This window comes from Carlito syrichta, unplaced genomic scaffold, assembly GCF_000164805.1.
Source record: "Carlito syrichta isolate Samal-C Ts95f unplaced genomic scaffold, Tarsius_syrichta-2.0.1 Scaffold314566, whole genome shotgun sequence".
NCBI lineage: Eukaryota > Metazoa > Chordata > Mammalia > Primates > Tarsiidae > Carlito > Carlito syrichta.
The window spans coordinates 208,084-280,172 of record NW_007258662.1 but is presented as its reverse complement, the minus strand read 5'-3'; the positions used below and the strand labels follow the sequence as shown (position 1 = coordinate 280,172).

Below are 72,089 nucleotides of genomic sequence, written 5' to 3'. Positions count from 1 at the left end.
GATAGAGGAGTAAAGGGGGAAACAAACGAGTGTGCCAACAAATAGAGAGAGAGGCCTATACTGAAACAGATAAAAACAATAGACCACAGCTACAGTCGAACCAACTCTCATACAAACAAAACTAAAACATATAGTGATGCTAACATACCAGCTATCCAACCACCTTATTAGTGTGCTGTTCCTCTATACAAAGACATGGTTCACAGACAGAATAAAAGAGAAGAAAAGGAAAAGGAAAAGAGAAAAAAGGGAACAATACAGTAGGAATAGAATTAAGTCATTAAACTAATAGAATCAATGAAGCACACTCTGTGACATTTCGTTTAGGTCCAATGTCCTTTCAGGTCTGATTTCTCGTTTTTTTTTTTTTCAAGCTGGTAAATTAGTTTGCAGTTAGGGTCAGTTCCCCTGATCTGCTGTGAAGGACAGTTCAAAATAACCTCGGTTCAAAAGTTTAGTCTATGTCTTTATGAAGCTTGTCTCTCCCGTTTCGGTGTTGTTACCTTGAATCGCCAGCAGGTGGTGCTATCTCATCTGCTCGCCCCAGAGGGGGTGGGGCCGGACAGGAACAAGATGGCTGCCTGCCTCCGAGCAGGCAACAGGAGCCCCACGCCGGGTGGGCAGGACAGTCTCCGTCGCAGGAGTGGTGGCAGCGATCCCAGCAGATCTTCCCTGAAGCGGTTTGATGTGGATCTCCTCCGGCCGGGTTGTGATGAGCTACCCGTGCCAGAGGCCGCGGCGGGCGCAGCGGCGGCGGCGGCGGTGGGAGCGCTGGTGGGGGGAGGGGCTGCGGCAGCAGCGGGAGAGGGCAATGCAGTAAAAATGTCCAGTCCTTGCGATGTTCCAGTGATAGCGATGGCCGAGCTCTGTCTGAGGAGCAGGCTGCAATGCTGGGGTCCCCAGCCTCCCGGGGGCGAGAGTCAGAGACCCACTGCAGATCTCCCTTGCAGAGGGCTTCAGACACTGGGTTGCCAGGTCGCCATCTTGCCGCCGGATTCCGATGGTCATTGTTAAAGGAGCACAGGGGCAAATGAAAGCTCACAAATGGCCAATGCCAGATCAATTTAAACAACATAATAAAGAACACGATATAGGTTAAAATAAACTAGCCCATACTGATGCAAACAAATTATTAAATACATAGATAAATGCTTGATAAAAAGACAAGTTTCCCACAAAGAAGAACTTAAATTTTTTATGTAGTTACTCTGCCCTCAAGGAGAGGGAGCATAACTTTCACTCCTTATACTTGGTCTGTGCTTGGGAATTTTCTTCCAAGGTTTACTGTATGAAAATGGAGGGGAAAAAGTAACTGTATACTTTAGAGACCTGACAAACACCACTTCAGCCAGGTGATGATGTTAAAATCAACATACATAAATTATGTTGACAGTAGGTACCCTTTATGTGATATAATGAATATGCCACTTTACCTCTGTGGTCTTCTCAAAAACCCATAACTCAGTATAAACATGACAAAAACAACAGACAATAAAACTATAAATATCTGAATAAAGTATAGATTATGGTTATTAATTATGTATCAATATTGGTCCATTAATTGTGATAAATACCTCTTACTATATATAAGGTTAAAAATGTGTGGTTCATAAGAAAACTCTATATAATCTTCACAATTTGTCCATAAATCTAAAGCTATGCTAAAATTTAAATGTATTAAATAGTTTAAAGTTTCTTATCAATAAAATATATTCTTTTAAAATGAAAAGACAACTTGCAATTTGGAAGGAAATATTTAGAATACATATGTCTGGCAAAGAGTTTTATCCAGAATACATAAATCCTACCTTCAAATTAATTTTTAGAAAAACACAAAAAATTCATGAAAACATCCGTAACGTCACTGGTAACTAGGGAAATGCAAATCTTAACCATATTTAGATACCACAGTAATCCAACTGGAATGCACAAGTTGAAAAGACTGACAATATTTTTAGCAAGCATATGAGGAAACTGCAGCTCTCAAACATTACTGGTGGAAATATAAAGTTATAAACTCTTTATAAAATTGGTTTATACATTATATCTCAGAAGTTCTGCTCCTTGGCAATTACCTGTGAGAAGTGAAAACATAAGTCTATATAAAGGTCTTGTACAAAAATATTTGTTGCTATCTCATTCATAAAAGCCAAAAACTGTGAACAATGCAAGAGCTCACCAATAAGAGAATGCATATAAATACACTGTAGATTATTCACTCAGTGGAATACTACTTATTAATAATAGAACTATGGATACCTGCCACAACTTAAACGAATCTCAGAAACACATGAAGCCAAAGAAGCCAAACACAAAAGGAGCATTCCAATTATAATAAGTTCAAGAGGAAATACAATGAGTCTTTGGTGATGGATATTAGAGCAGTATTTACCTGTGGGCATTGGGTATTGACTGGTAAAGGAGAAGGAGGGAAATGGATGGGGGTGATGCTGATTTTTATACCCAATTATAGTTTTAGGTTGAATTAGTGTACTAAAACTCACCAAATTGTATACTTAAGATTTGTTAAGTTCTTTGTATGTAATTTTTATTCATACCTGTAATAAAATCAAAGAGAAAATGATCTTGTTTCCTCATCTCTATTTTCTGAGGAAGGCATAACACATGGTATAAAAATGCTTCACTTTATAATACCTTAAAATAGAAGAATAAAAGAATTCTACCAGTTAATCTTCAGTTTCTGTCATTAAAAATAAGGCCTTTTTTCTCATTATAAATAGAAATTTATAGCAAAATATAATAAATTACAAGATAATTAATTAATAAAACATTAAGATAAGCATATTATTTTCATAGACAAATTTTAAACACTATAAACACAACCATATGAGTGAACACATACATTTTTAAATGGGCACCATCGTGCTTGTCAAAAAAGAATTATTATTCTAGTCTTGAAATTTTTTCACAAATTTGTCTTATAATACTAAAAAGAAAAAGTCTGCCAAATTTAAGGCAGTATATTTTACACTAAAAGCAGAAATATGTTTTAAAAGGAGTGAATATTCATTTTTCAGTGAAAATCCGGGTCTCTTTTCTGAGCTGCTATTTTTTAAAACAAGGTTAATGATGAGGATAACCAGCTTTTGAATTCCAGTCTGACAATCTCCTAGGCACACTTACTCTATTCCTTCCAGATAGAGACTGGTTCCTTGGAAGCACCTCTTCACAGCTGGTAGGAAGTATTCACCTACTTCAGGAATTTCTTCTGATTTATTCTTTTGACCTGAGCAGTCTCCATTCTTCTAGCTGCTGACCAAGTCTAGTGAGGCTCTCTCCAGGAGGGTCGTATTTAAAACAGCAAAGGAGACATTTGTGCTAAAGAAGTTGAAGATTTGCCACAGCACCTCAGGGAATACAGCAGTGTCCCTGATCTTCTTGAAGTGGCTCTATCCAACTGTCCTGGAAAACTGGACATCATTCCTATTCACCAAACAGGAAAAAGGAAGTCGTTTCATTTGTCTCAAAAGCATTAAGTTTCCTTTGTCTTTCTGTCCATGACTCCAAGGCAGTTCGCGGTCTTAAAAACATATGGGGTGCTGAAAGAGTATCACCAGGGCCATCAATAAAGAGCTGGAGGAAGCCACTGAAAATCTTATGAATGGTACCGGCCTGTCTGAGGCATGTACCTGAGGCAGGTAACTAAGGCTTGTGCCTGGGACTTGTCACCAAGGTTGTAATCAACTTGACTTTCTCTTTTCATTGTTTTCCTAATGAGTGTCAAAAAACAACTCCTCAGTTGTTGCTACTAATCCTATTGCAAATCCTACTTATTTTCAGGTAGAACAGGAGCAGAAATTCAAATCCCAAAACCAACATTATTTTGATCCTATTCACAGCACCACCTTACCTCACAAGTAATTGCCACATCTCTTGTGACATCATTACTCCATCTCCTTTGGGATGACAGAGTACAACTTGACTATTCAGGCACAAAGTCAGGTGTCCTGAATTCTAATTCTCTGACTCACTCCCCTTAGTCAGGGCTTGGGTTAACTTGCTTCAGATGTTCCTTTATAAGGTGGTTAAAATGGTCTTGAAAATAATCCCCTGGCTTTCTCCCCTTTGCCTAAGCTCTAACCAAATTTGCTAAGCATGAATGTGAAGGATGAAGTAGTGAGAAGTGACCTTCTCTCTTCCTGACCCAGGTATCAAATGGTTTGATGGTAGACATGCTGTTTATGGCGAAACATTATCCAAGGTATGCATAGCCAAATAACATTTTGGGGGTCAAATTTTCTTTGCTTATTCAGCTCCTTTCATTAGTTTGATGAACATTTATGAGAAAATTTGTTTTATTTTATTACTGTTTGTGGTAATTTTTTTCACTTTCTTTTCCTCCTATTTTACAGGACAGTGTTTCTACTGGATTTATTCCTGAATCACTTTAGTTTAATACCAAAACTAAACAAAAGTTTCTAGTATTTCCTACAGTCATCATCATAATATCAGAGTTTTGCTCTCTCCTTCAAGTCAACATTTTAAATAAACAAAAGGTGTCCATCGATGCAACTGGACGTAAGGTATTAAAAGGAAAACAAATGCAAGTCAGAATGTGTTAAAAGTGATAGAAAGCATGTACCTTCTCAGTTAACAAAGTGGAAAAAGTATAATTTAGCTAAATTACCTGCAACAAACTGGGGACTAAGGTCTATAGCAAAGCCAGAGGATGAGGGGCACAATAGAAGTAAAGTAAGGGCAGCAAGCAGTCTGCTTCTGGCAAGGGCAAAGGAGAGTAATTCTGTACAATGACTGGCCTTCTGCTTTGCAAGACCAGTCAGGCACTTACTCTTTCCTTTTTTTTTTTTTTTCCAGATGCAATCAGTTGAGAGACAAGGAAAGGGAATTGTACCAACTACCTCACGAGAGGCTCACTTGACATAAGAACAATTTAATAATTTTACTAATTCTGTCTGGCAGAATGATGGACATTAGTCTTTTTTCCTGAGCACTTCACATGGTTAATTAATCTACTCAGAAACCTGGATAATCTCAAAGAATATCATTCACACTCATTATAGCTAGATAATTATATGACCATATTAAACATAAGGATATTATTGAGCATCTACTATGGACTAGGTACTATTCTAAGCATATTAATACATGCACTTTAATCCTCTGAACACTGAGTATGATGCATTTTCAAAACTGGTGTTTTTTGAGCTCCTACATGTGAAAATCCTTTGGTACACATCAGTTAACAAAACAAGCAGATGTCTCACTTTCATTATCCCCATGTTATCTAGCAGAAAACAGAGCTACAGAGAGTAAGTAACTTTCCCAAGGCTATAGTCTCATGTTGGAATCCAGATCTTCTGACTCTACAGCATGGACTCTGACCACATTCTGGGAATATCACCATTCACAAGAACCCGAGAGGTTATGTTGAATCTGAACTCCAGGACAGTCACATATAAATAATGGTAAGTTCTTTCTCTCCAATTCTCCATTGTCCCAGTCTGGTACCATTCTCATATGACATATATTTAACAGTACGATCATATTGGACATTATTTATATCTGTTATATACCAGACTTCTCTTCTTTGTTATATTTGTCAAACACCTCTCTGACAAACACACTATTTTCTAAAAGCTTAATTTACATGATGTCTACCTGTTGCATCATATGAAGGATTTATTTTCTGCCTTTATTGCATTTCAGCATTCAAGTTGGGATCAGTTTCTCCAGCAACTAGCCATCCTGCAACTCAAACTACCTTATACAGTAACTGGAGGCAAAGAACCATAATGTAGCAGTTCACCATGCTCTTCACAAGCTGGGCCAGGAAATTTCCACCTTGGCCAGACAACAGCACTAAATGTAACAAACTTGACAACTTCTACTTAATCTGTGCTAGCAAAATGCAATAGGTCAAAATTTGCCAAACTTCTTGCAATCCAAGTTCTTGAGCTGCTTCTGGCTGCTAGAACTTCTTCAGTTCTTGGGGCTCCCTTTTGTTTATTGAGCAAAAGAATATCAAGTGCCAAGTGTAGTCTTCTCCTGGAAAAATCAGAACTTAAAAGTACCTACTGGTGCAATGAGCTCCTGGATTCTTTTCCAGCTTATTATGTTTAGACAAGTATAGATGATGTAGCTCTGCTATTTACCCTTTCTGGGCCTGGCTGGTCCTCTGTTGGGTCTTGCCACTGTAGCACAGGATGTGGGCATGTGAGGGGGTTGAGGTGTAGCCATGTTCTCACTCAGCTGCCTACAGCTGCTACTGTGTAGTGGTCTCCTTATAACAGACCCTCTACCTTATGGCAGAGATCCAGGTCCCCCTTGTCTTCTTCCCCAGTAGACTATGTTCATGTCAGGTGATTAAAATTCAGAACCATAGCAGAACTTGTGCTGGGCTAGCAGTCTTCACAGCAAGTCCCAACCCTACTTTTTCTACACTTGCATAACTTCTGGGTATTGAACAGGATATGGTTATAGAGATTTTTCAGGTCAAAGTGACAATAAGAACTAGCAAGGAGAATCTTCTCACACAAAATATATAAAATAAGATGAACAAAAAGTCACAGTATAGAACTAGTTAGGAGAATATTTTCACACTATATAAAACAAGATGAATAAAAAGTAAGTAAATTGTACATATATGTATAAGTATATATGTATGTAGATCCATTTATATATGCATGTGTATATGTGTGTGTGTCTATCTATATATCTTCAACAACACCCCATAAATAGAAAGAATTGTAATATTTGAAATGTATTAGGCAATTAAAGAAAGAGAAATTCAAGAATTGCTAAGTCTTTCTGCTGTCCTAACCTGGTTCTTCCATAAGCAATGGTGGAGGAAAGAAAGACAAAGAGCAAAGAAATATATTAAAACATTGCTAAGCAAGCACAGAGTTTACAGACCATAGAAATAATTACCCCAAAGCCTAAAAAGAAAAGCAGCTGCTTGATAGCAATATGACAGGAACAAACTTCAACATATCAATAATTAACTAAATGTGAATAGACTGAATGCTCCACTCAGAAGGTAAAGAGTGGCAAATTGGATAAATAAGCATGATCCAACCTTCTGCTACCTTCAAGAAACACATCTCACTGCAAATGACACCCACAAGTTCAAGGTAAAGGATTGGAGAAAGATCTTCCAGGTTATCAGACAAAACAGACTTTTAAAAAAATAAAATTTTAGAAAGGATGCTGAAAGATATTACATAATTATAAAAAACTCAATCCTCCAGTAAGAAATACCCATCTTGAATATATACACACACAACATAGGATCACCCAGATTTATAAAACAATTACTAATTAAACTAAGAGAGAATAGCCATACTATTATAGTTAGAGACTTTAATACTCTGTTAATAGCTTTAGGCAGATCACCAAAGGAAAAAAAATAACAAGGACATTCAGAAACCTAACTCAGCACTCGACTATTTGGCTCTGATAGATGTCTGCATAACACTTCACCCAACAACTACATTATATACTTTCTTCTCATCAGCACATGAAACATACTCCAAGATTAATCACATATTCAGACATAAATCAAACATGGACAAATTTCAAAAGGTTGAAATCCCACCAAACATCTTCTCAGACCACAGTAGAATAAAAATATCTTCACCAACAGCAATCACCAAAATACACAAATACATGGAAATTAGACATGTTTCTGAATGACTTTTGGGTTAACACAGAAATCAAGGCAGAAATAAAAATATTCCTAGAAACAAACAAAAACAAGAATACAACACACCAAAAGCTCTGGGATACCATGAAATCAGTGCTGAGAGAGAAGTTTACAACATTGCATACATATATCAAGAAAATAGAGGGATATCAAGTAAATAGTCTAATGTGTCACCTAAGAGATCTGGAAAGGCAGCATTCCAATCCTGGAATTAGTAGAAAAACTGAGATTATTAAGATAAAGTCACAGCAAAATTAAATAGAGGCCCCCTCCAAAAAAATTTTTTAAGAGGATCAACAAGATGAAAAACTGATTATTTGAAATGATAAGTAAGATTGACAGACTCCTGGTCAGGTTAACAACAGAGAGGGAGAGAGGAGAGAGAATATGAGAATGAATTGGAAATGAAAACAACAATGTTACAACCAACCTTGAAGAAATACATCAGATTATCAGAGATTACTCTAAACATCTGTTTGTGAGTAAGCTAGAAATTCTAGAGGAAATGGAGGAATTATTGGCATCATATAAGCTCCAAGATTGAAACAGGAAGAAATTAAAACCCTAAACAGATCAATAACAATTCAAGAAGTTGACTCAGTAATAAGAAACCTCCCCCACCAAAAAAACAAACAAACAAACAAAAACCCCATTGGGCCAGATGGTTTCTCAGCTGAATTCTATAAGACAAACATGCAAGAAAAAACTGATACCAATCTTATTGAAAAGCTGATACCAATATTATTGAAAGTATTCTAGGAAATCAAGAAGGCAGGAATTCTCCCTAGCTCATTCTATGAAGCCACCATCATCATCATACCCAAAAGTAGCAAAATCAAGGAAAGAAAACTATAGGCCAATTTTCCTGATGAACAAAGATGCAAAAACTATCCACAAGAGTCTAGCAAATCGAATCCAATAGCATATTTCAAGAATCATCTATCATGACCAGGTGGGCTTATTCCTGGGATGCAAGGCTGGTTCAACATATGCAAATCAATCAATATAATTCACTACATAAATGAGTATAAAGCCAAGAACTAAATGATTATCTCAATAGATGCAGAAAAAGCATTTGATAAAATCCAATATCCCTTCTTGATAAAAAGAAAAAACCTCAAACACCTAGGTATTAAAGGAACATTCCTCAAAATAATAAGCATCATCTATACAAACCTGCAGCTAACATCATGCTTAACAGACAGAAGCTGAAAGCATTGCCCCTAAGAACTGGAATGAGACAAGAATATCCACTCTCACTCTTCGATGTTTATTAATAACATAATGTTGGAAAGTCCTAGCCAGAGAAATTAGGCAGGAAAAAGAAATTAGGGATATCCAAATAGGAAAAGAGAAAGTTAAATGATATGATGTCAGATGATGTGATTCTATATCTAGAAAACGCTAGAGAATCTGTCAAAAATCTCCTTGCACTGTTTTGTTTTGCATTAAGTGAGAAAGCAGAATTTATTGAAAGGACAGAAAAGCTCCCACAGTGGGAGGGAACCCGAAGGGGTTGCCCTCCTTGCACTGTTAAATGACTTCAATAATGTCTCAGGATACAAAATCATGTGCAAAAACAGTTGCATTTCTATACACTAACGATAAGCAGGCTGAGAACCAAATAAAAAATACAATCTCATTAACAATAGCCACATACACACACACAAATTACCTTGGCATCCATCTATCCAAAGAGGTGTAAGACCATTATAATGAGAACTACAAAACACTGCTCAGTGATATCAAGGATGACACAAAAAATGGAAGAACATCCCATTCTCATGGATTGGAAGAATCAATATTTTCAAGATGTCGATTCTACCCAAGGCAATCTACACATTCAACACAATCCCTATCAAATTACTAGCATCATTTTTCACAGACCTAGAAAAGACAATATGGAAATTCATATAGAAGCAAAAAAAGAGCCCCAATAGCTAAAGCAATCCTCAGCAAAAAGAACAAAGCTAGAGACATCACACTCCCAGACTTCAAACTTTACTACAGGGCTATAGTAACCAAGGCAGCATGGTTCTGGTACAAGAATAGACACATAGACCAATGGAACAGAACAGAGAATTTGAAAATAAAACAGACCTTCAACTAATTCACCTTTGACAAAGCTGGCAAAGACAAGCACTGGGGAAAGGAAACCATATTTAGCAAACTGCTAAGAATATTGACTAACCACATGGAGAAGAATGAAACTTGACCCCTACTTACCATCATAACAAAAAATTAACTATAATGGATTGAGGACTTAAATGTGAAGCCTCAAATTATAAGAATCTCAAAAGAAAACTTGGGGGAATACCCTCCTGGACATTGGTTTAGGTAATGAATTCATGACCAAGTCCTAACAGCAAATGCAGCAAAATTTAAAATTGACAGATGAGACCTCATCAACTTAAAATGTTTTTGCATAGCAATAGAAATCATCAAGAGGTTAAAGAGACAACCTACAGAACAGGGAAAAGTATTTGCAAGTTATGTTTCTGATAAAGCCCTAACATTCAGGATCTATAAGGAACTCAAACAAATTGACAGGAAAAAACAAAAACAATAAAACAACCCCATTAAAAAGTGGGCAAAGATATAAGCAGAGACTTCTCAAAGGAAGACATACAAGCAGCCAGCAGACATGAAAAATATTCTCAGCTTCACCAATCATCAGAGAAATGCAGATCAAAACTACAATAATCTACTGCTTCACACAGGTCAGGATGACTATTATTTAAAAAGTCAAAATGAAACAGTTGTTGGCAAGACTGCAGAAAAAAGTAGTATGCTTCTATACTGTTTGAGGGAATGTAAACTAGTTCAACCTTTGTGGAAAGTAGTGTGACCTTTTCTCAGATAACTAAAAATTGACCTACCATATGATCCAACAATCCCACTTCTGGGAATATACTCAGAGGAGCATAAATCACTTTACCAAAAAGATACATGCACACATATGTTTATTGCAGCACTATTCACAATAGCAAAAACATGGAACCAACCCAGTCGTCCACTGAAAGTGGACTGGATAAAAAAAATGTGGTACATACATGTTGGAATACTACACAGCCATAAAGAAAAACAAACCTGTGTCCTTTGCAGCAACATGAATGCCGCTGGAGACCATCATTCTGAGTGAATATCACTGAAACAAAAACACTGGGTGTCACATCTGTTCTCACTCATAAACAGTCCCTAAACATTGGGCACGTGAGCACAAAGGTGGGAATGACAGGTGCTAGGCACTGCTAAAGGAGAGAGGGAGAGAGAAGGAATAAGGGACACACAACTACCAACTGAGCACCACTTCCACTGCAGGAGGAGAAGGGGCTCACTAGAAACCCAAATCTCCCCTTCACACAATTTACTTATGTAACAAATCTTCACAGGTACCCCACAACTCTAAAATGAATAAATAAGCAAATAAACAATAAAACAAGATAAAATTTTAAAAAACATTACTAAGACCTCTCCAATACACAATTTATAGAAAACCAAACTAAAAGCATTGGTATGGTTGTCTGAAACCAAGATTCAAAAAACTCTCTTAAATGGATATCCCTCCCAGCTGCTTGAGCAATGCACACACAGACCCAAACCACACTCACACACTTACATAAAATTCCTGGTTAACTACAGTGTACAAGCACAGTATTATTCAGCTTATATAGTAAGACTACTCAAATTCTATGAATATCTGTACAATTAAATGAAATGGCTTCACTGGCTATCAGGTGGCAAGATTGGAGTTCTCTAATAGTTCTTAAAATACTTCTGAACTCTCTATTTCACCATGTGGAGGGGCTGCCAGTATCACCATTCATTGTGAAAATGAGCATATTTTTCATCAATAGAGGCAGACATCTGATATTTGGATGAATTGGTGAAATAGAATTTATTCTCAACAAAGACATTTAACACACAACCAAATAAAAGATTACTTTGTACTTAATATTAAGACTTTGTTGGGGACTTCCGGCAAGATGACTATGGGGCAGCATGGTCTGTGAGACCCTCCACGAAAGAGAACACTCATAAAAACCCTATCTCTCTCCCACGGGCTGCAGCCCCCATCTTCGGCAGCCTGCTCTTTACAGGGAGCTCAGCCACCACCGCCGCCACTGCTCAAACATCAAGGCAGTCTGGGCCACTGCCGCAGCCTGGATGCCGATGCTGTGGTCATTGCCTGCCCATGCCTGAGGTAGCCCACAACATTGGACCATGAAGCCCCCACAAGTAGGATCTTCTGAGATCACTGTTGCTGTGGCTGCTGCTGCCACTGCCACTGCCACACCATGCCCCTCACCCAGAACCAGGCCTGTGGAGCTCCCCCCATGTATGGAGAGGTGGCCACCACCAGCGTGGATACCATCGCTGGCTCCCTCCTCTACGAACTGCAGGCTTCAGCAGCTGCAGATAAAGTTCTACTGGAGTGGTGAGATAGCACTACCTGCTGGGGATCCAAAATAACAACAACAAAATGGGAATGACAGATGCTCTTCCCCCTTGATAAATAGACAAGGCCAGATCTCAGTAATAGACTGGGCAGGGAGCCCGTATCTGAACTATTCTCCACAGCAGGCCAGGGGCAATGGACCCTAACTGTGAACAATTCTACCAACCTGCAAAGACAGCTAGAAATCAGAGCTAAAAGGACTTGGACTTAAAGGAAAAGTCTCAGAGTGTGCTGGGTTGCTTCTGTTAGTTTACTAACTTTAATCTATTCCTTTTCCTTTTTTTTCCTTTTTTTCCCCTTATTTCTCTGTATAGAAGAATAGCACACCAATAAGGAGGTTGGTTAGCTTGTACATAAGCATCATTGTATTTTTTAGTTTTTTATATGGTTGTTGGTTAGTTTTCAGTCATGGTTATTGTTTTTCTTTTTATTTGTTTCAGTATTTGTGTCTCTTTTCACTTGCCAGTGGGTACACTCATCTGCTTTCCCGCTCACTCCTCTCTCTCTCCACCCCCTACTTTCCCCCACTGCCTGCTCCATTCTCTTCCCTCTGTTAACCTCATATTGCTTTCAGAGAGTAAGCCTACAACCCCACTGCATGGACAGATTCCAAGGCAGTGGGAAGTGGGTTTCAGACTACCCATACACCTATTGGCAGATACCAGAATTGGCAGAGATATTTTGAATCACAGCTCCCCCCTTAATTAAATCTCAAAACTGCAAAAAGGACTGCCCTCAACCTACAGTCCAATTCCAGAACTGAACAAAACAAGAGGAAATACATTAGGAAGAATAGGAGATTGAACAAACAGAAGTAAAAGCAACCCCTCCACACCTGAATAAAGAATAAAGAAGACTGGGAAGTGGAGGGAAGGGAAAAGTAGGGAGGAAAAATCTGCACAAATGAAGAAAAAACAAAAGAAGAATATAGGGGTCACACAGACCCCTGGGAGGTCAGAAACTGAGAAAACAGACTTTGGAACACAAAAAATGAAGAGCCCCCAGAATAACTGGTCACATGCAACAAACCCAGACATCAAGACATTAATAGAGAGAATAAAAAAATTTAAGGAGAGACAAGAAGAAAATAGGAAGGAGCTGATGACAGAAATAACAGCAGTAAAGAATACTGTGATGGAAATAAATAACAAACTAATAGGCATGGAAAACAGAATTAGCTAAGCAGAAGAAAGAATCTCAGAGCTTGAAGACCAAAATACAGAACTAACCCAAACTGTCAAAAACATAGAAAAAAAGTTTAAAAAGACAAAATGAAACCTTCAAGAGATGAATGATTATTTCAAGAGACCCAATCTAAGAGTAATTGACCTTACTGAGGCAGAGAGAGAGTCAGAGGCCACACTGGAACAAACATTTCATGAAATCATTCAAGAAAACTTCCTTCATCTCATCAGTGATGCAAAAATTCGAACACAAAAGATTCAGAGAACCCCTGTAAGACAACAAATGAGATGACCAACTTCCAGACACATAATAATTGACCTAAACAAAGTAACTATAAAAGAAAAAATCCTAAAGGCAACATGAAAAAATGGTCAGACTACCTACCATGGAAGACCAATTAAAATAGCAGCAGATTTATTTACAGAAACCCTCCAGGTTAGGAGAGCTTGGAAGCCTATCTTCAAAATTCTAAAAGATAAACAATTTCAACCAAGAGTAACCTACCCAGCCAACCTAAACTTCATCAGTGAGGAAGAATTGAAATCTTTCCCAGATATCCAATCCCTAAGAACGTATGCTGTCACCAGACCACCTCTACAAGAAACACTTAAGAAAGTACTGAACACAGAAGAAAAGGAAGAAAGAACAACAACGTTCTTCACAAGAGTACAGACAAAAGATTAAAAACACACATGAACCAACTCCAAAACCAAAAGAAAGACAAAAAACAAACAGGAACAACAACTCTGTAAGAACCTTATGAAGGGATCAACTCTTCATTTCAATAATTAGCCTAAATGTGAATGGACTAAATGCACCACTGAAAAGACATAGAATGGCAAAATGGATAAAATATCACCAGGCAACGATTTATTGTCTTCAAGAGACTTACCTCACTAGAAAGGACACTCACAGACTCAAAGTAAGAGAATAGGAAACAAATTTTCAGGCGAACAGAACACAAAAGAAAGGAGGAGTCACGATCTTAATTTCAGACAAAATACACTTTAAGCTATCAAAAATTAAAAAAAAATACAGAAGGCCACTACATAATGATAAAAGGTTCAATCAATCAACAAGAAATATTCATCTTAAACATACATGCACCCAACATAGGAGCGCCAATTTTCATAAAGCAGCTTCTACTTAAACTCAAAAAAGATATCAACTCTAACACTATCATAGCTAGGGACTTCAGTACCCCACTCACAACCATAGACAGATAATCAGGACAAAAAATCAGCAATGAAATCTGTAACCTCAATGTGACTCTTGACCAAATGGACGTAATTGATACCTACAGAACACTCCATCCAACAATCACAGAATATACATTCTACTCATCACCACATGAAATGTACTCTAAGATCGACCACATACTTGGCCATAAATCAAGCATAAGCAAATTTAAAAGGATTGAAATTTTGCCATGCACCTTCTCGGACCACAGTGGAACAAAAATAAACATCAACACCAACAAGGTCCCCCCAAAACCCACAAACAAAACACAAATTAAAAGATTTCTGGAAACAAATGAAAATGAAGAAACATCTTACCAAAATCTATGGGACGCCATGAAAGCTGTAGTAAGAGGGGAATTCATATCTCTACAAACACACATGAAGAAAATGGAAGGATCACAAATTAACAGTCTAACAAGCCACCTGAGAAAGCTGGAAAAGCAAGACCACCAAAACCCTAACTTCAGCAGAAGAATCCAGATCACCAACATAAAAGCCCAAATCCAGGACATAGAAGACAAAAAGATAATACAAAAAAATCAATGAAGCAAAAAGCTGGTTCTTTAAAAGGATAAACAAGATTGATGGTCCCCTAGCTAGACTGACCAAGAAAATGAGAGAAAAAGCCCAAATAAACACAATCAGAAGCACAAAAGATGAAGTCACATCTGACCCTGAAGAAATACAAAAGATCATTAGAGACTACCATGTACACTTGTATGGAAACAAACTTAAAAACCTTAAGGAAATGGAGGACTTTCTGATATCACACAACCTGCCTAGGTTGAAACAAGAAGAAATTGAGACCCTAAATAGACCAATAACAATCAAGGAAATTGACTACATAATAAGAAAACTACTTACAAAAAAAACCCCTGGACCAGATGGTTTTTCATCAGAGTGCTACAAGACATTTAAGGAGGAACTGATACCAATCCTATTGAAGGTATTCCAGGCGATTGAGAAAGATGGAACTCTCCCCAAATCATTTTATGAAGCTAACATCACATTGAGACCAAAACCAGGTAAAGACCCAACAAACAAAGAGAACTATAGGCCAATATCTTTGATGAACATAGATGCTAAAATTCTCAACAAGATCCTAGCAAACCGGATTCAATAACACATCTCAAAAATCATCCATTATGACCAAGTGGGCTTCATTCCTGAGACGTAAGGCTGGTTCAACATTCATAAAACCATAAATGTAATTAAATATATCAACAGAGGTCAAAACAAAAACCGCATGATTATATCATTAGATGCAGAAAAAGCTTTTGATAACATCCAGCACCCCTTCTTGATAAAAACCCTCAAACATCTAGGCATATGTGGAACATATCTCAAAGTAGTAAAAGCCATCTACAAGAAACCCACAGACAGCATACTCCTAAATGGACAAAAATTGGAACCATTTCCCCTGAAAACTGGAACAAGACAAGGATACCCACTCTCACCCCTCCTGTTCAATATAGTATTGGAATTCCTGGCAAGAGCAGAGAAGAGAAGGCAATCAGGGGTATCCAAATAGGAAAAGAGGAAGTCAAGTTATCTCTCTTTGCAGATAACATAATTGTGTACCTTGAAAACCCAAGAGAATCTGTGAAAAACCTCCTTACACTGATAAAGGACATTGGCAAAATCTCGGGATATAAAATAAATGTGTAAAAAGACAATCGCATTTCTTTACACCAATAATAAACAAACAGAAACCCAAATAAAAAGCACAATTCCATTCACAATAATCACAAAAAAAATGAAAGACCTTGGCATCTTCCTAACTAGAAATGTGAAAGATCTTTACAATGAAAACTACAAAACACTGCTCAAAGAAATCAAAGATGACACAAACAAGTGGAAAAATATCCCATTCTCATGGATTGGTAGAATCAACATTGTGAAGATGTCCATACTACCTAAGGCAATCTACAGATTTAATGCAATACCCGTCAAATTACCAGCAACATTCTTCTCAGAACTAGAAAAAAACAATACAGGAATTCATATGGAAATACAAATGACCGAGAATAGCCAGAACAATCCTCAGCAAAATAAACAAACAAACAAAAACAAAGCAAGAGGTGTCAAATTACCAGACTTCAAATTTTACTATAAAGCTACAATAATCAAAACAGCTTGGTATTGGTACAGGAACAGGCATATAGACCAATGGAATACAATTGAGATTTCAGAAGAAAAACCTCAATTTCTCAACCAACTCATCTTTGACAAAGCCTCCACCACCTACCACTGGGGAGAGGAGAACCTATTCAGTAAATGGTGCTTGGGAAAACTGGCTGACCACATGAAGAAGACTCAAACAAGACCCCTATCTATCCCCATACACAAAAATTAACTCTAAATGGATCAGGGAACTAGATGTAAAACCTCAAACCATAACAACCTTAGAAAATGCAGGACACACCCTTATGGAAATTGGAACTGGCATCCAATTCCTGAATAAAACCCGAAACCCACATGCCATAAGAGATAAGTTAGACAAATGGGACCTCATTAAACTGACAAGCTTCTGCAAAGCCAAAGAAACCATCAAGAGAGCAGGGAGACAGCCCACAGACTGGGAGAAAGTATTTGCCAACTCCAGTTCTGACAAAGGCCTAATATCTTGGATCTACAAGGAACTCAAATGTGCTGAAAAGAAAAAAACAAACAAACCCATTACAAAGTGGGCAAAAGATATGAACAGACACTTCTCAAAGGAAGACATCCGAGCGGCCAACAGACACATGAAGAAATGTTCAACCTCACTAATCATCAAGGAGATGCAAATAAAAACTACACCGAGATACCACCTAACTCCAGTCAGATTGACCATCATCAATAACTCAAAAAATAACAGATGCTGGAGAGGATGTGGTGAAAAGGGAACACTACTACACTATTGGTGGGAGTGTAAACTAGTGCAACCTCTGTGGAAAGCAGTGTGGCGATTCCTAAAAGCTCTAAATATTGACCTCCCATATGACTCTGCATCCTCCTACTGAAATATACCCTGAAGAACTCAAATCACTCTATCAAAAAGATACCTGCACACGAATGTTTATCACAGCATTGTTCACAATAGCAAGAACCTGGAATCAACCATGCTGTCCATAAAAAGAGGAGTGGATTTAAAAAAGGTGGTACATATACATGATGGAATACTATGCAGCTATAAGAAAGAACAAAATCATGAATTTCACAGCCACCTGGATGGAACTAGAGTCTATGATACTGAGTGATCTTTCACAGAAACAAAGATCTGAGTATTACATGTTCTCACGCATATAGTGGACCTTGAACATCTATCATAACTCTAAGAAAATGATTGACAGTGGTGGGAAACTATGGGGGGTTAGGGAAGGGAAGGGAGGTGGGATTAACGGTAGTCAATATCTGTCTGGGGACGGGGAGACACCCCTTATCAACAAGGGTGCCTCAACAATGCACATTTGTATACCTAACCCTTAACTGTACCCTACAATTTTATAATAAAAAATATGTTTTTTAAAAAAGGACTTTGTACTTAATAATTTGTTGCAGGAAAAATAGCACATGTTCTCACTTATAAATGGGAGCTAAACTAAGAATCTGCAAAAGCATATAGGTGGTTTGATAGGCATTGGAGATTCAGAAGGGGGAAGGTGGAGAAGGATGGGGTGATGAAAAATCATCTATTGAGTGCATTGTGCACTGGTGGGAGTGATGGACACACTTAAAGACCAGACTTCATTGCCACTATAAAATGCATCCATGTAACTAAAAACTGTTGTACTCCCTAAAGCTATTGAAATTTAAGGAAATAATGTGTTCCTTGTCCTAGCTTCTGGGAGAAAGATTCTTTAATGCAGTTCCTTTCATTCATTTTTAGCATATGTCTTATTCTTTGATATACATTATAATTTGCCAATTTGGAATACATCCATGCTTATGCTTTTCATAAAACCAAAACTTTCCACTGTAGTACAATCTTAACGTTAATAAATAAATATGGGAAGTAATAATATTTAAAAAGTAAAAATGGAATTATTGGCCTGAGCTAGCTTAACCAGAAGAATAAAATGTTTTAGCATATCAGTAACTAAAAAGTATAGCCATAGAAAAATTTCTAATAATGTTAGCAAAGCAAAAAAATTCTCAAAAATATTATATTACTAGCAGTAACTAGGTTTATGGTACAGATGTGTCAGTTGTTAACAAGAGAGTAAAGAAAACGTCAAAGAAAGGTTCTAGGAATATTGTCTGGCACTCTAACATAAAGCATCCCATATCATAGATAATATAAGCTTAGATTATCATCATGTATCATAGATTTCAAAATACTGATGAGGCTAGGCTTGGTGGCTCAGCCTGTAATCCTGGCACTTTGGGAGGTTCGAGACTCACCCAGGCAACTTGGCGAGACCTCGTCTCGACAATAAATCAAAAATTAGCCAGGCATGATAGTGAGTGCCTGTAGTTCTGGCTACTTGGAAGGCTGAGGTGGAAGGATCTTCGGAGTCCAGCAAGTCGAGGCTGCGGTGGCCGGGAACGTGCCACTGCCCTCCAGCCTGAGTGACAGAGTGAGACTCCAACTCAAAAAAAAAAAAAAAAAAAATACTGATGAAATACAGAATTGAATGTAAAAACAAATTACAAGAAAGAGAACTAAATATATGGAAAATCAAATGAGAAATATGATTAAAATGAGGTTTGGGTCTCTGTCCTAGACATTCTATAGTTAAGAGAAACAAGCAACAAACAAACAAAAAAAACTATCCAGATCTTTATAAACAGATGAAACTAAAACTAAGTGTCCATCAAATTAATATGGCTACAATTTATAGAAGATGAATATGTCAATAATTAGAAGTTATAAAAGCACAAGTAGTGTAAATGACCAACATAAAAACTACAGTAAATAAAAGAACAGGCCAGGCTCAGTGGCTCAGCCTATAATCCCAGCACTTTGGGAGGCAGATGCAAGTGGACTGCCTGATCCCACAGGTTCGAGACTAGCCTGGGCATCTTGTTAAGACCTGTCTCTACAATAAATAAAAAATTAGCTGGGCATGGTAATGCATACCTGTAGTTCCAGCTATTTGGAAGGCTGAGGTGGAAGGATTGCCTGAGCCTAGCAGGTCGACACTGGGGTGACCTTGAGCATGCCACTGTACTCCGGCCTGGGCAACAGAGTGAGGTTCCAACTCAAATAATAATAATAATAATAATAATAATAGCAGCAACAGAATACAATAATACCTTATCATAAAATTTGATGGAAGAAAATGGAAATTAACAAGTAAATGGGTTGTCATTGAAGTTTACTATAAAGTAATATTATTAAAGCCCTGATATATTACTATTGTGCCCAAATTAATAAGTGATTATTTAAAGCAAATATTATAAATGCTCATATGTTTTGAAAATTAGTTTTAGGTTTAGAAAACATATTGCAAAAACACATAAAGAATATGGAAGAGGCCAGGAGCGGTGGTTCACGCCTATCATTCCAGCACTTTGGGAGGCCATGGTGAGAGGATTGCCTGAACCCAAGGGTTCAAGACCAGCCCGGGCAACTTGGTGAGCCCTCATCTCTACAATAAATCAAAAAATTAGCCGGGCATGGTGGTATGCGCCTATAGTTCCAGCTACTAGGAGGGCTGAAGTGGAAGAATCATCTGAGCCCAGCAGGTAGAGGCTGAGGTGGCCATGTGAGCATGCCACTGCAATCCAGCCTGGGTGACAGAGTGAGACTCTGACTCAAAAAAAAAAAAAAAAAAAAAAAAAATATATATATATATATATATATATATATGGAAGGGCTATTAATATGTATTCTCCTTCAGGTGCCACTTTACACTTTATTTCATTCTTTCATTCAACAAAAAAGCTTTCCAAATAATTTTCTATTCATAGGTTTCCTAATTTCTCTTCATATGTTTCCTCTTAAATCTACTCCCAAGGGACTACTACTTTGTTTATTCCACTAAATCAAATTCAAAGAAAATGTGCTTTTGGGTCTACTAGAACTAGGTACTCCTCACTTCCTTTTAAGCATCACTGTCTTCCCTTCATTAGTCTCTTCTCCATTCTTCCCCATTTCACCTCCTGACTGCACTGGCCACCCCACCTCAGTACCCTTTGCAGATTTTCCTTCTCTGCTCGCCTTTAAATGTCGAGGGTCGAAAATGCAGGCAAAGCTCATGATCCTGTCATTGATAAGTAACCATGTCCCTTCCTGTCCACATTACCAGAAATAAAAATCCTGAATGAACACCTTCACCTGTGGCTTCTGTTATTCATTCCAGATCCATAGTCCACACTGGCAGAAAGACTTCTGCACTCCAATGTCTCCCATGAACCTTAGAAGAGGCATTAACTTTTTTTCCTTTTCCAGTATCATTTATTGCTAAGGCTTCTGGTATGAAAACATCATTTCCCTTTTCTTCTCTTTGTAGCATTTAATATCAGTGAAATCAGTGCCACATTTATGTTTTCTTCCCTGTAAGACTGGAGGTTTTAAGGCAGCAGGAACTGTTAGCTTCATTCACTTGTGTTTCTTGAAGGGACTTCCGCAATTGACCTCTTACTCAATGTATACATATAATGTGAAATAAATAAATATTACCATCTATTTTTCAGTTTGGTTTAGAAAACCAGCATTTTATCTTTGTTCTTTTAAAAAATTATAAGTTTTCTTTGATGATAATGAAATAAGTAACAAAATAGAATAGTTAATAAAATAAAATGATGACCATGCTTTCTAATTTTAATACAATGATGGGTGAACATCTGTTATATGAAAAATGTAAATATTATAATATAATAAGGCACAAAATAAATATGTAAATCAACAAACATACAAACATAAATAGGGCAGTCATTTCTTAAGGATCGATGCCCTTGGTGCTGAGTGTTTTAAACATACACTTGCATAAACCACTGACAAAGAATTTGCGAACTTTAATAAGTGCCGTGACTGAAGCAGAAATAAGAGTCTTTGGAAACATCCAAAAACATGTGTGCTGAGTGCAATATGGCAGATTAGTTCATGAGAATCATTTCAAGATGACCCCAGGTCTCCATCCTTCCTTCTTAACCTTTCTTGCAAGTTTGTTGATAAAGAGAAGGATCTCATGATTTCCACTCTGACAACTTCCCAGGCACAGCCACTGTATTTCTTCTCATTCAGGTAGAGACGGATTCCCTGGAAGTACCTCTTCAAAGCCATTGCAGGGTCCTCCGTCACCCCGGCAGACCCTTCCTCTCTCACCGCCCGCACCAAGCAGGGCTCCAGATGTTCCAGCTGCTGATTAAGTCCGTCGAGGAGTTTGTCCAGGAGGGTGATGTTCCAGGCAGCAGAGGAGCGCTCTGTGTGGAAGAGGTTGAAGACCTGCTGCAGCATCCCGTGGAAGACAGACACGCCTGGGCCTCCTGCAACCGGCTGCCATCCACCACCTCCCGGGGGAATCTGAAGTCATTTCTGTCCTTCAGACACAAAGAAAGGGAGATTCTCCTCATTTGGCGCAGATGCACCAAGGTCTTCATGCTAAGCTGGTGGTGGTTCTGAGGTCGGTCACTGCCCAGCGATCCCACAGGGCCACAGCCGCACACCACCAGAGCCGCCAGTAGAGGGAGGAGGAGGGCCATTGGGAAATGAGGATGCTGGGGGTCTGTCTGGGCTGGGGTCTGGGTGAACCTTGGAGCCTATGTTCTGTGAAGACAGTCTTTCTGTTCGTGGCTTTTAATAGGGGACATATAATTTTCATTTTCTGAACATATCTCTATACTTTTGCTGCCACTTTTTGTTTTCATTAACTAATTTTCTACATGGCCTAATAAGAGTACAGATATCATCAAACTCTAAACTCGTTTTTTTGTTTGCTTTTTTTTTTTTTTCGTAGTGGCAGGGTCTCACTCTGTCAGCCAGTCTAGAGTGCAGTGGCATAATTGTAATTCACTGTAACCTTTAATTTCTGGGCTCAAGGGATCCCCCCTCCTCAGCCTCCCAAGTAGCAGAGAATGCAGGTGCACACCACCAGGTCTGACTAATTGTATTATTTTTTGTAGAGACTGGATCTCGTCCAGGATGATCTCTAATTCTTGGCCTCAAGTGATTTTCCTGCCCTGGCCTCTCCAAGCACTGGAATTATAGGTGTGAATCACCATGCTTCCTGTACCACTCTCAACTCTTACTTTTTGCAATAGTTTATTTTTCAGACATGCCAATCCAAATGGATATTTATCAATTAAATGAGAAACATCCTTGTCCTATAGGCTGAAGTGTAGGTAGAAATGTAAATTCTCTTTCTCTCTCTGTCTCTCTCTCACACATGCACACACAGAGACAACTTTTTAAAAATTATTTATAAATACTGCTCCTTCTTGCTCTGAGGGAAAGAACTTAGGTTCCACTTTCCCCTTTCTTGCCATAAAGTATTAGGCCCCCTCAGCCTTATGGGTTTCTGTATTTCGTTAGGGATTTACCAGACCCTCTGTGTCAAATAAGCGCTTTAGAAGCATTCGCTGGGTTTTGTTCACTGTGTTGTTCATGAAGAGGCTGATGATCATTAGTGATTTAGCTTTTCCAATATTTCTCTTCCTTTGAAAATACATTTACACAGGTCCATGTGGTTATGCTTCACTGGAGTCACAAGGTCAGTATTAATACAAACATTGTCCTTTCTTCCCATCATTTTCTGACTGGAGGTCTATGTTCTCCTCAGGCTGTGCCAAATACACCTAGCAGGAATCCTAGTTTGTTTCTGGTGCACATGGGTATGGAGATTCTAATTCCAAGATAACTTTATTTCCCAGCACCACCTCACTCACAAGGTAGTTATCACAGTAGCATCTTTTCCTCTAGAGTGATAGTGTCCTCAACTCAAACTCTTCTAGACTTCTTTACTAAGGGTCTCTCACCATATCTGGGTGGCTTTAAAGCTTATTACTAGAGAAGACACTTCTTTGCTGCCAAAATAACACATCTGCCAAGACCCTTGCTGTTGCTCCTGGAGTGTCCATGTGAAGGACCCTAGTTCTCAGTAGTGACTTCCTCCTTTCCTGACCCATGTCCCCAAGCATCAAAAGTTCCAACAGTTCTCAGATGCTGATAGCAAAAAATTTGCTTTGTCTAAGTAGATGGAGGAATTACTCAATCACAATTGCTTTATCTTTAATAGTGAAACACTTTTTTATTTTGCCAGATGTTTGTTGTAGATCAACACTTTTGCTTAAATTAATGAACACTTGTTATACTTGCAGTTTCTGAGATGGGCACAGGGAATCCAGTGACAGTGATGGCATTGTCTCTGAGAAGCATATGTTATACAAAAAAATTACCTTCACTTGTCCATCTACTCTGTATAGTTCTATCGGGGGTCCTTTGCCCCTCTGTTTCTCTCTCTCACTTGGACAATGAAGAACAGTGAAGCCAAACTAGTCTGTCAGGAAAATAATAGCCTATTATTCTTTACCTGTTTGTGATTTTCCATTGTACATTTTTATACCTTCTTTTTACATAGTGATTTATTGGGCAAAGGTTGTCTTGCTGCTCTTTTGTTACATTCTAATTCATAATTAAACAACACAAATAAAATATGAAAGAAAGACAAACGGATTGCAATGTTTTGTTTTGGTTTTTTTTAATAATTTTTTGCTGGGCATGGTGGCTCACGCCTCTAATTCCAGCACGTTGGAAGGCAGAGGTGAGAGGATTGCCTGAACCCACGGGTTCGAGACCAACCTGGGCAACATGGTGAGACTTCATCTTTACAATAAATCAAAAAATTAACCGGGTGTGGTGGCGCACACCTGTAGTTCCAGCTACTTGGAAGGTTGAAGCAGAAGGATGACCTGAACCCAGCAGGTCAAGGCTGTGGTGGCTATAAGCGTGCCACTGCATTCCAACCTGCGAGACAGAGCAAGGTTCCAACTCAGAATAACAATAATAATAATAATAATAATTCTCACAATTTCAGATTCTTTGTTTCTCATTTCAACTTTCCTAGAAAGGAAAATCCAACAGCTGTTCATGAGCAAAAAGAAAACAAACATAAGTCTGATTATCATGAAAGCAAAAAACGGGAAGTGACTTTCCCCTGACAGACTGAAAAATGTAAGTTGCAAAATTCAATGCAACAAAATTAGGAACTAAAAGAGAAAAATGAAGGCCAATGTTGAGGTACGCGGAGGCAAGGAAATGACTGCAACTGCCAGAGACTCAGAGGAAAGCAACTCCTAGGTCAACAGACTGCCCTCAGCTTTGCAAGACCACCTGTCTGACTTTATTTCTTTTAGTCCAAATGTAGTCAGCTCTGAGGGGAGGAGGGAGGTGTCACACCAACCAACTCCCAAGAGATTCCTAAAGAGTCCCCAGTTGCTAGAATACCAACCCTCTCTGGCACAATAACGAATATTAGCCTTGCCTGAGCACTATTTCTAGTTAATAATTCACTCAGGCAGGCAATAAAAATATTGCTTTGATAAACCTAGAATTAATTAAATGATCCCAAATGAGTCTACTGTTACCCTGGATAATAATCATGATATTATAAAATAACACTGAATTTGCATGCTTATAATGGACCATTCATTGTTCTAAGCTCTTTAGAAAACATTAACTCAATCCTTTCAACCACTCTATTTGGATTACACTCATTTGCACTCATTTATATAACTCTAGAGAGAAATGCAAATCGGGATTGATGAACTGTTTCGAACATGTCAGTGGTACAGAGTTAACACCTTAGGGAGAGCTAAGATAGTGGCTTGTCTGGAAGAGCCCATCCAAAGAAGTGGAGGGTAGATATGAACATAGAATTTATGGAATGAGGCGCGGTAATGGCAGGAAATCAGTAGAGCAAGGAGATGAAATAACAAAAGACTCTAAGATTCACTTTGAATACAAACTGCCATCTGTTGTTTGGTAGAGCAACAAAGGGGACAATATCAGTGAATTAAATTGATTGCCTCTAAGATCTAAGAAAAAGCGAACCAAATACCCTTTAAATAGCGTAAGAGAGTAGATTTTTATGGCAATTGAAAAAAATCTAAAATTTAATAAGTGATTTCTTTAAAATATATTAAAACAACTTAATTAAGAAAAAGTGAACAAAATACCCTTTAAATAGTATAAGGGAGTAGATTTTTCTGGCAATTGAAAAAGTCTAAAATTTAATAAGTGGTTTCTTTAAAAAATATATTAAAACAACTTAATTAACCTAGTAAATACAGATCCCCAAAAGCTACTTAATTTTGACTCTTGAGTTTTTTTGTGAGTTTTAAACAAAAAGCAGCTCACAATTTTAATCTGAGGACAGGCCAGCCTTATGGACTCTGACTTTTTTTTAAAATTAGTTTTTATTTTTATTTATTTTTTTTATTTATTTATTTTTGAGTTGGAGACTCACTCTGTCACCCAGACTAGAGTGCACTGGCTGCTCCCGGCCACCGCAGCCTCAACCTGCTGGGCTCCGGGGATCCTTCTGCCTCAGCCTTCCAAATAGCAGGAACTACAAGCACGCGCTACCACGCCCGGCTAATTTTTTGATTTATTGTAGAGATGAGGCCTCGCCAAGTTGTCCAGGCAGGTCACAAACCTGCGGACTCAGGCAATCTACTCACCTCAGCCTCCCAAAGCGGGACTACAGACTGAGCCACCAAGCCTGGCCTGACTTTTTATTTAGGGACCTCACAGGTTAGCCTGCAGTTCTCATTCGCAAGGATGACAACACCGTTTGTCACCTCCAGGTCATTCAGAAGTACATCTTGTGTACTCACAGAACCCAGTGAGGAATCTCTTCTCTTCTTTATATCTTTCCATCCAATGGTTGAGTTGTGAATGCTGAAAAGACCTTTTTTATGATCAAAATGGAAGAAAATTATGAACTTTCTATACTGAAACAGTGGAAGACTTTTAAGGACTACTTGCCAAGGGGAGTAGGGGTTTTACTCCAAACAATACGACTGCTTCATATCATTGTCTTTATTTTTCCAGCTTCGTCCTATTTTTAAAAACCACAAAATAAAACTGCATGATAAATGTGTCATTAAAATTAGCATTAGTTGAAAATAATAGAGTAATTATTATTTTTATCAGAAATTAAAGATGTTCTCAGTCTGTTTTGAGGGGGGAAAGCCTAATTAATCCTCAGGAAGGGTTCCAAACTCTATTTCTATTCTGTGCAGAACGCACCAACTGGAAAGGACAAAAGAGAGGATTGGTCCACCAATGTTCTGTTTTCAATGAACTAAATGAATCCATGTTGACTAAGGTCTTTGCTGCCAATAGAAATTGTGACCTTCCAATAGGCACATGACTACTATCTTACAGATATCTGTTCAGCTGAAAATACTCTGCCTAACTTGCTACTAACTGTATTCAAATACCAGTTTATTCCTCTTTTGTTCAAGTATTGTTTTCTCTCTTTGTTATTGCTGTTGCCTTTACAGAAGGCTGCCTCAGGACCCAACTTTTAGAGATTCCTTAGTTTGCACTGGCCCCATGAATAATTTTCCCTGTACTACAATGATTTGCTGGGACACAGGGCAGAAATACAAGATGCAGCAAGCACTGGGTTAACCCTCGTGTCTTCCAATACTCTAGAGGTTGCTGTGACATCAGTGTCACCCATACTAGGGACACTGATGCTGGCCATGTCTTCATGGGAGAACTCAGTGCTCTCAGCATCCATTCTCTCCCTCTGACTGAATGATCCTAAGAGCTGACTCTTCTTCCATTAGTATTGTTCCATCTCCTGAGGACCTGATGCTGTGCCAGTGAATGTATTAAGCATCCGTGTTCTCTTTTCACATGCTCAAGCTGCTGCGGGTTCTTTTAACTTTATATTCACCATGTGCTCTTTGGTGTTTCAAACAAATGAGAGTTCTTTGCTTGGTACAATATCCTGCTAGGGGAGTCAGAATGTGAAAGCGCCTAAAACGGGGCACAGATGAGCTCCTGAATTCTTTACCAGCTCATGGGATATAGTCATGTGGGCCAGGCTCCCTGGATTTATCATATTTCTGTGTCACCCAGTAGGACTTCCTTGACCTCAACAGGGCTGAGCTTGGCAGGCAGAGAGGGTCAGGCATGGCCACATTCACACTCTTTCTCCTGATGCTGATAAACCTCAGCTGTCTCCGGTTGGTGCTGCACCATGATTGCCTGCCACTGCCCCAGGAGGACCAGGGTGGGGATTAAGGCTCCCTGTGTCTCTCTCCAGTGGCACTGCCCAGGAACCTGTGTGAAGCAGGCTGTGATAGGGCCTGCCACTGCCAGCTCTCTGAACCCCTCACCTCGGTTCTCCAACTTGATCTTTTATTTACAAAATTTTATATTTTATTTTTAAATTTTATATTTTAGGATATAAAATAATTTCACTTCTGGATATGATCAAGAAATGGTTACGGAGATTTGTTTTCCGAGTAAGGTGAGAATACAAAGGCAAATCACACTTTTTGCCCACTGAATGTAAAATGACAACAACAAATCACATTAAAGGCATAAACAGCTTAAATAACCAAAGTATAGAAATGTCTATCATATTTGAAAGGTATTAAGCAATCACAAGGGACTGAAATCAGGAGAGAGCACAGCAGGTAAACTAAAAATTTTTAGCTTTCTTTGCCTGCTTCTAAACCGAGCCCCCCACCAGCTGTGAAGAAGAAGGAAAAGCAAGGATGAAAATATTTTAGGATATAAATTTGAATTTTCCAGCATCTTACCTCCTTCCTCCATCTGGAAAGAAGTAACCTAAGGTTTGGGTTTATAGCCTGAGAAAATTGAGAATCCCTCCTAAATTGAAGACCTTTCCTGCCACCTGAGCAATTCACACACACTTCCTGATTAACTTCTTCAATTACAATGTTGCAAAGATGAATACTTCCCCAAATCTGCCCCAATAGATACCTTGGCAGGAATTATTTAGCAATAGTTCTATTCTCTGAAATTCATTTAATTTTGACCTCAGTGGTGTTTATCACTGAGTCAAGGCGGAAGAGATTCAAGTCTGGTCAACATCAAAGTGACAATAAGAAGTTTATCCTCATTAGAAAGTCAAGTAACATGATCTAATAAGAAGAAGCTTGTAAAACTAGCAACTTAATTTTAAGAAAAAGTTAAAGTACCATCATAAGAGCTTGATTTAGTGTACCATCCAACAGGAGATTTCTCCTCCTGATTTTTTTTTTTTCAGTTCCATATCCAGACATACAGGCTCTACTGACCTCGAGGGTGGCACAGTGTGTAAAGCCAGTGGGGAGTCAGAAGATTCCGGAAGGCTGAGCAGGCTGGAGGCAAGACTTGGTGTATGTCGTTATCCATCTTGGCCAGTAGGTGACTCTCTTCCTCTGTACATATTTTAGCCATCTCTCCCCACCTGCCACCCCAGACTAAAGTGGTCTTGCTTTCTAGTTCCCTTTTTCTGAAAAGACTGTTACATCATCGTAACTGGGGCATTTCCAAAAATATGCACTAAGATTAAAAAAAAAAAAGAAAGAAAGAAAGAAAAGGTCTCTCATTTGGGAGGTTTCTGAAAAACCAAAAACTTCCACTCAATTTTTGCTTTCCATTGGTGGTTGTGTACATTTTAGGGAAAATTGACAGCCAGAAATCACAAAGCAGCTGTAAAAATGGGCAGTGCGGGTGTGTGAGGAGTGAGTGAGGAGAGCACGTTGGGGATTTTTGCACTGGGGAGGGAGGAAACTATTGTGATACAGAAGCGAAAGAACGGAATTCAATAAGCAGGGAGGGATGGGGAGTGTGGCAGGCATCAGAATCAGCAAAGGAACGCTGGCGACGTATAGAGATATATAGACATACAATACATACTATTATATGTTACTTAAATATATGTATATATGTATATACTTTCAACCTAGTTTAGGAGACAAATCCTTGGCAAAGAGAAAGGCGGGAGTATGCTAAATATCAGAATCAGCAATGAAATACACACACGCACACACACGCATGCATGTGTATTATACATAATATATACCACAATACATAATGTGTTTTATATACTGTATAATATGTATTATTCAGAAATATATATGTATATATATGCTGTAAATACACACACACACTTTCAACTTGAGTTTAGGAGACTAATTCCTGTACCACATATTTACAAGTCTTCAATTTCTGTTTGAGTATTAATCAGACTTACCTTCAATGTCAAATGTATGTAATTTTCAAACTTCTCCTGGACCCTTACCAATTCTCTTTTTTAAACTGTCAACATTTTCCAGTCAGTTACAGAGGAGTATAGAGTCTACCATTCTCATGTAGATATATGAGTCAGAAAATGCCATCTGTTAAGCCCTCTCTCAGTGGAAAATGCTTGACTAAGTGCTTTTAAATGTTTTAGTTTGCTTGATACTCACAACAACTCTAGACATATTTCTACTTTACTTTGAAGTTGAGAAAATAATTACTTCGGCTTCATTTTTGAAATTCTGATAGAAATTAATCCAAAAATTACATGCTTTCTTGCTCTCTAAGTTTTATTGGTGGATGATATTATATTATAATGTCATTTCACTGGTTTTCATCTAATTTTACTCTTTACTTTAGATATTGGGGATAAATAATTTTCTAATTCGGTTTCACTTTTCTATGAAAAAAGTGTCCCAGACTATTATACTTACTGCAAGTTGAGCAGTTGTTAATCATAAGAGCTTATGATTTTTATTAAATCATTGCCCTATGTATAGGTCAAATATTAATTTAATCAGTAAGAAAGGAAGTAACAGAGAAGAATTCTTGGCACATTTATCTGTACTAGAAAATGAGGTATATTTGTAATGACAGTAAAAAACAATGTGACACAGGGGAAAATTAGGTAACCTGATTATTAAAATATATAATTTTTAAAATTTTTATATTATACTGGTAATAGTATGTAGGATGAAGAATTTATCTGATGTTAGAGTAATAAATGCAATTTTAAATAAAAATGCTTATAGAATGATTACTTGCTAAACTAAGACAAAAACCAATGTAAACTCTTCCTTTCATACAATAAATTAAAATAAAATCCTGATGGAATATACAATTGACGTAAGATTAAATTTAAAAAGGAATTGGTACAGTACAGATTTCAGTCACGATGTAGGCTTGAACATGTCTTACTACTGTTAACAATTAGACAATTGGCAAAAAATATGGAACACCAGTTATAGATATGAAACAACAGACATCTGAGAATTGTTATCCTGAGATGAAAAAAGAAATCTCCTTGAATTCAACACTAACCTGACTTTCTTCTTAAAGGTATAGAGAAAGAAGAAATGAAAGGCATAAATAAAAATGAAAATAAACTTTTAGCGGCAGAAAATATAATACCTGAGATGGAAATTTAAGTACAGATATAAAGATTAATCATTGTAAAGGCACAAAAGTAAAATCTGTCCAGAATAAAGCAGAGAATAAAATAAAGTCTCAGATTCTGAAGCACCAGAAAGAGAAGGGCAAAAGGAGTCAACCAAAATATTTGAACAGATAATGGCAGGCAATTTTCTGAATTAAATTAAAACAATAGATCTATGAATCCCAAAACTCAGTGGATCACTAGCAGCATAAACACAGATAAATAAAAAGAAATAGCAAAGTACATCACTATAAAATTGCTGAGAATGAGTTACTAAAAAACCTTGAAAACAGTTATAAACAAAACTCACATTACATATAGTAACTATTTCACTATATTTGAGTATATGCACACATGTTGTACACCTTGAATATATACAAATAAATAAATAAATAAATGCCTTGATTGGGCTGGATTACAAATATTTATATATTTATCTTACATAAATATATTAAACATATATAAGCAAAGAAAGATAAGAATGTTCTCAGGCATATCATTGGAAATAATGCAATGTAGATATCAACAAAATGGCACATTAGAAGGTTGAAGGGAAAATAAAAACAAACCACACCTGTTAATCTAGAATTTCATATCCAGCAAATACATCCTTTAAGAATGCAAGTAGGCAGGGCTCAGTGGCTCAGTTGGTAATCCCTGTACTTTGGGGGGCCAAGGTGAGTGGATTGCCTAAGCCCACGGGTTCGAGATCAGCCTGGGCAACTTGGCAAGCCCTTGTCTCAACAATAAATCAAAACTTAGCTAAGTATGGTAGCGTGCACCTGCAGTTTTGGCTACTTGGAAGGCTGAGGCGGAAGGATTGCCAGAGACCAGCAGGTAGACACTAGGGTGGCCATGAGCATGCCAAAGCACTCCAGCCTGGGCAACAGAGTGAGACTCCAACCCCCCCCCCCGAAAAAAAGCAAATGTAAATAAAATAAAGACTCAGGGAAAAAGAAGCTTAGAGAATTCACCACGACCAGACATATACCACCAGAATTGTTAACAGATATTCTTTAAACAGAGGAGAAAATTATACCAGATGAAAACTTGCAGCTTCACAAAATAATAGAATTACACTGTTCCATACAAAAATAATGAAAAGCCGGGCTCGGTGGCTCAGCCTGTAATCCCGCGCCTTTGGGAGGCTGAGGTGAGTGGATTGCCTGAGCCCGCGGGTTCGAGACCCGCCTGGGCAGCGAGACCTCATCCCTACAATAAATCAAAAAATCAGCCGGGCGTGGTAGCGCGTGCCTGTAATTCTGGCTACTCGGAAGACTGAGGCGGAAGGATCGCCGGAGTCCAGCAGGCGAGGCTGTGGTGGCCGGGAGCGGCCACTGCACTCCAGTCTGGGCGACAGAGTGAGACTCCGACTCAAAAAAAAAATAAAACAAAAATAATGAAAATGTAATCAGCAGCTTAAAACACATGTACCAGTAATATTGTAATAAAGATGAGTAACAACTGAAGCATACTGGCTTGAAATTATTCTATTATATGAAAAGTTACACAATGTAATTTCAAAATAGAGTGCGATGATTCGAGATAGTATATGGAAAACTAACAAAGAAAACTAAAATTAAAACAAAAAAGAATAGCAAATAAGTTAGTAGCAAAGATAAAGTGGAACAATTTTTTAAAAGTCGATTAATCCTGTGGAAATTAAAAAAGAAAAGGATACAAACTACAGGAACAAAGAAAATAATATCAAGATAGAAAACAAATACCCAAACATATTATATCTAATATATCTAGTAATATCCATAGTTAAGTAAAATGTATATTGTCTAAACTTTCCAATTAAAAAGCAGATATTGCCATACTGGGTCACAAACACACAAACAAGACCCAACTTAAGAAACCCACTTCGAATATAAAAACACAGATAGGTTAAAATTAAAAGATGGAAAAAATTATACCATGGATGCACTACGTGTGGATTTTCAGTTGGGTCAGTGTTTTTGTTTTTGTAAGCATGACAATCATAACTTCCAAGCCAGTAACATGCCGAACTGGAAAGCAGAAGCTCCCCAAGTATATGCATATCTAACATTAGGACATGCATAGCTGTTTCTTAAGGAGAGATGCTCCTGGAGATAATAATTGTAACAGCAACATTGTAACAGCAACTTTAAACTTAACGCATAAGAGTATTTAAAATAAATAAACAGGGGGGAGTGTGACTTAGTGTATTAAAGAGAATATACTTTCCAGGTTCCTTTCCTTACTTCCAAATCTTTCTTGCACATTTGGTGATGAAGGTAATCATCTCATGACTCCCTCTGACAATTCACCAGACACTGTCACTCTTCTTTTTCAAATAGAGATGGATTCCCTTGAAGTCCATGTTCACCACCAAAGTAAGGTCATTGCTTCCCAGAGGAGTCTCTTCAGGTCTCTTCTTCTGTGCCAAGCAGGTCTCCAGATGTGCCAGATACCAATAAAGTCCAGTGAGGAGTTTGTGCAGGAGGGTTGTGTTGCAGACAGTGGAGGAATGCTTTGTATGGAAGAGGTTGAAGATCTACTGTAGCAGTTTGTGAAGGACAGACATGGTCTGGACCTTCTGCAGCTGGCAGCCATCCACCATCTTTCTGGAACTCTGAAGTCATTTTTGTTCTTTAGACAATAAAAAGGGGAGATTCTCTTTATTTGGTCCAGAAGCATCAGGTCTTCCTGTCTACCAGTCCATGGCTCTGAGGCAGGTCACAGCCACAACTGGGGCCTTCAGAAGGAGTGGGCAGTAGGAGATCTTGGGAAAGCTGGTTGCCTGGATAAGGCATGTGTTTGTGTAAGTCTTGGCCCTAGTTTCTCTGAAGACTTTTCCATGTTTGTCTTTTAAATAGAGAACAGAGTACTTTTCAATGTCTGAATGCGTGTGTGTGTGTGTGTGTGTGTGTGTGTGTGTGTGTGTGTGTGTGTGTGTGTATTTTGCTTCACTTTATGTTTTCTTTAAGTATATTAGTGGATATCAACTATTTAAATTATTTTATTCATTTTTTAATGTAAGTTTAATTTGCCTTGAGAAGCTTCACATTTTTTGACATAAATAGAATCTTCAATTGAGAAAAGTGTTCTTAAAGTCAAGTCAAGCATATGTGAGTAGGTTTTTCTTCTTGCTAAATTATACCTCTCACCTGGGCTCTGTTTGCACCCTCTTTATTTTGCATGTGAACCTCTAGATTTGTCTTTTTGAGAAAAGATTTATTAGACCAATTGACAAGTAACTTCTTTAGGAGAAAGGCCTATATCTTGTTTGCAGTTTTATCATTATCACAGACCTCACAGTAATGGCTTTAAGATGCAATTATTAACACATAGTAATCTCAGTTTCTCTTACAAAGACAGACTTTCAAATATGGCCACGTGACTGTGTTTCACCAAGGTCTCAAGAAAGGATTGCTACAGGAGTTTTCCACTCTGTCAACATTTTCTTACTCATGATTCTTCGAGTTGTGGTCAACATCACTGACTAGCTCATGTTTTTAGATACACACAAGTATGCCACTTAGAATTCCAGGCCCACAGCATTGTTATACTTTCCTCAGCACTACTAACCTCTCAGGCAGAGAGCACATCTTCAATCTGACCCTCGGACTCCATGTCACACAGCCACCTATCTTCCAGTTTAACTCTTACTACCTCACTCTTCATGGACTGACATGTGTCAGCTCATTACAGCTTAAACATTTTGATACATCTTTATTTTATCCTCCAGACAGTCCCTGCACAAGACCCCGGAGTGTTACTGTGATTGAACTAAAGTTTTCAGTCTTGACCTTCTCTTCTTTTGCCCTGGTACTAATGTGTCAAATATTTTCATAGCCTCCAGTTGATAAGAGCAAAAATTTACGCTCAATATGTATGTCTGTGGGCAGGGGAGTATAGGAATTATTCTTTTATGAAATTTTTTTTAAATAACAAGAAAATTTTCTTTTGCCAGATGGTGATGTCTGTGTTGAATTCAATTCATTGAACTCTTGAATACTTACTATGCTCTAAGTTTGTGAGATGGCCTACAGGGGATTCTATGGTAATTTGTCTCCCATAAGAAGATTATATTAAAGTAACTACTAACTATCCCAGATTTTTCAGTCAATTCATTTCTACTGAGCTTCTTGGTTCATCAGCCTTCATCCTCCTGTGAAAATGTAGGGCAGAGGCCAAACACATGATGCTGGAAGTTTTGAAATTTTTATGCATCCTTTTTATGAGTTGGAGTTTCACTGTCGACCAGGCTGAAGTTCAGTGGCATGCTCACGACCACTGTAGCCTTGACTTGCTGGGCTCAGGTGATTCTTCCACCTCAGCCTTCCAAGTAGCTGGAAGTACAGGCCTACGCCACCATGTCCAGCTAATTTTTTTATTTATTGTAGAGATCTCAATACAGGCTGGTCTCAAACCCTGGGCTGAGGCAATCCTCTCTCCTCAACCTTCCAAAGTGCTGGAATTACAGGCTTGAACCACTGTGCCTGGCTATGCATTCCTTTTAATTTAGTACTTTTCTGAACAAATGTTTTATGGCTGCTTCTGAATTAATTTCTGTTTCCTCTTGAGGTAAATACCAAAATAGAGATGTACAGATAGAAACATAAAGAGCCTGTACCATTATTTTCCATAATTTTCAATACATCATTTTTTCTATCTTCATTCAACATTATTAGGAATTGTCATTGAATTTGGATTCATTGAAACAAAAGGAAACATATGCAAGTCTGAATATGATGAAAGTGAAAGAAGGAAAAAAATGACAGTGGGAGCTCTTCTTTCTACCTACTAAATAATAGTTTCTTTCTATTAACTCTACCAAACCCTTCATTAAAGTTGCTAGTTCCTTTTATTTTTCCACTGTAATAGATGGTTTCAATCCACACAGAGCATCTTACCGACATTCAACATAGTATTCATCAAAATAATGGCAAATTAAATAATTTAATATGTCATAATTTAAAATAAATAAAATATTAAACATATTAATATAATTTCCCAATGCATCTACTCTATGAAATCTATTTAGAGACACATTTGTTTCCAAAAATAGAAAACTATGCAAATAAAAAATAATCCACATTCGTTTCCAGGTCCTACCCTATTCTCCCCAACTTCAGAAAGCAAATTTCTCAAAATTATTTTTTATAATAGTGTCACTCACTTCTCTTTTTCACCTTTCTACCTACTCCTATATGGTTCTTGTTGACTAATTCCACAAAACCAACTCCCACTAAGATCACAAATGCCCAGTGTACTAGTCAGTTTCAATCCACATTTTGCATGAATGTATCTATTATTCTTATAAACAGTTTTAGTATTTTAAATATGCTCCTACCAACATTCTCTCTTGTCTTTCTGTGTATGGCTATTTCAAATCTGTTTTCTTTGTGACCCTTTAAAGTTGAAGTTTACAGAAATCAATTTTAAGTATTTTTTGTTGTTGTTCTATAAACTCTTCCCATGTGACCAGTTCTGTTCCTGGTCTTTCAACTCATGGCATTTTTTGTGAATTGTAGTCCCAAATATACAATTGCCTGTGGACATTTGTGCTTACATATCTACCAGTCAATTATAGTGGATATTTCTTAGCTTTGTTTATATTTCCTGACCTGTGTCTCGATCCAGCTTATGCTGAGAGAATTATCTTTGTTTTCTTTCCTTTTTATTATAGCATTTATTTTAGCAAATATGTATGAATATGATTATTACTTAAAAATATGATCCTACAAAAATCAAAGATACAAGAGAGCATTTGTATATCCACCTCAATAACCCGAGGACACCATACAACCTGACTTAAGGAACTTCAACGTATACTATACTTATAACTCAAATATAATAATGATGGGTAAATGCATCACCTCATACAGTCTTTATTCAGGTTGCACAATCAGACATGGTGTTTTTTTAAAAAGAATAAACAAAGATGAGAAATTTTGTACAGTGAAAATTTAATAAAATAAAATAATAAGTTGACTAAATATAGAGAGTATATTTTGATACATGAAAACAATGAAAAGTTGTGCATGATATAATATGGACAAAAGTAATTTAAATATTATAAATAGAAAATAAATACATATTTAAGTAAATAGATAAATAGATCCATCTGCATGGTCATCTGTAAGGGACTAGTGCCTGTGCAGTGCAAACAATGTTGCTTAACACTCCTGAAAACATTTGACTTAATTCTTGTCATGGTTGTAGCCAAAATGAGAGCATTTTTAAAGTGGTGGAACTCATGAGAGTGTGAACTAATGTATGAGTCAATGAGAATTATTTCCATGTTGGATGCAGTCTTATTCCTTCCTCCTGAGTCTTTCTTGCAAGTTTGTTGATGAAGAGAAGGATCTCATAATTTCTGCTCTGACAACCTCCCAGGCACAAGGACTATATTTCTTCTCCTTCAGGTAGAGGTTGATTCTTTGGAAGTATTTCTTCACCGCCAGAATGGAGTCCTCGTTCATCAAGAGAGTCTCTTTCACCTTCACCTCCTGTATCACACAGGCTTCCAGGTCATCCAGCTGCTGATAAAGTTCAGTGCAGAATCTGTCGAGGAGGGTCTCATTCCAAGCAGCTGATGAATCTGTTGTGCTGAAGAGGTTGAAGGTCTGCTGGATCATCTCATGGAGGACAAAGATGGCTTGAGCCTTCTGGAACTGGTTGCCCTCAAACTCCTCCAGGGGCAATCCAAAGTCATATCTGTCCTTCAGGCAGGAGAAAGGAGAGATTCTCCTCATTTGTGCCAGGAGCCTCAAGGCCCTCCTGTGACCCAGGCTGTGGGTCTGAGGCAGATCACAGCCCAGAGAGCGGAAGGACTGGCAGCTGAGCACCACCAGGGCCATCAGCAAAGAAAAGGGCAAGGCCATTGTGGATGTTGCAGATGCTGCTGGGCTGGTTAAGATGGGTGACCCTGAACGTTGGCTCTAGGTTCTCTGAAGACCTTGCTTTGTGCATAGGGTTTAAATAGGGAACATGCGAGTTTCCATTTTCTGAATGCCCTCCCCACATTTGCTTTCTACTTCTGTTTTTGCTTTCCTTTATGCACTCTTTCCATGGTTTTACAGCAGTTTCTCAGTCATCTTTTTTTTCCCCCATTCCTTGACCTCAGAGACTTGAATAATTTTTTTCCTTGAATAATTTTTTGAAACTTGCATTAAATATTAATAACAGTTATAGTGAACATTTGTGTATGTGTCCTATGTATAGTTCTATTTTATACACAAAAAGTGTAACATTTACTCTTTTTATTCATTATCTTTTAAAAAATGGCAAAGTTTGTGGAGCAAGTTTAATTCACTTTACATATATATTTTGATACATTGTAATGTATCAAATTATACTGTGAATTAAAAATTTATCATGCATAATCATAATATCAATGTAACAATATAAAATCATTCAAAACTTTAAAAAGTTTTTTTTTTAGAGACAGGGTCCCCTTCTTTTGCTCAGGCTGGAGTGCAGTAGCATGTTCATAGCTCACTATAGCATCAAATCCAGGGCTCGAGTGGTCTTGGGGCCTCAGCATCCCAAGTAGCTGGGACTACAGGTGCATGTCACCATGGCCTGGCTAATTTTTAAAAAGTTTTTGATATGGAGATCAGGTCTTGCTATGCTTCCCAGGCTGCTCTCAAGCTCCTGGCCTCAATTGATCCTCCCATCCTGGCCTCCCAAATTGTTGTAATTACAGACATGACTCACCATGTCCAGTCCAAAACTTAAAAAAAAAAAAACATGCAAAAATGAAATCATTTTTCTTAACATTGATTTTTAGTGTACTAAACTTTTCAATTTAACTTTATATGAAAAAATAATTTTAACTTCACTGTTAGTCACTCATAAAATGTAAACATTTTTATCTTTTCAGCACTTGACATAACTATTGCTCTGTTGAAAACCTTTAGTAGAATTAGATACTAATATGTAGACTATTTGTATTTACTTCTCAAAACCCACCTCATACTCAGAAATGTTGAGAATGAAACATAAGTAACATTCAAAAGGCAGTCAATGACAACCCTTAAGTAAGCAAAGGACACCTTTCACAATATAAGTTAGATCAAGTAGATGATTGAAAGAAAGTCCTTCAGTAAGTCATTTATTTACCCCATTGCTCTTGCATGTATTTTGTCTGTCTTCCATTAACAGTGTCAACATTCTCATGTGATACACAAGAAAATCCAATGAGAAAAATGAATATTAAGGAAAAGGGCTTTGTTGAATATGTTGAGTTTTGGAGGGTCACAAACTATTATAAAATCTAAGATTTGTTGTTAACACCCTTGGGAGTAATACCATCTCTACTGAAGAAACATGATTTAGAAAATATCATCAATTTGAATCTGGTTTTTTTGTATTTTTGCATTAAAGTTTGGATTCCCTAAAGGATGTTTCTATGTCTCAAACCAAGTTTATTCTACCAAATAAAAGGAAACCATCCTTGTCCTAAATTTAAAACTGGATAAATATTGAGTAAAGCCAAGTGAAGCATTAACTCACAACTCCAATCCTGCACACTGGCTTCACTTTTTAATTCTGTATAGGAAATTAGGTTGCCTCAGTCCTCTAGACTCCTACTCTTTAAATGATAGGTATGGGACCATCTTTGTCAAATCAGCTCTTTAATAACTGGACTCCATCCTCTTCGCTGTGTTATTCTCAGTACCGGGTCTAGTGTTACCACTCAAAAATAATTTTTATTGAAACAGCTTCTCATATTTTCTTTTTTTCTGGAAGATCTTCATTAATGATCAAATTATTTTGCTTCATCATGGCCATATTTACTAGATTTTAGTAGAAAATAGCTTATTATTTCCACTCTACTCTCACTGGGTGTCAATAATGCTTACTGAAAGCAGAGTTCCATGATGTGTGCCCGTGAGCCTGTACTCAGGAGGCTGAGACAGGAGGATCACCTCAGCCCAGGAGCTCAGGGCCAGTCTGGGCAAAATAGTGTGACCCTGTCTCTAAAATAATGAAGACAATGATGGTAATGTTTACTAAATTTATTGCTAAAACTACAGTTGGATATTTAGTTCCTTCAAGGCTTGTATAGCACTGAAGAATCAAATGCAACAGCAGAATAATTTCCAGTCTCTTCTTAACATTATATTAAACTCACAATTATGACCTCATTTCTAATTTTCCCTCTACTTTGTCATAATATAAAATACCTAGGTTGGTGTCTTATATAGAGTCACATATCTAAACTCAAATTTTTCCTGATTCACACAACTTATAGTAAAAAAAAGTCACACTACTTTTAGGAGGATAGCAGCCATGTGTCCCTCATATCATCAATTCTCCATCTTTCCTGCCCTTGTCAAGTAAGGACCATTTCTCCGGAATGTGTGTGTGAATCATAAATAGTTGTAACATTACTCTTCCATTACTCAGAAACCTAGGCTTCAAATCATTTGATAATATTTAGGTGAAACTAATATAAAATCAACGTGTCCTTATAAGAATAGAATCAGAAAGAATCTGTTTTTTAATAAACCAAGTAAACCCTATTATCCATTATTTTGATGATTTAATTAAACTCTTTATGTTATTACACAATGAAAATGTTCAAAGTTCTGAAATGGGCACAGAAGTTCCTGAGTTTTCTTTCTAGAAATGTATTTTTGCAAAGTTCATTACTTTTAGTAGTTAATCCAGCCAAAATAGTTTTACTGAATTTTAGAGTTAAACCTAATCATCACATCTTTCCTGAGAATGCAGGGCAATGATGCTCAAGCTATTATTCTTAATCTGTGAAACACTGGGAATGAATCACTCTTCTCTTGGTTCACTGGAGATAATGTTGGGGACTTATGTATATTTCTTTTTTGTGTGGAATTTTACTGTAAAAATGTTTTTTACTACCCCTAGATTTTTGTTATTTTCATCTTTGATGTATGTCAACAAAGAGATGAGGAAATGGTAAAACAAATGGAATGTGCAATATTTTCATATAGTGTTTTCAACACCAGGAATCTCATTTCACTTTTCTAAGAAAGTAAAAGTGGTTGGATTTTGAATCTCAGGACAAGAAAACAAATATAAATCTAAATAAGATAAAAATTTAAGAAGGAACACAAGATAAATTAGAAAATGTCTTAAGGTAAATAAAGATAAAAGAAAATGTATAAAAATTTTACAAGGTAGTAAAATCAGTGCTCAGTGGGACATTTTCAGCTCAGTGTAAAAGCTTACACAAAAGAAAAGAGTTCAAATCAATAACCTCACTCTATGCTTTAAGTGACCAGAAAAAGTAGTGCAAACTAAACCCAATTTTAGCAGAAGGAAAAACAAACAAAAAAATTCTAAAGCAAAGGTAAGTAAAATAAAGAATAGATGAGTAATTTAAAAATCAACAAAACTGTGAGTTAGTTTTTTGAAAAGCTCAACAAAATTGACAAACCCTTAACTAGTTTCTAAGAAAAGAACGAAAAAAGACTCAAGTAACAAAAGTCAGAAAGAAAGAGGAGAAATTACAACTGATAATACAGAAGTAAAAAAGATTATAAAGGACTACTATGAATAATTATACTCCAACAAATTGAATAACCAAAACACTGGGTAAATTCCTAGAAACATACAAACTGCTAGTGCTTAATCATAAAGAGTAAAACAACAACAAGAACAAAACTTCAGAACAAAGAAAATCCCAGGACCAAATGTCTTCACTGGAGAATTTCATCTAATAGTTAAAGACGAGTTGACATTAATTTTTTTTCAAACTCTTCCATAAAATTGAAGAGAAGGGAATACTTCCAAAATGATTTTATAAGGCCAGCAGTACCCTGATACCAAAGCCAGTCAAGAACATGACATAAAAACTTTCACAGATCCTCCAGGTGCTGTGGCTTATGCCTGAATCCCAGTAATTTGGGATGCAGAGGCAAAAGGATTACCTGAACCCAGAGGTTCAAGACCAACCTGGGCAACTTAAGACCTCATCCTGGGTGACAGAGTGAGTCTCCAACTCAAAAAAAGAAAAAAAAAAAAAAAAACTACTACAGACCAATATCACAAATAGATATTGGTGTAAAAATTCTCAACAAAATACTTGCAAACCAAACACTATGGCACTTTAAGAAGATTATACAACATAGCTAAGTGGGATTTATTTCTGGAATGCAGGGATGGTTCGACATACATATCAATCAGTGTAATATAGTATATTAATGGAATGAAGGGGGAAAACCATTGTCATTTCAATTCATGAAGAAAAAGCATTTGACAAGATTCAATACCCTTCATGATAAAAACATGTCGGGAGTCGGCCACAGAGGCCCACTGAGCGTTAGGGATCAGGAAGGGCCATTGACCCCGAGACCACTAGGATGCGTTCGGGAGCTATTGAGCCCATTTCCTCCCCCTTTCTACTCAGCACTAACCAGATTAAGCTCCTGTGAGCTCAAAACATAAAAACTCTGAGACCGGGACAAACACAAGCTAACTTTAGAAGCTCATTGCTCCCATTCTTCCGCAAACTACAGTTTTGGCTTTCACACAACTTATAATTCAAACTTGTGTCACATCTAAGAGCTTTAGTATTGGTCACAGGCTTCTGGGTCATGATCTTAGGATTTATTGAAGGTGTAAATTGTAGAATATCGTTTTAGAAGACAGCCATTTTGTTGAAAGAATGCGGCTGGGTTACTTGCAGGTAGCCCACTGTGCACTTTGGACTGGGCCACATTCCAAACATTCTGGGATGGGCCACTTTTGTTTGTAAAGTAAATACTTAAGCTTCTATAGAATTGTTTAACTTGGCATAAATCAATCAGCTTAGGATGAAAAAGGTTTATAGAATATGTCAGCCGCAGATTAGGTTATCCTTTGTTATGGGATTTTAAGATTATCATATGAAAAGGGTTTAAAGGCAATCATTGATTAAGTTTTCATGGATTAAGGCTTCTGGTGGATGGGGGATGCCCCTCCCACATCTGACTTTGTATATAAAAGACCCGTTGTAATTGCCAATAACACTCATTCGCTTCTGCACTAGACCAGAGTCCAGTCTCTTTCTTTCTCTCTCTCTCTCTTTCTCTCTTCTTTCCCCCAATTGCCGACACCATCTCCACCTTTGGGGTACCCTGAACCTGGCTGGAGCTGGTCTCTGGCAAAAACACTCAACAAACTAGGAATAAAGAGAAATTACCTCAATATGATAAGGGCTATGTATGAAAATTCCACAGAAACATGATGCTCAATCATGACAAACTGAAAGTTTTTACTCTGTCAGGAACAAGGCACAATAACTCTCTTACCACTTTATTTAACATGATATTTGAAGTCCTAGCCAGAGGAATTAGGGAACAAAAAGAAATAACAGGCATCCAAATTGGAAAGGAAGAAGTAGATCTTTTAGGTGTCCCACATCATTAAAGTAAAATAAAATTAAAAAGAAAGAAAAGAAGAAGCAAAATGATCTCCATTGGCAGATGACATGGTCTTATATGTAGAAAACCCCAAAGATTACACATATATGCACACAGGTAATTAGATGAATTTGCTTATAGATGAATTGAGCAAAGTTGCATGATACAAAACCAACAAATAAAAATCAGTTTTTTCTATATACTATAGAATAAGCATTTCCACGTACTATTATAATAATGAATAATTTAAATAGAAATTAAGAAAATAATCTCAGTTACAATAGCATCAAAATGCATAAAATATTTAGAGATAAAATTAACCCAGGAGGCACTAGACTTGTATACTGAAAATTATTTAACACTGCTGAAAGAATTTAAGATGATACAAATAAATGTGTTTTCATTTATTTGTATCTATCATAAATTAGAAGACAATATATTTATGCTATCCAAAATGATCTATAGAGTCAATGTCATCTCTATCAAAATTACAAAGGCATTTTTCCAGATGTAGAAAAATTTGTCCTAAAAATTGCATGGGATCTCAAAGGACCCTGAATAGGCAAACAATCTTGGGAAAGATAAACAAAGCTCAAGATCCTATATTTCCTAATTATGAGATATGATACAAAACTGCAGTAATCAAAACAGTATGATGCTTGCATAAAGACAGGCATATAGATTAATGGAATCTAATCGAGAGTCCAGAAATAAACCCTCACCTATAAGGTCAAGGTGCAAAATAGGAAAAGATAGTCTTTTTGACAAATAGTGTTGGAAACACTGGATATCTACATGCAAAACAATGAAGTTGGGCTCATTTTATACATATACAAAAATTAATTCAAAATTGATTAAAGATCTAAACACAAGACCTCTAACTATAAAACTCCTAGAAGAAACTTACAGGGAACGCTTCATGACAATAGATGTGGCAATTAATTTTTGACTATGACACCAAAGGCACAGAAAACTAAAGTAAAAATAGATAAACAGGGCTACATCAAAATATAAAATTTTTGTGCACCAAAGAACATATCAGACTTAAAAGACAACCTACAGAATGGAAGAAAATATTTGCAAATTATAGATCTGATAAGAGGTTAATATCTAAAACACATAAATAACTAATACAACTCACCACCAACAAAACAAATAATTTTATTTTTAAAATGAGCAAAGTATTTAAATAGACATTTCTCCAAAGAAGATACAAATAGCCAACATACATATTGCTATTATCTAAATATTTGTACCTCCCCCATTCATATGTTAGAATCCCAATGGCCAAAATATGGAGTATTGAGAGGTGATTAAGGGAGGTGATTAGAAGTCATGGTCTTTTGGAAGGTGATTAAGTCATGACAATAGAGTTCTCATATATAGGATTGGTGCTCTTATAAAGGTGATCCCAGAGAGTTAGCTTCCCTTGCATCACATGAAGATGCAAGAAGGTGCCATCTTTTGAACCAGGAAAGGGTTCTTTACCAGATACCAATTCTATAGATGCCTTGATCTTGAAGTTTCCAGCTTCCAGAAATGTTAGAAATAAGTTTCAGTTGTTTATAAGCCACCTAGTTGATGGTGTTTTGTCATAGTATCCCCAGTGACTAAGACACACATGAAAAGGTGTCCAACAACATCACTAGCCATCCGGGAAATGAAAATCTAAATCAAAATAAGATGTCACCTCACACTCATCAGAATGGTTACTATAAAAATAGGTAACTAGTATTGGTGAAGATGTGGAAAAATTACAGTGTGGGTGGGATTGCAAAGTGGTGCAGCCAAGCCACTGTGGAAAACTGTAGTGTGATTTCTTAAAAAATTAAAAATATAATTGCCATATAATCTGGCAATTTTGTTTCTGGGTATATATCCAAAAACATTGGGAGTGGGGTCTTAAAGAGTTTTTTGTACACCCATGTTCATAACTGTATTATTCACAATAGCCAAAACGTGGAAGCAACCCAAGTATTCACTGAGGGGTACACTAAATGTGGTATATAATATAATGGAATATTACTCAATCATATGTATTCCATTATACATACAATGAGTTATTGTAAACCCTTATACAATTAAATATCATTCTCTCATGTTGTTCAGCAAAATGTCATATACATACACAACAGAATAATATTTAGTCTTATTCTGACACATGCTACAACATGGATGAACCTGGATGACACTGTGCTAAATAAAGTAAGCAATCACAAAACACCCCAAATATAGTCATCTCCTGATACCGAGGAGTTTGATTCCAGGGCCCCCATAAGAATACCAAAATCCCTGGAGGTTCAAGTTCATTACATAAAATAGTATAGTATTTGCATATAACCTACACGCTTCCTTTCATGTACTTTAAATCATCTCTAAATTACGTGTGCTACCTAATACAGTGTAAGTACTATGTAAATAGTTGTTATACAGTATTTAGCTGATTGTGTGGATGAAGAACCCATGGATATTCAGGGCTGACTCTGCAGTGTGATTCCACGTTCATGAGGAACTTAGAGTGGACAAATTCATAGAAACGAAGTAGGGTGTTGATTGCCAGGGCCTGGAAGGGGGGAAGAAATGGAGAGCTATTGTTTAATTAGATACAGAGTTTCAGTTTTGCAAGATGGAAATGTTCTGGAGGCTAATTGCATAATGTGAATGTACTTGCTAATGAACTGTATACTTAAAAATGGTTACGATGGTAAATATCATATTAAGTTATTTTATTATAATTTTTAAAAATGTAAGACAAACAGTATCCCACTGAAAAAAAGAGTGACAAACTGTAACTTAGCTAATTTCTACCCAGACAAAATGGAGATTGAGGGATGGAGAAGAGGAGAAGCAAAATTGTAGAAGGGTGTAGACCAAAGGTGGTTAGCCAGCATAAGTTCAAAGAAAAGTCATTATTTCTGGTCAAGGGGGTGGTTTTAAGCTTTACTGAATCCAGGCTTCACAGAGAGTGGAAGGAGAAATACCAACCAATTTACAAGAGTTTATACACAAGAATGGAAAATTTGTGAAAGTATAATTTTTTTTTCTGGATAAGGGGCGTATTAATTGCACAAGGTTTTCTCCTATGGATAAATAAACTTAGAAGACCAATAATGTTCTTGTCATTTCTATAACAAGAAACAAGGGGATAGATTATTTCAAAGGATACTTCTCCTGACTTAATGGAGTTAAATAATTAGGGTATGCTAAGAAGAATGAAATAGTTAAATTGTAGAAGGTGTTTATTGCCATTCAGGTATTGTTGTTTGCACTTGAAAATCAATCTTCTCTTTACCCAATGAGCAATATGCTCATTTTTCACATTTATTGAACACCCTCTAGGTTCCCAGCTCCGTGAAGTCACTGGCAATATCAATGACTGAAGCAGATAGTGATAGGTTTTACTATTATCCCCATTGACAAAAGAAAATATTGGAAGCACTGGAAGCTCTTGAATTGTGGAACCACTGTTGGAGCCCAGGTCGCTGGGAAGATTTCTGGTCATAAGAACCTGAATTCTAGACTGATCAACATTTTTCCAGTAAAGTCCTGTCTAAATAATGACAGTCTTCCTCTTCACTCTCATTTCTCTACTTCACTGGAGAGGAGAGTGCCATTTGCTTATGTTAGACATGTTTCATTGTGACTAAATTGGCCCCATTTTATTTATATATTGTATCCTAGTTTTGTCTTCTTCTTCTTTTTTTTTTTTTGTTTGTTTGTTTTTTGAGTTGGAGTCTCATTCTGTCTCCAGGCTGGAGTACCATGGCACACTGACGGCCACTGCAGCCTCAACCTGCTGGGCTCAGGCGTCCTTCCACCTCATCCCTCAAGTAGCTAGAACTACAGGCATGCACCATCACGCCCAGCTAACTTTCTGATTTATTGTAGAGATGAGGTCTTGCCAATTGCCCAGGCTGATCTTGAACCCATGGCCTCAGGCAATCCTCTCACCTCAGCCTCCCAAAGTACTGTGATTATAGGCATGAGCCATGGCACCTGGTCCTATTTTTGTCTTCTTAAGAATGTATCTTGGCCAAGCACAGTGGCTCAAACCTGTAATTCCAGCACTTTGAGAGGCCAAGGCGAGAGGATTGCCTGAGCTCAGGGTTTTCAGACCAGCTTGAGCAACATGGTGAGACCTCATCAATACAATAATTTTTTAAAAATTAGCCGGGTGTGGTGGCACACACCTGTAGTTCCAGCTACTTGGAAGGCAGAGATGAAAGAATCTCCTGAGCCCAGCAGGTTGAGGTTGTGGTGGCCATGAGCATACGACTGCACCCCAGCCTGGGTGACAGAGTGAGACTCTGACTCAAAAAAAAAAAAAACCCAAAAAACAAAAAAATGAATATATCTTGCCAGACACAATGGCTCATGTCTGTAATCCCAGCAGTTTGGTAGGCTGAGGAAGGAAGATTGCTTGAGGCCAGGGGTCTGAGATCAGCCTAGGTTAGCCAAGCAAGACCCCTACCTCTAGAAAAAATATTAATAGAAAAATTAGTCAGGCATGGTGGCACACACCTGTAGCTCCAACTACTTGGGAGACTGACACAGGAGGATCACTTGCACCCATAAGTTGGAGGCTTCAGGGAACCACGATCTCCATCGTACTCCAGTCTGGGTGAAAAAAAGTGTATCTCGGCCATGGCTCAGCACTTTGGGAGGCCACAGTGGGAGGATTGTTTGAGTCCAGGAGTTGGAGACCAGCCTGTGCAACGTAGTGAGACCTCAGCTCTATAATTTTTTTTTAAATTATCAGATGTGTGGCGCATGCCTGTAGACCCAGCTACTCAGGAGGCTGAGGTGGAAGGATTGCCTGAGCCTGGTAAGTGGTAAGCCATGATCAGGCCACTGTACTCCAGCCTGGGCAACACAGTGAGACTCTCACTCAAACAAACAATGTATATATATTTTCAAAAGCTTGAATGTATTAACACCTTGCTTACTCCAGTAATAAATGCATAAGCAACTTTTTGAAACTCTACTTATTTTTACCATTTATGCAAATATTCACAAGTCCTTAGATTTCTACCTGCTTGCCACAGCCTAAGTCTGTGTGTCATGATCTGAATAGAGGGATGAGCTAAATTAGGACTAAACCAATGAGTTAAGGCTCAGCACTCATGGAGAGCACATCTGGAAGGACTCGCTAAAGGGAAGAAAGGTGTGGAAAAGGAAGCATTTCTGGAAAAATTCAGAGAGTCTTGCGCACTAGAGGAGGAGGATGAGATAACAGAAGACTCTGAGTCACCTGACTTGTCAGCTGCTTGATGCCTTTTATGCTATAGGCCAGCAGAGTTTATTGCTGAGTTAATTGCACATTCTCACCTGAGAAATAGTAAGGCTAAGGAATGGGAAATTATCACTTAAATAGCTACACTGGAGATATAATATTCTGGCTTCTGAAAAGAAAAAATAATCAGGGGCCGGGCTCGATGGCTCAGCCTGTAATCCTGCGCCTTTGGGAGGCTGAGGTGAGTGGATTGCCTGAACCCGCGGGTTCGAGACCCACCTGGCCAACTTGGCGAAACCTCATCTCTACAATAAATCAAAAATTAGCTGGGCGTGGTAGCGTGCGCCTGTAATTCCGGCTACTCAGAAGGCTGAGGCGGAAGGATCGCTGGAGCCCAGTGGGTCGAGGCTGCGGTGACCAGGAGCGGCCACTGCACTCCAGTCTGGGCGACAGAGTGAGACTCCAACTCAAAGAAAAAAAAAAGGATTTTAAAAAATCAGGGAAAAAAATTTTTAACCAGTAAGGTCAACAATCTTGGGAGCCTTTTCATTTTTAACTCTTTATTTTGAAATAATTTTAGATTTATAGAGAGTTGCAAACGTAGTACAGTTTCCCTGTGTCCTTAGTCCAGAGTCCAGCTTCTCCTAATGTTAACAACTTATATAATCAATTTATAATTACAACTATCAAAACTAAGAAATAAGCATTGGTACAATATTACTAACTAACTTTCAGACTTTACCCAGATTTCCTCTTTATTTTTTTCTGATTTCCTTTTTTCTGTTCTGAGTATCAATCCAGAATCCACATAGCATTTAGTTGATATATCTCTTTAGTCTCTTTCAATCTATAACACATCCTCAGATGTCTTGTCTTTCATGACGTTGTGACTTTTGAACACTGTTAGTCAGTTATTTTGTCAAATATCCATCAATTTGGACTCGTCTTGTTTTTTCTTGTGATTACACTGAGGTTATGAGTTTAAGGAATGAAAACCACACAATTTACATGTTCATCACATCACATGATATCCAGGGTACCTATCAATATGCCCTATTACTTCTGAAGTGAATTTAATCATTTGATCAAGATCATGTCTGCTAGTTTTCTCTAATATAAAGTTATTATTTTTCTCTTTCTAGATACTGCATGGTTGAATCTTTTCACTAATATTAGCCTACATTCAAGTCTCTAATCCAGTGTTTTTCATCCACTTTTATCTTATATCTCATTCTTTCCTCTGCAGTATAATTTGCCAATTTGGGATCCACAGACATTTATGATTTTTTTTTTTTTGAGTTGGAGTCTCACTCTGTCGCCCAGTGACCGCTGTCAACCACCGCAGTCTTGACCTGCTGGGCTCCGGCAATCCTTCCGCCTCAGCCTTCCGAGTAGCTGGAACTACAGGTGCGCGCTACCTCGCCCAGCTAATTTTTTGATTTATTGTAGAGATGAGGTCTCGTCAAGGTGCCCAGGCGGGTCTTGAACCCGCGGGCTCAGGCAATCCACTCACCTCAACCTCCCAAAGCGCAGGATTACAGGCTGAGCCACTGAGCCCGGCCGGCATTTATGATTTTATGAAGCCAATGATCTCCATCTTAGAATAATTTTAAAGTTAATCAAGAAATAATACAATGAATAACATTAAAATATAGAAATAAATTACTTACCCTAGCTAACTCAACTAGAAGAATTGCATGAATTTTAAAGTATCAGAAGTAAAATAAATGCAACAATGAGTAAAGTATATTAATTATATTTATTACTAAAATACTAAAAATAGTTGTATTATCAGAATGACTTAGATTATGGTTTAAGATTTATGTACTGTTAAATAGGAAGAAAATAAAATTTCAATAAAAAGCTCTAGAAAAATTGGGACTTTAATAAAAACATTTTCATATCATAAATTAAAATTTTTCTTATGAAATACAGAAATTAAAGGTAAAAACATTTTTACAAGAAAAGGAACTGAATATGTGTAAAATCAAAGAGAAATCTGACTACAGAGAGGTATAGGTCTGCATCCTATAAGGTGCTTAGAGACATACACGAGTAACTGTCCGGCTCTGTACACAGGTGAAATATAAAAACAAGGGCCCATTGTACATATCCAAGGGAAATGATTTAGTATGTCAAAGAGATACCTGCATCCCCTGTTTATCACCGCATTATTCACAATAGCCAAGATATGAAATCAACCTAAGTGTTCATCAACAGATGAATGGATTTTAAAATGTGGTATATATATGGATTTGGAATGCCTTTTTTTTTTAATTTTTTTTTGAGCCAGATTCTCACTCTGTTTCTCTGGCTACAGTGCAGTGGCACAATCATAGCTCACGTAGCCTCAACTTCCCTGGCTCCGACAATCCTTCTGCTCAGGCTCCTGAGTAACTGATACTAAAGACATGCACTGCCATGCCCAGCTTTTTATTTTATTTTATTATTTTATCTTACATACGTAGATATAATGTCTCGCTATGTTGCCCAAGCTGGTCTGAATTCCTGGGCTTAAGAGATCTGCCCACCTTGACCTTCTAAAGTGCTGGGATTACAGGTATGACCATCATACCCAGCCAGGATTTGTTCTCACTACAAAGAAATAATAACTGTTTGAGATAACAGATATGCTAATTACCCTGATTTGACATTACAATGTATAGATGTATCAAGACATCAAATTGTGCCCCATAATTATATATGATTATGTCAGTTAAAAATAATACTTAAAAAATTTTAAAACTACAGCTGCTCATCTAAACAATAAGCTATAATTTATTAAAATGTCAAAATTATAAATTATAAAATTATAAGTAATGTAAATTACCAACATAAAAACTAGCATAAAGAAGTAACAAATTAAAAAAATAAAATTCAACTGAAAGAAATAACTGAAATTGGCAAGCAAATGGGTTGCCATTGCAATTTACTACAAAATATTAATTAGAATAATGCTAAATTACAATTTAAATACACAAATATCTTCAGATAAATAAGCAAATTTTAAATAAAATATTTAAATAAGCAATAGCTTAACTCATATAAATCAAATATATAAAATGTTCAGCATAGTATGGTAAATATAATTAATAATAATGCATTATAAACTTGATATTTGCAAAGGGAGTAGATCTCATGTGTCCTCACACTTTAAAAAAGGTAGCAATGTTAAATGATGGACATGTTAATTTGTTTAATTGTGAGGGTCACTACACAAGGTATACTTATACCAAACACCATCTTGTACACTTTAAATTATATTTGATTTTTTTTGACAATCATACCTCAATAAAAAGATTCAAAGTTTTTGTTCCAATGCATGTACTCTTTGAAAATAATCTCAAAAAAAAAAAAAAAAAGTAAAAGAAGGTGCACTTGATTTTGCTAGCATTTTCCTCCAGACACCACCTCATTTCATGACTCCACTTCAAGCAAAACCTCCCAGGATGATGTTCTCTATACCATGTACCTAATTCCCCCTTGTGTGTTTCATCTTCAATCTACTCTCATCTCTCATTTTGGTTCCATTAATTCTACTGAACCATATCCTCTGTCATCAGTCAAGGTCACCGAGAGCATCTATTTTCGATCTTCACTTGTTTAGTCTTCACTTCCCTGGAGGCACCACTGTCTTTCCCTCATTAATCACTTCCTCATTCTTTTCCATTTCTCCTTCTAACTGCACTGGCCATTCCACCTCAGTGCCCTTTGCAGATTCTAACTTCTTCACCCCAACTTTGACTGCTGAGAGTGTGCAGGATGGAGGTTAGATTCTTGTCTCATTGTTCCCTCTGTTCATAAGTGACCACATCCATTCCCATGCCAGACATTCAATAAAGAATCCCAAATGAATACCTTCACTTATGGTATTTATCATCCATTCTAGACATGAATTCCTAACTGCCAATAAGGCTTCTTCTGCACTTTCATGTATCTCAGGCATCTTGAAATAATATAAACATTTAGTGCTGTCTTTATGCCCATTTCTCCTTAGACTGAGAATTTCAACATAGCAAACACTGTGTTTGCTTACCTGTATTACTTTAATGAAATCCACAATCTCCCACTTACTCAATGCATACATATAACATGAATGAATTAATATGGTTTGCCATACTTTCTTCTATCTGATTTACACAAAGAGAATGTAGACTTTTTTTTTAGAACAGATAAATTTAAGAAGTTTTCTTTGATATGACTTTAATAAATTAAAGAATGAAAATTTAATAACATGAAAAAGTGAAGGTTTTTATAAATTTTGATACAATGTAAAGGTGGACAGGTTATATGTAAAATATCTTAATATTATAAATACAATGCATGCAAAAAAGAAGGAATATAAAGAAATGGAATAAATAAATAAAAAAACATCAGGGCAGTCATCTCTGAGGAACTGATGTCCCAGAAGCTAAATTTTTTTAAACAAATATAATAATATTTTCAAAATATTTGTTCATCTAATTCAACAAATTCTGACTAAAGCAGATATAAGAGTCTTGAAATACCAAAGACACATGTGTAGGGGAGATGTGACAGATTAGTCAATGAGAATAATTTCAAAATGATTCCAGGTCTCCATTTTTACTTCTCAGTCTTTTTGCAAGTTTTTTGATAAAGAAAAGACTCTCATGATTTCCACTCTGACAACTTCCCAGGCACAGTCACTGTATTTCTTCTCATTCAGGTAGAGCCGGATTCCTTGGAAGTACCTCTTCAAGGGCATTGCAGGGCCCTCAGTCAACCCAGCAGACTCTTCCTCTCTCACCGCCTGCACCAAGCAGGTCTCCAGATGTTCCAGCTGCTGATGAAGTCCAGCGAGGAGTTTGTCCAGGAGGGTGGTGTTCCAGGCAGCAGAGGAGCGCTCTGTGTGGAAGAGGTTGAAGACCTGCTGCAGCATCTCGTGGAGGACAGACACGGCCTGGGCCTCCTGCAACCGGCTGCCATCCACCACCTCCCAGGGCAATCTGAAGTCATTTCTGTCCTTCAGACACAAGGAAAGGGAGATTCTCCTCATTTGGCGCAGATGCACCAAGGTCTTCATGCTAAGCTGGTGGTGGTTCTGAGGTCGGTCACAGCCCAGCGATCCCACAGGGCCACAGCCGCACACCACCAGAGCCGCCAGTAGAGGGAGCAGGAGGGCCATTGGGAAATGAGGATGCCGGGGCTCTGTCTGGGCTGGGGTCTGGGTGAACCTTGGAGCCTAGGTTCTGTGAAGACAGTCTTTCTGTTCGTGGCTTTTAATAGGGGACATATAAATTTCATTTTCTGAACATTTCTCTACATTTTTAATTCCATTTTTTGTTTTTATTTATGTCTTCTGTACATGGCCTAAGAAGATGACATCAGGGTAAACTATACTTTTGCAACAGAAGTTTGATTGTCCCAGTAAATTTTAGATGTGCCAACCCAAATGAGGAACACACTTCTGCTAAAGTTAGAAGTATATACTCTTAGCCCTGATATTACTCTCCCTTTTTACCCTCCCCATTTTACATAGGACGTCGAGCTCCCTGGGTCTTATGTGTTTCTATATTTAGTTACAAATTTACCGGCCATCCCTGGCAATTAAATTCTTTACAACAGGGTTGGTTTGCTGTTTTCATTCACATCAACAGAAGTTGATGGGTATTAGTGAATAGGTTTCTCTGTTTCTCTTCCTTCCAAAATACATTCCATTCTGTTTCTTGTGGGTATGCTTCCCTGGGACAACAAGGTTAGATAGTGTAGACACTGCCCTTTTTTTTCATTGTTTTCTTACTGGCAATCTATAGTGCTTCTCAGGTTATGCCAGTACCCTAGGAAGAATGTTGGTTCTTTGCAAGTTCATATGGTGTGGAGATTCTAATTCCAAGGTGTTCTTTCTTCAGCAAGGTAGTTATCACATCTTGATGACTTTAGAACTCCTCACTTGAGGAGTTCCTTTGTTGCCAAAATAATAAATCCTCCAAGACCCTTGCCTTTGCCCCCAGAGTATTTGTGTAAAGGACCCAAGCTTCAGTCAGTGTTGACCACTGTTCTCCTGATCAATGTCCCCAGGTGTCGAAGATCTTAACAGCCCTCAATGCCAATAGCAAGAGTTTATTTTGTCTAAGTAGCAACTGTGATAATCTTATCTTCAGTACTCAACTAATTTTTACTTTTCCAAGTATAAATTTTTAAATTTAAACTATTGAACACTTGTTATGCTTGCAGGTTCTGAGCTGGGTACTGGAGATTCAAAGATGATATTACTACTTATTAGAAGTTCATATTACAGGAACTAGTGACTCTCAATTTTTCATCATCAAGTGTGATTCTGTTCAACTTTGCTTTCCTGTCTGTATAATTCTGACAATGCTATCATGTCAAAGAGTCATAGCCTTCTTTCCTTTACTCATTCATGGTTTCTCAAAATAAATTTTGATTTTAAAATTTTTTAAAAGAATTTTTTTAATTTGGTGGCTGAACACAACATATTTGTGTTCACATAACTTTGTGGGTCAGAAATCCAGGAGTGGCTCAGCCAGGCCTCAGCTTAGGGACTCTTGGGAGATGCCACAAAGCTGTGGGTGGGGCTGCTGCCCCCAAATCCCTTCCCATGTCTGTGTCCCACCACATAGGGCTCTCATGTAGGGCTCTTCCTGGACTCCAGGAAGCCAGCTTCCCAGGAGTGAGAAACCAGAGAGTGAGAGTATACCAGGGACAGAAGCCACCGTAGTGACTTCAGGAGTGGAAGGCGGGGTACACAGGGTGTAAGCACCAGGAAGCAGGGATCACTGGGGCATCTGAGGGGCTACCCACTAGGGTTGGTTTGTTTGAAAGGTGAATTCTTAAAACAGAAAATACATTCTCATGGTTAAAAACGCAAAATGTAGGAGAGAGTATGTAGTGAGAAGTCGTCCTCATACCACCACCAGCCAGCCCCCAAGATGCTCAAGTTGTTATTTTCTTGTGTGTCATCTGGAAGATGCACTGCTAAACATCACATTCAAAAGAATTTTTAGAGCTTTTTTTTTTAACATCGTGGTTTCCTGGGCAAGGTTTGTATTGTGTCTCCTGTATTATGTTCTAATTCATGACGAAGTAACACAAAGAGAAGTAAAAGAAAAGCAAAAGAACTGCACTGTTTTTCATTATAATTTTCAAGATTTGAGATTTTTTGTTTCTCATTTTAACTTTCCTAGAAAGCAGAACTTGGCCATTGTGGGCAGAAAGAAAAGAAAAGTAAGTCTGAGTGCCATGAAAGTAGAATAAGGGAAGTGACTTTCCCCTGACAAACTGAAAAATATAAGTTAGAAAAATTAAATGTGGCAAAATCAGGAACCGAGGGCCTGGCAGAAAGGGAAATAAAGGACCACATTGATCTACACAGAGGCAGGAAAACAGCTGCGTTCACCAGAGGCTCAGAGAAGAGAAACACGCTTATTCTAGTACTGGAGTCAGTTCTTTCCAGAAAAGAATCTGGTTTTCTGTTTAGTTTTAGTTTTTGTTTTTTTAGCTTGAAAGAAAAAGCTGGTAAAAAGTGATAGTCTTATACATAAAACAGACTTGACTTTGACTGTCTTGGCAGGTAGGTGACTCTCAGTATAAAGTGACCCTTGGTGCCCCCCAAAAGCCAAAGAGATCAGGGAACTCAATGCAAAAGAGCAGAGTTTCACACCCGAAACCAAAACAAATGATTACCTTCTGACTCTTGGACCTCCATAAAGAAGACGAAAGACCCCACAAAGGGGGATCTGTGGCTCCTTTTTTTTTTTTTTTTTTTTTTTTTTTGCATTCCTCAAGAAGTCTCCCCTATATCCTTTTAGTGGTAGCCAGAACGCTGACATTTCCTTTTAGTACATTTAGTAATTTTCTAAATACGACCATAAAATAGAAGAGACAGGGGCTTGAAAGGCAACATATCAATGATAAAAGAGAACTGCCTGGAAGACTGAAGGTGGAAGATGGAAGGAGAGGCTGAACAAAAACAAGCCTTGAGGAGTATTTCTGGGAGATCTTAAGCTTTCCCAAATGGCCAATAAAGTTTAACTTTTTATCAGTAAAAATCATGGCAACAAGAAAGGAAGCAAACAAAGGGATCAAACACATAATTAAAAGGAGATTTTTAAAATTTTTCATGGTAGAAACAAGATTCAAAAGAGAAAAAAAGGAAGGCCCTTTCTATTTATGTATTTATGTATGTGTACATGTATGTGTATATGTATGTATGTATTTATTTGAGTCAGGGTTTTACTCCATAGCCCAGGCTGGAGCACAGTGACATAATCATGGCTACTGCAGCCTCGACCTACTGGGCTCAGGTGTTCCTTCAGGAAGTCCCTTTAAATAAAAATATAGCCTGAATATCAGTTTTAAATTAAGCTGATTTTTTACTATAGAACTTTTTCTTTAACCTCTTACCAGATTTTAGCAAGAACTAGCAGCCAATATTTCTAGCTTTTGAAACTTATTTTCCTTCTTCCATTTTCTTTATTTTAAATCAAATATATCTACCAAGTGATTCAGAATCAAAACTAGTAAGTCTTTTGTGACCTAACCAAGATGCACAGAGTCACCAGAGAGATGCAAAGATGCAGCCCTTTCAGAATCCAGAGGCACCCCCAAAGATAGCTAAAAGATTTCGATGCCTTGAAAGCTGGCAGCAATAAATACCTAAGCTTTTTATGGAGACCCCCAACCTTTTGGTTGGCTGCCTGCACACACCGGACTGACAACCAGTGTGTCACTGACAAGCAGCAAGCCAAGTCAAGTTCTCAGGACCTAAAGCGAGACAAACAGGAAAACAATAACTGTCCCTGGAAGAGAATGGATCAATAACAAACAAGTACCCTAAATCCAAATTTATACAAGAGTCACAATCCAAAACAAATTATTTTCTTCTGCTAACGTGGATTTAGAAAGGAAGGAATACAGAGAAATTTTTACCTTCCATTTCCAACTGGGCACTACAGACAGAGATCTGGGAGTCTGACCCTGGTAAAAAAGTATTTGCTGGCTTTTTGTCAGTTGTCCCAGGACCTCATCTGTAGGCTCTGTGAGTCAGGTGTCTCAAACATCCCAACCTCATCACCAGAACTACAGGGGCAGAAAGGTTATGATCCCTTTTCTTCTTATCAAAAGGGTCATAGCCAGCACCCCTATAACAAAAGACAGATTACAAGAAAAAAAATAACAAAGTTATTTAATCATAGTTTTACATGTCACAAGAGCCTTCAGAATGAAGACCCAAGGATATGAGGTGGGGGAAATCTATTCCTTTTATGCTTAGATTCAATGAAGAATGAACAGCCATGCAGAAGTATGATAGGACAAATAGGGCATGATCTAATGCTGACAGATGGAGCAGGAAAAACCAGCAAGGCTTGTGTGATTAGATGCTCCTTGGCCTCTCTGTGCAGTATTCCTTTCCCCTGCTTATGGGGCAGGACCCTTTCTGGAATGGTGGTCTTTTGAGCTATAATCAAACAAGTCAGATCAGAAAAAAAAATTTATGGCCTATTTTTACATAGAAAGACAAGGGAAATTTAGAGCAATATTTTTGGGTTTCATGGCTGTCCTTGAGGAAAAGGGAACCTGTTTCCCATGATCAGGATTGAAAAAGAAAGTTTCTAGTTTCTGTGGATAACTTGGGGAAGACTGAGGGGTGAGAGACAGGAGGGCGGGAGAAAGTCAGAGAATAACTTTTTCTTCTGAGGCAGCTTCTAAGATCTTCATTTGGTGTATCATTCTCTGATCCCAAACAAGAGTGAAGAATGGGATTCAGAAAAACAGGAGAAGGGGGAATTTTACTAGATAGCAGAATCAGCAAATGAATACTATATATATTTCACTTCAGCTTAGGAGAATAACTTCTCCTCTTCCAAGTATTTCTGTAAAGTACTATTTCCTAAATGAATGTACAAATCAGATTCATCTTTGATGTGAAGAGTGAATAGTTTTTAATTTTCCTCAGAATGCCTCCTAGAATTCTGCCTTATAAATTGTCAAGTTTTTGCAGGTAGTTACTGAAATTGACATGGGAAAATTCACTATATATATATATATATATATATATATATATATAGCAAAAATAGTAACCATAAATATATATGGTACGGAATACATAGCCCAAGGAAAAGATTTAAGAGATCTCTGCCGTTGCAGGCCCTTTCTGCTACCTCAGAAATTCACACACACTTCTTGGTGAAATACCTCAGTGAAAGTATAGTGCTGATTACAATGATGCCTCTCAAATTATACCAAATTGATAAATTTGAAAAAATAAATCTTAGCTTTTTTTTTTTTTTTTTTTTTTGAGTTGGAGTCTCACTCTGTCGCCCACACTGGAGTGCAGTGGCCGCTCCTGGCCACTGCAGCCACGACCTGCCAGGCTCCGGCGATCCTTCCGCCTCAGCCTTCCGAGTAGCTGGAACTACAGGTGCGCGCTACCACGCCCGGCTCATTTTTGATTATTGTAGAAATGAGGTCTCGCCAAGTTGCCCAGGCGGGTCTCGAACCTGCAGGCTCAGCATCTCAGCCTCCCAAGGTGCGGGATTACAGGCTGAGCCACCAAGCCCAGCTATTCCTTAGCTTTTAAGGGACTTCTTCTTTTGCTACTTAGGACAAGTTTTGACTATTGGGTGGAGAAGCTTTCAAGATCATTATTTAAAGTGACAATGAGAATATTCTTTTATTTGTTAATGTTTGAAGTCCATGAATAGGAATGATCTGTGGAACAAATATCATACTGTTAAGCGTTAGTACCCTAGGAATGAGCTTTACTGACTACTATTAAGATTCAATCCAGATTGACAACACTGCCTTCCTCTTGGAGTCCCATAGTATGTTGAGGGGGTGATTCTGGAGAAGGTGAACTGGTTGGCACGGTAGGCCATAGGCAGGGAATACAGCTCTTTCTGTCCCTACAATTCTCAATCCTAAGGAGAGTTCATTCCCTGTCTGAAACTGGACACTGGCTCTCATTATAACAGACCAAGGGTAAGGAAACCGGCTTATGACAGCAGTAGACTCTGTTCTTGCCAAGAAGTGGCCTTTTCACAGCATAAGAGCAGTCCCCATGGAAGTGGTAGGGTTTCTGCATTGGTCAGAAAGCAGCCCTCCAGTCTTGGTCACAGCCCTTGTCATACTTGTCCACTGGGGAGTTGTCTTCCCCTGAGAGGGTTTTCAGCAGCCCACACATCAACTGGATCCTGCTTTCTCTTTCCTTTTAGCTACCGCTACTAGTCCGTCATATTCAATGGAAATTCAGGAAGGCCTCTCTCACAGATGTTTCTGCAAAACCTCGAAATTTTCTTTAATGTCTGCTTTCTACTTGTGGTGTTCTGCTTTTAGGGAAATCATGAAACTGGAGCCACAACAGAATAGAAAGCAACTCTAGGTGAAGGAGCGAATGACCAGGGTCACATGGGGAATTCTGCCTGGAAAGGAAGGAAACCCTGGGGACATGTCAGTGTGTCCTGGACTGCTGAGAATGAAGAAGGGAATGTGTAGGTGCCAGAATCAGCACATAAGCATCACGTGTCTTCTGCACGTCAATCTAGATGCTGGGTCCCTCTCTCAGGTATTTATACAAGCCACCAGTACCTGACTCAGTACAAATAGGGCACTTTTTCTAAATGAGAAGCGACAATTTTTCAGGCTTTGTACAGTTGATGACAGAATTCTGTTGTTTTAGGCTACCTCCTTTGGAGGTCAATTACTAAAAGATAGGACACAGTTGCTAAGAATTTTGTGGAAAGACAAATAATATTCTCATCTACAGTCGTATGAAGAAAAATAGAAAGATACCTATCATATTTTAACACCTTTCTTGAAGGAAGATGCTATGCATTTAAAACATATGTGTTCCTTTAATATTAACAATGATACAAATATTTTGAACACATTTTATTTACAAGAAAACTGAGGCACAAGGAGATTAAGTGGGTTGACCAACATCATTCATTCATCCAAAGAGAATGAAATTTCAATGTCAAATTCATTCATGTAAATTATGAGTGATTTTGTAAGTTTTGTATTCTGGATTCCTATTATGATTGTTAAATCTCCTTTTACTCATAAATTGTATTTATCTCTACCTTGCTCTCTGAATTTTTATGGTTCATGAACAACTTTTTCTTTTTCTTTTTTTTTTTTTGAGTTGGAGTCTCACTCTGTCGCCCAAACTGGAGTGCAGTGGCCGCCCCGGCCACCGCAGCCTCGACCTGCTGGGCTCCACCGATCCTTCCGCCTCAGCCTTCCAAGTAGCTGGAACTACAGGCGCGTGCTACCATGCCTGGCTAATTTTTTGATTTATTGTAGAGAAGAGGTCTCGCCAAGTTGCAACTTTTTCTTTATTTTAAGTACTGGTTTCTCTGATCCAGTTTTACATTTTTAATTTGTGAAGGAACTTTGTTATTCTTTATGTCTGTGGTGATTTGGTCATTTTTGGATAAATATAAGATGCCAATATTCAGAAAATCAGGAAAAATTACTAAGGAATAACATAAAAGAATTATTATAAGGTCAGGCTTGGTGGCTCAGCCTGTAATCGCAGCGCTTTAGGAGGCCGAGGCGAGCGGATTGCCTGAGCCCATGGGTTTGAGACCAGCCCAGGCAACTTGGTAAGACTTCATCTTTGCAATAAAATAAAATTTTAAAAAATAGCTGGGCGTGGTAGCATTCTTCTATAGTTCCAGCTACTCGGGAAGGCTGAGGTGGAAGGATCGCTGGAACCCAGAAGGTTGACGCTGGAGTGGTCGTGAGGGTGCATACTACTGCACCCCAGCCAGGGTGAAGGAGTGAGACTCCAACTCAAAAAAAAAAAATAGAATTCTTATCATACCTAACCTTATCAGAAAAAGAAATGTGTTATAACACAGCAGTAAAACTGGTAAACTGGTATTGACAAAGATGCATGCTAAGTAACTTACTTAACAAAGCCAATAATTTCAGGGTTTATTATATTATCAGTACAAATTCAATATTTGGATGAAGAATTTAATTAGTTATATATTTCTGACTAATGAATTAACAAAAACTAAGCATCCCACTGATTTTAATGTATTAATTAAAACAATTACAAATTATTGCTGTAATTAAATATCATGATTTAAAACAAATATATTAAATGTATTAACATGATTACCAGTACATCAATTACATGAAATCTATTCAGAAAAAAATGTATTGCAAAAAAAAATAAAGCTATGCACAGAAAAAATAACCCACATTCTTTTTGAATTCCATCCTATTTCCTTCTTCACTTTAAAGTCACTAACTTTCTCTGGGTTACACTTCCACCTACTCTAGAATAGTTCTTGTTTACTAATTCTAGCAAACCAGCTGTCACCAAGAGTGCCAATGCCATCTATTTCCCAATTAGTGCGCAGCTTCAAGCCACACTTTTAACGAATCCACTGATTATTCTTCTCAGCACATTTATTTTCTTAACACATTTACCACCATTGTCTCTTGTTGTCCTTCTAATTATTCAACTCCATTTCCTTTGTGCCTCTTCTCTTCCCTCCCTTTAAAAGTTGAATGTCCTCAGAATGACGTGTAAGTGCTTTTTCTCCCTCTACACTCACTCCTCACCTGATGAACTTCCTTTCTTGGCTTTCCTTTGCCATGTACAAACCTCCAGTGATTGCATTCCTTGTAAATTGCAAACTCATATATCCAACTGGCAATAAGATTTTCTATTAGATGTCTACCAGTGAACTTACAAAGAAATATCTGTGTATATTTTTATTTCCTCACATGCCTTGGTTTACTTTCTGTTGAGAGAAATCATTGGTTGTTCCTTCTTCTCATTATAGCATTCAACATAACTATTTTTAGTTTTTTTCATACAAAAGTCAAATATACAAGAAAACAGAAACTGCGTTTGTGTGTTCAACTTTATATCCGGACTACAACATACAACCTGGTTTAGAGAAACTTCATTTTTACTTATAACTGGAATATAATAATAATGAATAAATGAATTGTACCATTTATTTTTAGTCAGGTCGCACCATCAGACTGGGAATTTCATTTTCAAGAATAAACAAATACAAGAAGTTTTATTTAGTAAAAATTCAATTAACAATGCCAAGAAATAAATTAACAAAATATAAAGAACATACGATATAAACCACAGTATAAAGTTACACATGATATCACATAGACAAAAATAATTGAAATCTTAAATATTGTTAAGTAAATATTTAAACAGCTCCATCATCATGGTCATCAGAAAGGGATTAGTGCCTACAGCGCTATGCAATGTTACTTAGTACTCCTGAAAACATTTGAAAATTTTGATTTCATTGATGTCATGGTGACTGAAGAAATGAGTCTTTGAAATGGCAGAATTCATGAAAAGTGTGAATTGATATGTGAGTCAATGAAAATCGCTTCCATGTTAGACCCAGTCCCACTCCTCGATCCTTAATCTTTTTAGCAAATTTGATAATAAAAAGAAGGATCTCATGATTTCTATTCTGACAACCTCCCAGGCACAAGCGCTGTATTTCTTCCTTTTCAGGAAGAAAATGATTCTTTGGAAGTACTTTCTCACAGCCAGGAAGGAGTCCTCATCCATCAGGGGTTTCTCTTCTATCTCTATCTCCTGCATCACACAGGCTTCCAGGTCATCCAGCTGCTGATAAAGTCCAGTGCAGAATCTGCCTAGGAGGGTCTCATTCCAAGCAGCAGATGAGTCCTTTGTGATGAAGAGATTGAAGGTCTGCTGGATCATCTCATAAAAGAGAGAGATAGCTTGAGCCTTTTGGTTCTGGTTGACATGAGACTCCTCCTGGGGGAATTCAAAGTCATATCTGTCCTTCAAGCAGGAGAAAGGAGAGATTCTCCTCATTCGTGCCAGGAGCATTAAGGCCCTCTTGTTACCCAGGCTTTGGATCCGAGGAAGATCACAGCCCAGAGAGTAGATGGACTTGCAGCTGACCACCAGCAGGGCCATCAGCAAAGAAAAGGGCAAGGCCATTGTGGATGCTGCTGGGCTGGTTGAGTTGGGTGACCCTGAACTTTTGGCCTCTCGCTTTTCTGAAGATCTTGCTTTGCACATAAGTCTTAAATAGAGAACACACTAGTTTCCACTTTCTGAATGCCCATACATTAGTTTTGTAGGGACAAAGAATGAAAATTCACCTTGGCTCTATGAAATTTTCCTGAAAATCAACTCACAAAGGCAGGTTAATTGGAGAAAAGACATTTCAAAGATACAGGGGAAATTATCCATTTTTGAATATTTAGGTTTCAAAGTTTGAACAGCCATGTAAAACTATGATTGAACAGCCAGGCACAGTGACTCATGCCTATAATCCCAGCACTTTGGGAGGCTGAGACAGGAGAATTGCTTGAGCCCAGGAAGTTGAGATCAGTCTGGAACACAGAGAGAACTTGTCTCTAAAAATATCAAAAGAAAAAAAAGAAGCACAATTGAACAAAAACTCTAATGCTGATAGACAAAGTGGAGAAGTCCAGCAAGGTCTATCTATCTAGATTCTCCTTGGCCTGAGCACACATGTCTTCCTTCTGGGTATGTGGCAGAGTACTCCCTGGAGGGGGTCTTATGACCTACATTCAAACAAGGTAGGTCAGAGAATTTCTCTATGGTCTATTTTTATACAGAATGGTGCAGGAAAGATTAGAGTAATTTTTTGTTTAGGTACTATGGTTGACTTTGGGAAAAATAATTTCTTGTTTCTATGACCATTCTTGAGAAAATAGGACTCTAATTTTTATGCTTAGTCTCTGGGAGAAATGAGACTGAGAGGAGAGCATGAGAAGGTTAGAGAAAAACTTTTTTCTGAGGTTGCTTCTGAGTAATTCATTTGGGGGCATTTTTTTCTGAACTCCAACATTCCCTGTTATGAAACTTCCCACAAGGAATTTTATGCTCCCAAGATTAGGTTGGTGGATTTCTTATAAGCCATTGAAGTAGTTTCTCCATTCTGAGTATAGGCCAGTCCAGTTCAACTGTTGTGTCTTGTTTCAGGCAGTGATGTTACAGATGAGCTTCTACCAAAGTCAGGCCTCTATATGGTTTAAGCAATCTGATATTTGATGAAGCATTTCTATGCAAATAAAATAAGAACAAAAGTTAAATGTTAGAAAAACTATAAACTCAGTTTTTAAGTTAGCTGTTATGTTAAGTTTTAGATGTTATGCCCAAGGGCTCTTCAGATGAAGGGAGGAGATAGTGGCAATGTGAAAAAATTTTTCTGATTTGCAGTTTGCATCTAGGTGTTCCAGTGAGCTTTCTGAGTAGTCTCACAAAGTTTACATCAATGTGGCTAGCTTCAGTTTTCAGGGCTTTAACCAAACAGTTTTAATTTCAGTGTTTCCTAGTCAGAAAAATGGTAAAAAAAAATTAGAAACATTAGTTTGTAGACTTGTAGCCGGAAAATAATTCAGGATTCAGTCCAAATTGTAGGCAAGTAACAAAGAACAAAGCCCCCAAACAATGAATAAGGCTGGAATCTAAAAATAGGTGGACTATAGTTTTCTTCTGAAACATATATTTTTTCCTCTCCAGTCCCTCATTTTTACCAAAGATAATTCATAGTAGGACCAATTTTTATTTGCAAAATAAATTTTAATCACATTATACTTAGTCTGATTATTTGCATAAAATGAAACAAGAATAGTAATTGGCAAAATAAGGTTTTTTAAGTTGGTTTTGCTGAAACTTTTAAAATAAGGAATCTAAGATTTAGATTTTCAAAAGCCTCTAGAGGTTAGCCATGCCAGGGATTAGTCATTACATTTTGCCTATAATATCTATACAAATTTGGTGAATTTCTCACTATAACTCGAAGTTCCTGGTTCTGTTAAAAAGTAACATTCTTTACTTACCATAAAGCAGAAACCTTGTAAAAGTACTGTGTGAACAAGTTACCAGGCCAGTCTTTCCAAGGGGCTTTATATTGGGGTCTGTGAAGTTAACTTCAATTCCTCAAAGCAACCTGGGTATATTCGAAAATATGCCAGTCTAGTCCATTAGTAAAATAACTAGTATCTCCAATTGTGTCCTGTTACAAAAGGATACAGATTCTTATTGAACTTATGCAAATAACTATAATGCCATAAATTAAGAATACTTAAAATAGTTTTAAAATTCTAGATAGAGCTGGTAAAAGGAAGTATAATTGCTTCAAACTTGTGTTTACAAAAGTATATTTTACTTAGGTTTTCATAATCCATAAATAGCTCAAAAGAAAAAGCTTCAGATTTCCAGCAAGATGGTGATAGGACAAATCGGACTGTGAGAGTCTCCATAAAGACGAGTATCCATAAAGACTCTCACTTTCCCCTGGGTGGCTGCTGCTGGCAGCCTGGTCCTCGGCCAGCTGCACCAGCCCATTGGTTGGAAGCCCCAGGTCCCATGTGCTGCTACCGCTACCACTGCTGCCACCACCATGCTACCCCCATACTACCACTGCCATGCTGCTGCCATCTGGGCCAGCCCTCAGCTCCCAGACCTATGGAGTTCCAGGCTACCTTACTGGCTGCACCACCCCGAGCTACCTCACACCATGCCAACCTGCAACTGTCTTGCAGGTAGGAGGCCCATGCCTGGTGGGGAAATGCCGATTGCAGCCATTTTCTCTGTCCCAGGATCAGGCATAGATCTGCATTGCCCTGTCCAACTCCACCCAGCTCCACCCGACCTCCAACTTGGGACAAAGGCAATTGCATCAAACTGGGAGAGACAGAAGCCCCTCTCCCATGTTAGATTAACCACAGGTCAGATCTGAGTGGCAGACTTGACAGGCAACAAGTGGGCTGAGTCTAGATCTGATCCACCCTCCTTCCACAGCAGGCCTGGGGCATCTGACCCTAGCTGTGAGCAATCCTACCAGCCTGTGATGAGAGCTAGAGATCAGAGCTGAAAGGACGTTGGGCTTACAGGAACGATCACAGAGTGAGCATGGCTCCTTGTTTTTATTGTTTTTTAGTTTTACTCTTTGTCTGTTTGACTTGCTCATTTTTGTTTGTTCTTTGTTTTAGTTTTTTGTTTGTTTTTTGTTTGCTTACTTGTTTGTCTTTGTGTCTCCTTTCATTTATTAGTCAGTACATTTGTCTGTTTTCCCTCTTACTCTTCTCTCTCTCCACCTTTCTCTCCAACCCTCCTTTGTTCCATTCTTTTCCTTTTTCTTACCTCATTCTGCTTTCAGGGAGCAAAACTATTCCTCACTGCATGAACAGATTGTAAAGCAGAGGAAAGTGGGTTCCATAGTATACACACACCTGTCGGTGCATATTTGGATCTGCAGATAGATATTGAATCACAGCTCCCCCTCAATTAAATCTCAAAACTGCAAAAAAGTACAGTCCCAAACTCAATCCAGCTTCAGAATTGAAAAAAGCTAGAGGATCCACACAAGGAAGAAGTAAAAAGCAGCCCCACCATCTCTGAACAACAGAATTAAAGAAGGGGGGGAGAAAAAAAAGTGGAGAAAAAATCTACACAAATGAAGAAAAACCAAAAGAAGAATATGGGTCTCACACAGACACCTGGAAGGTCAGACATTGAGAAAACAGACTTCGGAATGCAAACAATGACGAGCCCCCAGAATAACTGGTCGCATACTAAAATTCCAGACATCAAGACAATAATAGAGAGAATTAAAGAATTGAGGAGAGACAAGAGGAAAGTAGGAGGAGTTGATAACTGAAATAACAGCAGCAAAGAATATTATGATTGAAATAAATAACAAACTGATAAACATGGACAGCAGAATCAGCCAATCAGAAGAAAGAATCTCAGAGCTTGAGGCCCAAAAGATAGAACGAACCCAAATTGCCAAAAACATAGAAAAGAAGCTTCAAAAGACAGAACAAAACCTTCAAGAGATGAGCGATTATTTCAAAAGGCTGAACCTAAGAGTAATTGCACTTCCTGAGGCAGAAAGAGACACAGAGACCACCCTGGAACAAACATTCCATGAAATTATTCAAGAAAACTTCCCACATCTCATCAATGATGCAAAAATTCAAACACAAGAGATTCAGAGAACTCCTGCAAGACAACAAATGAGAAGACCAACTCCTAGACACATAGTAATTCAACTAAACAAAGAAGGTATAAAAGAAAAAGTCCTAAAGGCAGCAAGAGAAAAAGATCAGACTGTCTACCAGGGAAGACCAATTAGAATAGTAGCAGATTTATCTACAGACACTTCATGGTAGGAGAACTAGGAGCCCAATCTTCAAAGTTCTCAAAGATAAGCAATCTCAACCAAGAATAACCTACCCAGCTAAGCTAAGCTTTATCAATGAAGGATAATTAAAATCTTTCCCATTCAATCCCCAAGAACTTGCGCTGCCTCTAGACCCCCTCTACAAGAAACACTTAAAGTATTAAACACAGAAGAAAGGGATAAAAGAGTGACAATGTTCTTCACAAGAGTGCAGAAAAAAGATTGAAAACATACATGAATCAACACAAAAATCAAAAGAAAGACAACAAACAAACAGGAACAACAACAACTCTATAAGAACCTCATGACAGGGATAAACTCTCAGATTTCAATAATTAGCCTGAATGTGAATGAACTAAATGTACCACTGAAAAGACACAGAATGGCAAAATGAATAAAATATCACGAGGAAACAATACATTGTCTCCAAGAGACTCATCTCACCAGAAAGGACAGTCACAACTCAAAGTAAGAGTATGGGAAGCAAAATTTCAGGTGACTGGAACACAAAATAAAGCAGGAAATGTGATCTAAATATAAGACAAAATAACCTTTAAGCAATCAAAAATTTAAAAAGATGAAGAAGGTCACTATATAATGATAAAAAGTTCAATCAATCAACAAGAAATATCCATCCTAAACATATATGCACCCAACATAGGAGCACCAACTTTCATAAGGCAGCTTTTAGGCAAACTTAAAAAAGATATTGACTCTAACACTATCATAGCTGGGGACTTTAATACCCACTCACAAATCTAGACAAATCATCAAGACAAAAAATCGGCAAGGATATCCAGAACCTCAGTGTAACTCTTGACCAAATGGATTTAATTTATACCTACAGAACATTCCACTCAAGGACCATAGAATATACATTATACTCATCACTGCAAGTAATATACTCTAAGAGTGACCACATCCTTGGCTATAAATCAAGCATAAACAAATTTCATAAAATTGAAATTTTGCCATGTACCTTCTCAGACCACAGTGGAATACAAATAAATATCAACACCAACAAAGTTCGCCCAAAACCCACAAAGACATGGACACTAAACAGCAGGATGCTAAACAACTCCTGGGTCAATATGGAAATCAAAACAGAGATTAAAAGATACCTGGAAACAAATGACAATGAAGAAACATCTTACCAAAATCTCTGGGATACCATGAAAGCAGTAACAAGAGGGGAATACATATCTCTACAGACACACGTGAAGAAAATGGAAAGATCACAAGTTAACAGCCTAATAAGTCACCTAAGGTAGCTGAAAAAGCAAGACCAACAAAACTCTAACTTCAGCAGAAGAATCCAGATCATCAAAATAAAAGTGCCAATCCAGCACATAGAAGACAAAAAGATAATACAAAAAAAAATCAGTGAAACAAAAATTTGGTTCTTTGAAAGGATAAACAAGATTGATGGTCCCCTAGTTAGTCTGACCAGAAGAGAAAAAAAAGCCCAAACAAACACAATCAGAAACACAAAATATGAAGTCACACCTGACCCTGAAGAAATGCAAAAGATCATTAGAGACTACCATGTAAACTTGTATGGAAACAGACTTGAAAACCTAAAGGAAAGAGAGGACTTTCTGACATCACACAACTTCCCTAGATTGAAACAAGAAGAAATTGAGACCCTAAATGGACCAATAACAATCAAGGAAATTGACTATGTCATAAGAAAACTACATACAAAAAAAAAAAGCCCTGGACCAGATGGTTTTCCAGCAGAATTCTACAAAACATACAAGGAGGAACTGATACCAATCCTACTAAAGGTATTTCAGGCAATTGAGAAAGATGGAACTCTCCCCAAATTATTTTGTAAAGCTAACATCACATTTATACCCAAGCCAGGTAAAGACCAACAAAGAAAGAGAACTATAGGCCAATATCCTTGATGAACATAGGTGCTAAAATTCTCAACAAGATCCTAGCAAACCAGATTCAACAACACATCTCAAAAATCATCCACCATGACCTTGTAGACTTCATCCCCAGAATTGAAGGCTGGTTCAACATTCATAAGACCATAAATGTAATTAAATATATCAACAGATATAAAAACAAAAATCACATGATTATATCATTAAATACAGAAAAAGCTTTTGATAAAATCCAGTACCCCTTCTTGATAAAAACACTCGAATATCTAGGCAGAGATGGAACATACCTCAAAATAGTAAAAGCCATCTACGAGAAACCCATAGTCAGCATACTGCTAAACAGACAGAAATTGGAACCATTTCCCATGAAAGCTGGAACAAGACAAGGATGCCCACTCTCACCACTCCTGTTCGACATAGTTTTGGAAGACCTAGCTAGAGCAATCAGAGAAGAGAAGATGATAAGGGTATCCAAATAGGAAAAGAGGAAGTCAAGGTATCTCTCTTTCTAGATGACATGATTCTATACCTTGAAAACCTAAGAGAATCTGTCAAAAACCTCCTTGCACTGATAAAGGACTTTGGAAAGCCTCAGGGTATAAAATAAATGTGCAAAAGACAATCGCACTTCTATACACCAATAATAAAAAAACAGAAACCCAAATAAAAAGCACAATTCCACTCACAATAGCCACAAAGTGGAAAAATATTCCATGCTCATGGACTGGAAAAATCAACATCATTAAGATTTCCATTCTACCTAAGGCAATCTACAGATTCAACGCAATACCTGTCAAATTACCAACAACATTCTTCTCAGATCTAGAAACAACAATACAGGAATTCATATGGAAACATAAATGACCTAGAATAGCCAAAACAATCCTCAGAGAAAAAAAAAAGCATGAGGTATAACACTCCCAGACTTTAAACTTTATTATAAAGCTACAATAATCAAAACAACTTGGTATTCTTATGAGAACAGGCATATAGATCAATGGAATCGAATTGAGATTCCAGAAGCAAAACCTCAATTCTCAACCAATTCATCTTTGACAAAGCCTCCACCACCAATCACTGCAGAGACAAGAACCTATTCAGTAAATGGTACTTGGGAAAATTGACTGACCACATGGAGAAGATTGAAACAGGACCCCTACCTATCCCCATACACAAAAATTAACTCTAAATGGATCAGAAACCTAAACATAAGACATCAAACTATAAGAACCTTAGAAAATGCAGGAGACGCTCTTATGGAAATTGGAACTGGCAACCAATTCCTGATCAAAATTTTAACTTCCATGCCATAAGACATAAGATAGACAAGTGGGACCTCATCAAACTGACAAGCTTCTGACAAAACCAAAGAAACCATCAAGAGAGCAAGGAGACAGCCACAGACTGGGAAAAAATATTTGCCAACTCCACGTTCGACAAAGGCCTAGCATCTAGGATCTACAAGGAACTCAAATGCGCTGAAAAGAAAAAAACAAACAGCCCCATTACAAAGTGGGCAAAAGATATGAATACACAATTCTCAAAAGAAGACATATGAGCAGCCAACAGATATATGAAAAATTGTTCAGCCTCACTAGTCAGCAAGAAGACACAAATTAAAACTGTACTGAGATACCACCTAACTCCAGTCAGAATGACCATCATCAATAACACAAAAAATAACAGATGCTGGAGAGGATGTGGTGAAAAAGGGAACATTTTTACACTGTGGTGGGAGTACAAACTAGTACAGCCTCTGTGGAAAGCAGTGTGGCGATTCCTAAAAGTTCTAAAAATCAACCATCCATATGACTCCACAATCTCCCTACTGGGAATATACCCAGAAGAACTCAAATCACTCTATTAAAAAGATACCTGAACATGTGTGTTTATCACAGCATTGTTCACAATAGCAAGAACATGGAACCAACTGTGTTGCCCATCAAAAGAGGGCTGGGTAAAAAAATGTGGTACATAAACACAATGGAATATTATGCAGTCATAAATAAGAGCAAAATCATGAAATTTGCAGTAACCTGGATGGAACTAGAGTCTATAATACTAAGTGATGTTTCACAGAAGCAAAGAACTGACTATCACATGTTCTCACTCATAAGTGAACATTGAACAACTATCGTAATACTATAAGAAAAGGATTGATAGTAATGGAAACTGTGGGGGCGTGGGGGTGGGACGTGGAGATGGGATTGGCAGTAGTGGAAATCTGCCTGGGAAAGGGGGGGCACACCTCGTCAACAAGGGTAACTGTACAATGAATATATTTGTATACCTAACCCTGAAATGTATCCCACAATTTTAAAATAAAAAAATTTAAATGTTAAAAAAAAGAAAAAGAAAGCTTCCTTGACTTTGCACAAAAGAAAAAAGTCAAAAGAATCAGCAATGCTTTAAACTGAAAAATCACGGACACATTTTAAATCCTCTATAGTTCAGTCTCCTGTAATTAACTCTTATTCCGCTTGATGTTAGGTTAGCACTC

The 72,089-nt window shown here is 37.7% G+C and overlaps 3 protein-coding genes and 1 pseudogene across 3 annotated transcripts; all 4 read right to left on the bottom strand.

Moving 5' to 3' along the window:
* Nucleotides 1-21,614: 21,614 nt before the first annotated feature.
* LOC103274166 lies at nt 21,615-22,201 on the bottom strand (annotated as a pseudogene).
* Nucleotides 22,202-37,158: 14,957 nt separating this feature from the next.
* On the bottom strand, nt 37,159-37,909 carry LOC103274165 (interferon alpha-5-like). The gene has a single exon (XM_008071628.1). It carries the CDS (start codon nt 37,779-37,781, stop codon nt 37,212-37,214), a length of 570 nt encoding a protein of 189 aa, XP_008069819.1. The 5' UTR covers nt 37,782-37,909; the 3' UTR covers nt 37,159-37,211.
* A 15,201-nt stretch (nt 37,910-53,110) lies between these two features.
* On the bottom strand, nt 53,111-53,665 carry LOC103274164 (interferon omega-1-like). The gene has a single exon (XM_008071627.1). It carries the CDS (start codon nt 53,663-53,665, stop codon nt 53,111-53,113), a length of 555 nt encoding a protein of 184 aa, XP_008069818.1.
* A 9,225-nt stretch (nt 53,666-62,890) lies between these two features.
* On the bottom strand, nt 62,891-63,472 carry LOC103274168 (interferon alpha-5-like). The gene has a single exon (XM_008071629.1). The coding sequence runs from the start codon at nt 63,470-63,472 to the stop codon at nt 62,891-62,893; it is 582 nt and encodes a 193-aa protein (XP_008069820.1).
* Between the last annotated feature and the right edge of the window lie 8,617 nt (nt 63,473-72,089).

Coding starts and splice junctions, on each gene's coding strand:
- LOC103274165 (XM_008071628.1), bottom strand. CDS start 37,781: ATGGCCTTGCCCTTTTCTTTGCTGATGGCCCTGGTGGTGCTCAGCTGC.
- LOC103274164 (XM_008071627.1), bottom strand. CDS start 53,665: ATGGCCCTCCTGCTCCCTCTACTGGCGGCTCTGGTGGTGTGCGGCTGT.
- LOC103274168 (XM_008071629.1), bottom strand. CDS start 63,472: ATGGCCTTGCCCTTTTCTTTGCTGATGGCCCTGCTGGTGGTCAGCTGC.